Here is a 50,735-nt window from a genome sequence, read left to right as displayed (position 1 = left end):
TACCCTCGTGACTGACTGCATGACTAAATGGCACAACTCAAAACTTTTAACCTCTATCGAACATGTACACTTTTTACATTCGTTCTGCAACTTTCAAGAAAGCATTTCAATCCACCTAGGCTATTCTCCAAGGGAAAGTCTTAATCAAGTGGTTTATCAAAATGACAGTAGATATTATTTCAATTTCTGTATTATATACATTCAACTATCTTCATGAATGTTTATATAACTAATCTGTCAAGTCCACTTTGGGTATGATCAGGAAAATATGCCCCCCCCCCCTTCAAGTAAATCATAGCCATTTCACTCTGTTCGTGTTACTTGCCTTTATACGATATGTTATACATGTATATGTACAATGAAACCACGAAATTTAGGCGATAAAAACCTTCTTTTTTAATGCCGTTGAAGCTAATACACTTATTTAATAAAACATTTCAAAGAAAAGGCGTAAAGAATTTCGGTTTGCGGAAGTGGATTGAAATGCAGTTTGAAATTTGAATTTCAATCCAATGTTTTCTCGGCCGTCCGCGTCGTATGAAACGCGGACGGCCGAGAAAACATTGATGTTTTCTCCGACGTCGGCCTTGAGTGTATTGCGGACGGCCGAGAAAACACTGGATTGAAATGCAACTTTCAAGAAAGCATTTCAATCCACCTAGGCTATTCTCCAAGGGAAAGTCTTAATCAAGTGGTTTATCAAAATGACAGTAGATATTATTTCAATTTCTGTATTATATACATTCAACTATCTTCATGAATGTTTATATAACTAATCTGTCAAGTCCACTTTGGGTATGATCAGGAAAATATGCCCCCCCCCCCCCCCCCCCTCTTCAAGTAAATCATAGCCATTTCACTCTGTTCGTGTTACTTGCCTTTATACGATATGTTATACATGTATATGTACAATGAAACCACGAAATTTAGGCGATAAAAACCTTCTTTTTTAATGTCGTTGAAGCTAATACACTTATTTAATAAAACATTTCAAAGAAAAGGCGTAAAGAATTTCGGTTTGCGGAAGTGGATTGAAATGCAGTTTGAAATTTGAATTTCAATCCAATGTTTTCTCGGCCGTCCGCGTCGTATGAAACGCGGACGGCCGAGAAAACATTGATGTTTTCTCCGACGTCGGCCTTGAGTGTATTGCGGACGGCCGAGAAAACACTGGATTGAAATGCAACTTTCAAGAAAGCATTTCAATCCACCTAGGCTATTCTCCAAGGGAAAGTCTTAATCAAGTGGTTTATCAAAATGACAGTAGATATTATTTCAATTTCTGTATTATATACATTCAACTATCTTCATGAATGTTTATATAACTAATCTGTCAAGTCCACTTTGGGTATGATCAGGAAAATATGCCCCCCCCCCCCCTTCAAGTAAATCATAGCCATTTCACTCTGTTCGTGTTACTTGCCTTTATACGATATGTTATACATGTATATGTACAATGAAACCACGAAATTTAGGCGATAAAAACCTTCTTTTTTAATGCCGTTGAAGCTAATACACTTATTTAATAAAACATTTCAAAGAAAAGGCGTAAAGAATTTCGGTTTGCGGAAGTGGATTGAAATGCAGTTTGAAATTTGAATTTCAATCCAATGTTTTCTCGGCCGTCCGCGTCGTATGAAACGCGGACGGCCGAGAAAACATTGATGTTTTCTCCGACGTCGGCCTTGAGTGTATTGCGGACGGCCGAGAAAACACTGGATTGAAATGCAACTTTCAAGAAAGCATTTCAATCCACCTAGGCTATTCTCCAAGGGAAAGTCTTAATCAAGTGGTTTATCAAAATGACAGTAGATATTATTTCAATTTCTGTATTATATACATTCAACTATCTTCATGAATGTTTATATAACTAATCTGTCAAGTCCACTTTGGGTATGATCAGGAAAATATGCCCCCCCCCCCCCCCCTCTTCAAGTAAATCATAGCCATTTCACTCTGTTCGTGTTACTTGCCTTTATACGATATGTTATACATGTATATGTACAATGAAACCACGAAATTAAGGCGATAAAAACCTTCTTTTTTAATGTCGTTGAAGCTAATACACTTATTTAATAAAACATTTCAAAGAAAAGGCGTAAAGAATTTCGGTTTGCGGAAGTGGATTGAAATGCAGTTTGAAATTTGAATTTCAATCCAATGTTTTCTCGGCCGTCCGCGTCGTATGAAACGCGGACGGCCGAGAAAACATTGATGTTTTCTCCGACGTCGGCCTTGAGTGTATTGCGGACGGCCGAGAAAACACTGGATTGAAATGCAACTTTCAAGAAAGCATTTCAATCCACCTAGGCTATTCTCCAAGGGAAAGTCTTAATCAAGTGGTTTATCAAAATGACAGTAGATATTATTTCAATTTCTGTATTATATACATTCAACTATCTTCATGAATGTTTATATAACTAATCTGTCAAGTCCACTTTGGGTATGATCAGGAAAATATGCCCCCCCCCCCTCTTCAAGTAAATCATAGCCATTTCACTCTGTTCGTGTTACTTGCCTTTATACGATATGTTATACATGTATATGTACAATGAAACCACGAAATTTAGGCGATAAAAACCTTCTTTTTTAATGCCGTTGAAGCTAATACACTTATTTAATAAAACATTTCAAAGAAAAGGCGTAAAGAATTTCGGTTTGCGGAAGTGGATTGAAATGCAGTTTGAAATTTGAATTTCAATCCAATGTTTTCTCCGACGTCGGCCTTGAGTGTATTGCGGACGGCCGAGAAAACACTGGATTGAAATGCAACTTTCAAGAAAGCATTTCAATCCACCTAGGCTATTCTCCAAGGGAAAGTCTTAATCAAGTGGTTTATCAAAATGACAGTAGATATTATTTCAATTTCTGTATTATATACATTCAACTATCTTCATGAATGTTTATATAACTAATCTGTCAAGTCCACTTTGGGTATGATCAGGAAAATATGCCCCCCCCCCCCCCTTTCAAGTAAATCATAGCCATTTCACTCTGTTCGTGTTACTTGCCTTTATACGATATGTTATACATGTATATGTACAATGAAACCACGAAATTTAGGCGATAAAAACCTTCTTTTTTAATGCCGTTGAAGCTAATACACTTATTTAATAAAACATTTCAAAGAAAAGGCGTAAAGAATTTCGGTTTGCGGAAGTGGATTGAAATGCAGTTTGAAATTTGAATTTCAATCCAATGTTTTCTCGGCCGTCCGCGTCGTATGAAACGCGGACGGCCGAGAAAACATTGATGTTTTCTCCGACGTCGGCCTTGAGTGTATTGCGGACGGCCGAGAAAACACTGGATTGAAATGCAACTTTCAAGAAAGCATTTCAATCCACCTAGGCTATTCTCCAAGGGAAAGTCTTAATCAAGTGGTTTATCAAAATGACAGTAGATATTATTTCAATTTCTGTATTATATACATTCAACTATCTTCATGAATGTTTATATAACTAATCTGTCAAGTCCACTTTGGGTATGATCAGGAAAATATGCCCTCCCCCCCCCCCCCTCTTCAAGTAAATCATAGCCATTTCACTCTGTTCGTGTTACTTGCCTTTATACGATATGTTATACATGTATATGTACAATGAAACCACGAAATTTAGGCGATAAAAACCTTCTTTTTTAATGCCGTTGAAGCTAATACACTTATTTAATAAAACATTTCAAAGAAAAGGCGTAAAGAATTTCGGTTTGCGGAAGTGGATTGAAATGCAGTTTGAAATTTGAATTTCAATCCAATGTTTTCTCGGCCGTCCGCGTCGTATGAAACGCGGACGGCCGAGAAAACATTGATGTTTTCTCCGACGTCGGCCTTGAGTGTATTGCGGACGGCCGAGAAAACACTGGATTGAAATGCAACTTTCAAGAAAGCATTTCAATCCACCTAGGCTATTCTCCAAGGGAAAGTCTTAATCAAACGGTTTATCAAAATGACAGTAGATATTATTTCAATTTCTGTATTATATACATTCAACTATCTTCATGAATGTTTATATAACTAATCTGTCAAGTCCACTTTGGGTATGATCAGGAAAATATGCCCCCCCCCCCCCCCCTTCAAATGAATCATAGCCATTTCACTCTGTTCGTGTTACTTGCCTTTATACGATATGTTATACATGTATATGTACAATGAAACCACGAGATTTAGGCGATAAAAACCTTCGTTTTTAATGTCGTTGAAGCTAATACACTTATTTAATAAAACATTCCAACGAAAAGGCGTAAAGAATTTCGGTTTTCAGAAGTGGATTGAAATGCAGTTTGAAATTTGAATTTCAATCCAGTTTTCTCGGCCATTCGCGTCGTATAAAGCGCGGACGGCGGAGAGAAAGCATTTCAATCCACCTAGGCTATTCTCTGAGAGAAAGTATTAATGGTTCATCAAAGGACAGTAGATATGATTTTAATTTCTATATTGAATGCATTCAACTCTGTTCATGAATGTGTAAGTAATCTGTAATGCTGTTTAAAATTTGAATTTCAATCCAAAGTTTTCTCGCCTTCATCCGACGTCAGCATTGAGTGTATTGCGGACGGCAGAGAACACATATTTCTGTATAATTTATGAGATCCATGACTCACATACTTTGTTTACAATGTATTCTATAATGAGAAAATAATAAAAGTCTGTCAAATAATGTATTTATTCTGCAAAGATATACTTCACCACTTTCAGAAAACAATGATTTTTACACACCCTTATTATACAAACTTGAATTATTTCAACCAAACTCAACATTTAATAAACATTGCACATCATGAAGGTAGCTCTTTTCACTAGCTTAACTCTCTCTCTCTCCACATTCAATCACTCCCCTCTCAGTATCAATTGTTCCATTATCAGCACCACTCTCACCCATTTTTAACCCCACCATTAATTTTTACGCTTCAAATTTTTGCTGGTCACTGGGGCTACAAACTTCACTCTAATGTTCATGGCGGCAATTTCAGCTAATATGCCCAGTTAGTATTAATGGTACACAAAAGGAACGTGGTGACAATCTGAACAGAGTCTGTTTTTTGATATTACAAAAGGATTTCCATCTCTGACCTTTTCTGAATTCTGCTAGAGGTTGTGTATGCCCAAAAGGGCCTCTCCAATGGGAGAAAATATTACTGCCACAGTCCATACACACATGTGCCTGAATGAAATGGGACTTTCTAGGAATGCACAATTTAATTATCGCCCGTGTTGATATAGGTATCAGATAACTTCATAGCTCTATTGTTGGTAATTAATTGTAATGAAATAATAAAACGCACATTAAAGTGTGTCAAATCATGGAAGTATTCTGCACTTATTTTACACGGGTGCATTCTTGTTTATTAGTATCAAGGGAAGTTTCTTTTAACATCAACTTTCAATTTAAAGTCAAGATTCTAGTAAAAAATTGCTTACAGATTTATCAATTTTGAGAAATAATTTCCTTTATTGCACACGCTTTCTCTTTAGCTTGGTCAAATAATTTGTTTCGGTATCAATTGTGTATTATCAGCACCACTCTCAAACTTTTTGACCCCAACTGTGTATTTTTAATGAAAACCAGTCTGCTAACTGGGGCCACATCTAACTTCACTCTAATGTTCATGGCAGCAAGTTCAGCTACCAGGTATCGGAACACAAAAGGAATGGTGACAATCTGAACAGAGTCTGTTTTCTTGCAGGCCCGACATTTCCATCGTCTGACCTTTTCTGAGACGTCTGCTACTGATCCCATAGAGGGCCTCTCCAGATAGGGAGATAAAATACTGCCACAGTCCATACACACATGTGCCTGAATGAAATGGGAAGGAGGATCTCAATGTAATGAACGTCTAGACAGAGTATCATCAACTTCATAGCTGTATTGTTGGTAGCATTTTGTAATGATAATAAAACGCATCCCATTAAAATGTGACATGCATGGAAGTATTCTGAACTTATTTTACATTGTGCATTCTTTTTCCTTAGTTTGAGGGAAGTTTCCAGTTTCTAAATCAACTTAATTTAAAGTCAAGATCTAGTAAATGAAAGGTGCCTACAGATTTATCAAACTTGAGAAATAAATTCCTTTATTGATGCTTTACAACTTTAGCTTGGTCAAATAAGGTGTTTCGGGGCATAATTTGTAGGTAAACAAGATGAAAATATGTATTTGAAACTGTTATTTTTAATGAAAACCAGTCATGAAAATCTGAGTTTTTTTTCGTATTCGGCAAAGGAAATGTATCCAGATTGCCTACAGTCTCTCAGAAAACGGTAATTAGTATGTTCATAGCCTCTTCTTTAAATTAATATCAAATTTAATATAGGTATCCAGTTTACTTTTCAAATGATTTCAAATTGAATGACATGAAAATACCCTATTTTCTACATAATTCTGCTAAAGCCGTAAAGTACGGGAAAAAGAAAGTTGGAAATTGATTATGACGTCATAATGGATCCAGCACCAAAAAATTAGTCTCAGGTTATTTACTAGATCTTGACCTTCCTTTTTTAAAAGCAGTTTTCATGCACATGTCTTGCAAAGAAATCACTATTGCTTAATAAATTCAAAAACAATCCACATACATGTACAAGTAATGTTTAAAATCACTTTATAAATTCTGATGCCATGAGAATTAAGGCAGAGTAACCAACTTAACCTTACTGGCATTATACATACCCAAATTATAAAGAATTTTTTGGTAAACTATTTAACAAAAATTTTGCAATTGGTTGCAAACGACATTTTGATCAAATATTACCCTGGAGATATCACTGCAGTCCAGTTGTTAGTCATAATTTTTATGGATTCTTACCCTGGAGATATCACTGCAGTCCAGCAGTCTATCTAAGTTTTTATGCATTCTTACCTAGGAGATATCACTGCAGTCCAGCAGTCAATCACAGTTTTAAAGGATTCTTACCCTGGAGATATCACTGCAGTCCAGTAGTCAATCACAGTTTTAAAGGATTCTTACCCTGGAGATATCACTGCAGTCCAGTAGTCAGTCACATTTTAAAGGATTCTTACCCTGGAGATATCACTGCAGTCCAGTAGTCAATCACAGTTTTAAAGGATTCTTACCCTGGAGATATCACTGCAGTCCAGTAGTCAATCACAGTTTTAAAGGATTCTTACCCTGGAGATATCACTGCAGTCCAGTAGTCAATCACAGTTTTTATGTATTCTTACCCTGGAGATATCACTGCAGTCCAGTAGTAAGTCACATTTTAAAGGATTCTTGCACTGGAGATATCACTGCAGTCCAGCAGTCAATCACAGTTTTAAAGGATTCTTACCCTGGAGATATCACTGCAGTCCAGTAGTCAATCACAGTTTTAAAGGATTCTTACCCTGGAGATATCACTGCAGTCCAGTAGTCAATCACAGTTTTAAAGGATTCTTACCCTGGAGATATCACTGCAGTCCAGTAGTCAGTCACATTTTAAAGGATTCTTACCCTGGAGATATCACTGCAGTCCAGTAGTCAGTCACATTTTAAAGGATTCTTACCCTGGAGATATCACTGCAGTCCAGTAGTCAATCACAGTTTTAAAGGATTCTTACCCTGGAGATATCACTGCAGTCCAGCAGTCAATCACAGTTGTTATGTATTCTTACCCTGGAGATATCACTGCAGTCCCGCAGTCAATCACAGTTTTTATGTATTCTTACCCTGGAGATATCACTGCAGTCCAGCAGTCAATCACAGTTTTTATGTATTCTTACCCTGGAGATATCACTGCAGTCCAGTAGTCAGTCACATTTTAAAGGATTCTTACCCTGGAGATATCACTGCAGTCCAGCAGTCAATCACAGTTTATATGTATTCTTACCCTGGAGATATCACTGCAGTCCAGTAGTCTGTCTTTAAGGAGATAGGACGTTCCATGTGAAATGAGGGCATCCCTCTCCATTTCTCCAAACCTGACCCCGCCCCCTCTCTTACGACCTTTGACCGGCTGCTGAGTGATGGGGTCAACAGGACCAGTGGTTCTGACCTAACATTCAACATAGGAAGACTTCAATTTTTAATAATTCATCTCAACATAATTAGTATTCATTTCAGTATGCATTACTTTGTTTTCTCTTTGCTAGAATGAAAATGGGTGACAGAGAGAAATATCATTTTTGTTCTCTTGTTTTAGTTTTTCCATGCAGCTACCTGGAATTTATCTGACACCATGTGTCTGAGTCTCTGATAGTAAACCACTCCAATAAAGATGTCTGCCTCCAGTTCCAGTCCATTCACACCACTAAACAACCTCTCTGTACCATGGTAATTATAACCAGCTGTAAAAAGAAACAAAATGATACACCACTGAACAATTTCTCTGTACCATGATAACTAGAAAACTGACCAGTCAGCAAGGGCCCGCTGAGGGGTAGAAATATAAGAGTGCAACTCACTGAATGAGAGTTTTACTTGATTATATTTTTAAACAAGAGGCCCACAGGCCTTATAGGTCACCTGAGTATCATGTAACAACTTTCCAACAATTGAATTTGATTCGTGTTTTAAACCAGGGGCCATGAAATTCACAATTTTGAAAGAGGCAGCATTGCTTATCATAATTATAAACTTGGCATACTTACGCTATTTACTTAATATCTGAAGGTAGATCAGAGCAACAAAGAGAAAATGCACTTCCACTTTATAACCCCAACTTTGTGCACCCCACCCCAAAGGAACCACTGACCCTGGAGCCACAGATTTCAAAATTTTGGAAATTTTATCATAAATTTTATTTCATCATAAATGGTTGATTAATACCAAAGAGCAGATTTCAAAGCATTAATTTATTTTCAGACTATGTAACCCCCCCCCCCCCCTCCGATACCTCTGACCCAGGGGGCATGAAATTAACCATTTTGCTAGATGCACATTTTTTCATCATAAATATATATACTTGGATCATCAGCATAATACCCAGGAGCAAAGGAAAAGATTTTCAAAGAATAAATGCATTTTCACTATATAATCAAAAGAGCCCCCCCCCCCTTACACCAAATGGCAAAACCTCTGACACAGGAGCCATGAAATTCACAATTTTGAAAGAGGCACTCTTGCTCATCATAACTATGTACTTAGTTAGTTTATTTAATACCCAGGAGCAAAGAAGAAGATTTCAAAGAATTAATGCATTTTCACTATATCATCAATAGAGCCCCACCCTAGCACTAGAACCCCTGACCCTGGGGCCATGAATTTCACAATTTTGGAAGAGGACTCAATAGATATAACATTCATGCTAACAGTTTGCCTGCTTGATGTCCAGGAGTAAAGAAGAAGATTTTTAAAGATTTCATTGATTTTAGTGGTTTTGGCCCCACCCCTCAGGCCCCAGGGGGGCAGGGACCATGAAATTCACAATTTTTGTTCCCCTTCACCCATAGATGCTGTATACAATATTTGGTTGAAATTGGTTTAGCAGTTTCAGAGAAGAAGCTGAAACTGTTCAAATGTTAACACACAACGGACGACGCACGACGAAAACAGATAGCAATAGGTCACCTGAGTGACTCAGGTGACCTAAAAAAATATATATATGAAAATTATAAGTAAGAACTGTATTTTTAAATTTTCAAGATAATTCCTGAATGTCTAAAAAAAAACCCTGTAAATAGCAAACTTGTATTTACACAAGAGGCCCACGGGCCTTATAGGTCACCTGAGTATCATGTAACAACTTTCCAGCGATTGTATTTGGTTCGTGTTTTAATCCAAAAGCCATGAAATTCACAAATTTTGAAAGAGGCACCATTGCTTATCAAAGGGCAGATTTCAAAGCATTAATTTATTTTTAGTCAAAGTACCCCCCTGGTATCCCTGACCCAGCAGTCCTGAAATTATCTATTTTGAAAGAGGCCCCTTTCTTCATTATAAGGCCAGCATTTTTTTTAATGTTTAGGTTTAGTTCTGAACATGAGAACAAAAAAGTCCCAAAGGAGAAGGAAATAAAAAAATTTTTTGATAAATCAATTATTAACATTTGTACATTCTTTTTTTATGCTATCCTAATAGGCTCCTTACCACTGGACACATAATGCTTACAAATAGGAAAGTAGAACATTTAATTGCTTATTTCATCATCTGCCAGTTTGGGCCAGTTATATAAATTTTGTGATGTTGATCAAAATATATTTTAAAAAATCAATTCTTTAGAAGTCTTTCAATATATCTTCATTTTTTGAATATGTGTTAGGTGAATGTGTAGACATTGTTCTAAAATTTACTTGATCTCTAAAATTATAATTCCTATCATAAAACAGACAGGGAGTATTGGGGATTAGGGTGAACATTTTTTCAATTAAGTGTAAAATAATTTTTCTGGCTGATACAAATGATACTATATGCCTGTATATATTTGTATATTCTTGCCTTTTAATAGTTGAATTTTTTTTTATTTCTTCAAGTTATTGTTTATTTCTTCCTCAAATGGACTTAACTTCTCCCATAGTTTTATTCATTATATTCATTACATCTGATGCATAAGCAACCCTTTCCTGAAGAATGATGCTTAGACTGTAAGCTATAACAGAGACCTAAACAATGTCGCTGGCAATATGCAATAGCTACCACGGGCAGTTTAAAACCTGGGGGAGGAAAATAATTTACAGACAGTTACTTTTGAAACGAATACATAATTATCTCACCAGCATGATATTGTGCAACAAAGTCGTCAGCATTTTATTTGTCCTTTGAACGGGTGAAACGTTTTGAATGGCACTCTTATCGATGAATTTTACACTAAACCAAGCTATCTTCTCAGCTTTATTTACCCGCCGTTTCATCGTAAAACTGGAAGTGCGAGTTCGTAAATTTGAAATCTCGATCCCGACTCAAATTTGACATCGGAAAGAATTTTTTAAAATTTTTTCTGAAAATTCAAAACCTTGAGCGGAGGGTTTGTAAAACTGAAAATAAAATAAATCCTGGCCTTAAATATGTAATTAGATCATTAGCATGTTAACCAGGTGCAAAGGATAAGATGTTCAAAGAAATCATGCATTTCACTATATATCATTAGAGCCCCACCCTAAAACAAGAACCCCTGACCCTGGGGCCATAAAATTCACAATTTTGGTAGAGGCACTATTGCTCATTATAACTATGTACTTAGTTAGTTTATTTAATACCCAGAAGCAGAGAAGAAGATTTTCAAATAATTCATGTATTTTCACTATATAATCAATAGAGCCCCGCCCTAACACCAGAACCCCTGACTCTGGGGCCATAAAATTCACAATTTTGGTAGAGGCACTCTTGCTCATCATAACTATGTACTTAGTTGGTTTATTTAACCCTTTGTGTGCGGGAACCCAATATATTGGGTCTGACGTCACAAACGCTACCGTGCGGGAACCCAATATATTGGGTCTGAGTGTGGAATTAGCGCTTCGTAACATAAAACGTTGTATAAAACGTATAAATGAGTTGTGAATTACTAAGAATCTATCAATATGCATTATAAAACCATAATACATTGAAAAATAGGTAATTAAGATGTGAAAATATGCGAATTATTTTTGAAATTGTGATTTAAAGTGAAGGTGTTGGCGTTTGTTACGAAGAAAGTCAGTCCGCTATTTTTGGAAACAGGGAAAAAACGCGCATGTAATAAATATCTACTAACTAGCTCTAACATAATGAAAAATAAAGAAATAAATCCCCAGAATAGTCAAATATTAATAATTCTAATAAATTTGAGCTAGTAGACATAAAATTACATAGAAATTGTCGATATTTTAGCAGAAAAACTTTGTTTAACTTGACTTGACCTTAACCTTGCGAAGTTCTTCCTGTTAAAACGAAAGTAGGGTGCACATGCTACAGAACTTCAGTCTGAAGCATATCGAGAGCTTATATGGTCTGCAAAGTTTTATATTTTGGACATACGGCAGTTATTATTTGTTTATTTGGTGTTTTGTAAGTAGACATACAATACATCGTCTAAATGAAAACAATAATGCGCGAGATTGAACCTGGCAATTCACAGACGTTTTTCTGTGCACGTTGTTTACATACCTAAATCAAGCTTTGCTTTGAAATAAAGGTTAACAAAAAATAATTTGAAGCATTTTGTTAATTAAAAGCATTTGTTTTTTTTTTAACAATAAATAAACAAATAAATAAGTAAACATTTTTTTTTTAAATCTAAAGACCCATTTCAAAAATGTTGAAAGATAAAAAAGGTTCCATCTAATAAAAGTAATAAATGTGGAGGACCTTGAACATTGTAGAAAATTTTCCAATGAGTTATTGCATTAACAAGTGAGTGAAAAAGAGATATATACGAGAATATATATCCATCAGCATATTTTTGTGATCAAGCAAAATTAATTCATGATACACGTATTCGAAATATACACAATATGAATTTTATAATTGACAACCATTGAGTCAATTAAGTGGCCCTAATTACACCTAAAAATTCTAGTTTAAAGCTGCTTGATGTTCCATCTATTTGGGAAAACTTTCAAATATTTTTTTTATAACGGTATATGATAAATTGTAAAATTTTTAGCACAATTAAAAATTAAAAATAAACTTGATTTTTTTCTATAAAGTGTCTTCAAATGTAAGCTAGTTATCAGAAAAGATGCATTGATGCATTTGATCATGTGCATATACATGAAAATGGTAAAAAGTGATGAAAAAATTTTGAAATGCTGATTTTCCCTGAAATGACTGTCATTTGTGTAAACTGTGGTATTTGTTTTATTTCAGTAAGTAATAAAATACCATTTTATTTCCTTGATGAGGGTTATATAGACTCTCAATAATTTCAAAACGAAAATATGTTCCAGGATCTTTGGTATCTTAGAGTTAGATTTCTTCAAGGCATTTACATACTCTAGTTTGCATGGGACCTAATTAGTAAGTGAAAATAATTGGTACTACATGTATCAGAATTTTTTTAAAACCAAGTTTAAGAACATGTATCAGGGAGAAATTTTCTTTTTCTTTAAAATGGACTTTTGCCAGAATAAAGCATGTGGATTAAATTGCACATTTCCTCCACTTTTTATTTTTATTTTATCAAAAACCAAAAACAGTGAGACTGCCCCAACCTATACATGCACACACAAAATTATAAAATTCACTGGTTAAATAAAAGGTATCTCTACAGTTTAAAATTAAGATGAATTGTCATTTGTGTAGGCATAAGAAGGAGATCAGAGTCTTTAGAATGAGTAATTTGTAAATCGTATGGACTTGCATGTACATCTGTTCAATAAATTACAATAAAGACTGGGTAATGCAGCAAAACTTGTTTAGTACGAACACGAATATTGCAAATTTACAGATATAGCGAAGTCAATTTGGATAGCCAGCTAAATAAATTTAATTGATTTTTTATACAGTTATAAGGAATTACAGATATAGTGAAGTAATTTCATAGGTCCCAGTGACTTCGTTATAACTGAGTTTTACTGTAGGAATTGTACTTCTCAACCTCAAAAGTACACACTGTACAAGTTTTCACCTATTAATATGTAATATGTCCTCTAGTTTACAAATTTATAAGGCCCAAGAAGCTTCTACATTCCATCCCTTCTAGATATGTAACAGTAAATGAATACAGAAAAAGGCTAAGATTTGCTGTGAGAATTTTTTTTAATGATGGTCAAAATTTTTTTTCTTCAAAAATGCAAATTCCTGTACAATTACTTATCAACAAAGATTACATTTTGGTCTCCAAAGATATGTTTATTTTTAAATATGAAAATATGAATAGTTACTAAGAATACAAAGAAATCCCATAGTGGAAATAAAATATAAATTTCATTACTGTATACAGGGTTATTTTCGCCCCGTGTTATTTTCACCCTTTTGAACTTGTGAACAATTTTGCCCTGTTTTAAATTCACCCAGTCATAGTTCTGTTTAGGAAATTATGAGGTGTAATTTGAATTCACCCAATCAAGGAGAGGGTGAAAGGGTCAAAAATAAAATGGGGGCGAAAATTTCCCTGTATACAGTATTAGGAATAATATTTTTTGTTGAAGTAAAAATTCAGGCACATTTAAAATTTGTGTAATAGGAAAGGAGAAAATGTATGGTATAAACTATGGTTGGACCAGGAATTGAACACAGGAACCCTGCTTCACTAGTCAGGTGCTCTACCGAATGAGCAACCCAGGTTGATACCCATAGCACAACCATTACATATCCCTCCTTAAAGTTATCTTTATCCTTTATACACAACCCAAATTCTTATTAGCCGCTGACAGGACTTTCACTTGCAAATCCAGAGTGGTCAATAGCATCAAATATGTAACAAGGAAGGAGAAAATGCACGGCTGGACCATGAATCTAAGAAGGGGCCTCACCAGTCAGATGCTCTACTGACTGAGCTTACTTGGCCTATATCCATGACCCATACCATTAGACTTGCATAAACTTAAAAGTATTTCATAATACATGTATATTGATTGATATTATGGTACATATCTGTCAACCATCATTAACTAAAATCAATTGAAAACTAGTGCTAATTGTAACGGGAATCGTTACAGATGTTCCCCAAACGCTCCCCAACTCCCTTTCGGTGCCATATCCCCTGTAAGTTTCATTAAATAAGACAAACTCTGTGCATTTTTGACTTTAACAATGTTTTCCCAGAAGGATATCAATTATATTCAATTTTTAGCATTGCACCCAAGCGCATGTGAATGCATGTGCGTTATGACCATATTATCTTGTCTACACTATTTATATATTTCAATATACTATATATTAGAGCATTCAGTCCAAAAGTAATAAAAATCACTCATTCAAGAGTATTTTTAAACATACTCGTTTCAAATGCACGCACGTGCGTGCACGTGCATTATGATAATACCTTCTTGTAGGAGTCCCTTACATCTATCTATGTTCTAAATCCCATCCTGTTTGGTTGAAAAACAAGGGAGTTATAGCCATTTAAAGTTTCAGCACACGTGCATGCGCGTAATTTCATGATTTTTTTAATATCATTTTGTAGGATATCCTAATGCATGAATATATTTTAAATTTCAAAGAATTTCGTCAAAAAACAAAGGATAAATAGTTATTTAAAGTTTCAGCCAATCAGATTGCAGCACACGTGCATGCGCGTGATTTCATGATTTTTTTTCTACCGTAAATCTGGAAATTTTTACTGTAGATAAATTTTTAGCAAATTTGCGTGTACATTGCATTCGCAAAAATATTTTTCTTAAAAATAAATCTATATGTGAAGAATTTTTTTTCTGAGAACTCGTGTCGTTTTTTAACTCAGTGAATAGGCGTCGGTAAGCACTGGTTATTTTTAAAAGAAACCTGTTTACATTAGTCTACTATATAACTACAAGTTAATTACCCGTGCGTGTAAATTGCCCTCATTATATGCAATATCGTCCTATGATTTGACAAGCACTGAGGCAGTATGCCCGTTTTTAATTATTTTCATCAATTAATTTGCCATTAAAGAGAGAACTGTCATTTTATCTAACCGTGTATCAACACGGGCGATAACTCAAACCGCGTTTACATTTACTACATGTAGAAAGTTCCAAATGTAAACGCGGCGTGTAAATTTTAGGTAGAAAAAAACCAAACGTTGGGAAAATTAGTGATACCGGTTTTTTTCTTCATTTGGATTATACTTGAGGTTAAAAGGCATACACAACCTCTAAAATGTTTGTTAGAATTGATTAAGAAATTATTTTTCAGTGCAAATCCTTTTGTATTTTTATCAAAATTGTTTCGGAGCGATTTTGCAATATCTTGCCACGTTATGAGTATATTGGTAGTATTCTTACTAGGCATATTATTTGAAACATAACCTAATATGAAAATCTTCAGTGATTTTTATTTTTAGCACCAGTGACAATTCGCAAAAATTTGAAGCGTAAAAATTAATCAACAGCTTTTTGACCCAAATTCGCAAAAATAAATCGACGTAAAAATTTCCAGATTTACGGTATATCATTTTGTAGGATATCCTAATGCATGAATATATTTTAAATTTCAAAGAATTTCGTCAAAAAACAAAGGAGAAATAGCCATTTAAAGTTTCAGCCAATCAGATTGCAGCACACGTGCATGCGCGTGATTTCATGATTTTTTTCTATATCATTTTGTAGGATATCCTAATGCATGACTATATTTTAAATTTCAAAGAATTTCGTCAAAAAACAAAGGAGATATTGCCATTTAAAGTTTCAGCCAATCAGCTTGCAGCACGCGCAAATGCACATGCTTTCATGAAAATTTTTATATATCATGTGGTAGATCTTCATAATGTAAGACTATGTTCAAAATTTCAAAGGATTATGACAAGAAACAAGAAAGATATTGAGACTTTAATTTCAGCCAATCAGAGCAATGCGCACGTGCATTCGCGTGAGATCTTGCTATTTTGACCATGCTATCTTGTCCATACTACTAATGTATCCTTACATTATGAGTTTCAAAAAAATTCATCAAAAAATAGAAAAGTTACGGCAATATCCATTATATTGGTAATTTCACATGTTGCACGTGCGCGCTCTTGCAAGCACGTGCGCGCAAAATGACCTTTGTTTGGCAACTCTACATAACATGCCTACTGACCCTAAAAAGGTTTTACCTAAGTCGGATGTGTAGTTTACAAGATCACTCGTGGACAAAATTTTCCCAGGAAGAAGAAAAATAATAATAATAATAATAATAATAATAATAATAATAAGAAACAGAGTAAAACCAATATGTTCCCCAACTTCGTTTGGGGAACATAAAAATCAAAACTTTTATTCACCAGTGACCACATTGAACGAAGTCTTTAAAGGTGCTTAAATTTCTAAAATTTAAAGTACTGGTTTTCCTGCTGGCAATTATTGTTGCCAGCCAGGAATAAAACTTCTAAAATAAATGCCACATTTCTTACAGAGTGAGAAGTACTGTGGGAGGAAAGTTGATGAATATGTAAACTTTACAAATAACATGGAGAAATGCATTTTCTTCAATAAAAGCAAAATAAAAAAAAAAGATTTGAGAATTACTAGAGTATATTTAGGGCTGTTAGATACCAGTCATTAGAAAATAAGACCTCTATAACTTAGTGTAAATGTTATTTTATTATTTTTTTTATTTATTTCACATATTGACTGCTTTAATTTGAAAATGAATACTAGTAACAGCAATTAGTTGATTGTTGTGCCAATTTGCTCCAAGATTTCCCAACCTCGAAAACTGCATATTCTTTGAGGATCATACTTTCTTATATGATTGCCCATATTTCTTAAAATAATCACTGGTTTTATATTTACAGGCTACTTGAATCTTCAATTTATACTCTTTTTAGTTAAAATCTGAAAAAAAATCCATTAACTTGAATCAAAATTCACTTAAACCTATATGAATATATCCCTTACTCAGATAAGTATACAATGACTTTTCACAACATAACGGTATATATATATATATATAACATTGACTTTATCATTGAGTTATTGTTTAAATTAATTTTTTTTTGCATAATATTAAACTAAAATTGAATTTTTAAAGCGATTGATTTATTTTTTTTCATCAAAGTGCAATATTTTCTCTGAAAAATATAGTTAAAATGCTAAAAAGTCATTTAAAAATAATTTTTTTTTGAAAATTTGGTTTCCATGGCAACATAAAATTTTAGATTTTTAAAAAAAAATAGTAAATATTAAAAAACACAACATGTGCTATATATTTGCCAAATTTCAAGCAAATTGGTTGTCAACAATTTTAGATATTTGCATTTTAGTACACCATTGTGATAATTTTGTTGATATTACAAAACAACTCAGTCCTGAGGTTACAGCGCACGTAAAACAAGTCAGCACACAAAGGGTTAATACCCAGGAGCAGAGAAGAAGATTTTCAAAGAAATAATGCATTTTCACTACCTACTTATTTAGCCCCACCCTAGCACTGGAACCCCTGACCCCAGGGCCATGCATTTCACAATTTTGGTAGAGGACTCATTGCTGGTTACAATCATGCAAACAGTTTGACTACTTGATGTCCAGGAGTAAAGAAGAAGATTTTTAAAGATTGCATTAATTTTAGTGGTTTTGGCCTCACCCCTCAGGCCCCAAGGGGGCAGGGATCATGAAATTCACAATTTTTGTTCCCCTTCACCAATAGATGCTTTGTATCAAATTTGGTTGAAATTGGTTCAGTGGTTGCAGAGAAGAAGCTGAAAATGTTCAAATGTTAATGGACAACGCACAACGCACGACGACGGACGAAAACAGATAGCAATAGGTCACCTGAGTTTACTCAGGTGACCTAATAAAACAGGGAAAACCTCATGTCTTATTGAAAAAACTAAATTAAATGTGTATTTAAAAAAGATTTAAGCAGGTGTTTTATAAAATGCAAGCCTTCAGTGAATGCAAATATCACCCAGGGTTGACCTCACTTCAAAACAAACATCAGTTGCAGACAAAAATGTTCATTAATCTTCATGTAACAGATAAAGATAAGCCTCTAAATTTTCTGCAGCAGGCTAGATAATTAATCCCAAGGGATTAATAGTACTGCTCTCTCATCCTTTTCCTGTATATTTACAATAAGAACTTTTTTTCTCTCTGACAGAATGGTGTTATTACCTGATTACCTGTTATAATTAACAGCATTAAGGCAGCAAAATAAATAAATAATTAAAAAATAAAATAGTAATAATAAAAAATGATATCTTAATATATATCTTGATTTTAAAATTCAATGAAATTATCATAAATCATTGTGTACAGTATTTTAACCAAAATAAAGTATGAACATTATTTTAAATCCATATTTCAGAGAATGTACACATCATTCAAAATTGACCTTAACTTCAAAACAAAGTTCATTTGCAGACAGAGGCAGTACAGTTATAAATCTCAATGTGACAGATAAAGATAATGCTTATGATTTTCTTCATGTAGAAGGTTAATTAATCCCAAAGGACAAATTGCACAGCCTTCCAGGTTAAAATGGTAAGTAAACATTCTCGGCAGTTATCTCTCTTTGCCCATTCATTCTTATGCATAGTTAAGGAATCTACCCCACCCCCCAGCTCCAAACCAGAAGACATAGAGAACCAAACTTAGCAGCAAAATATGTATTTCTGCCTACTGAACTATCATACCAAATTTGAACTTGATTGGGCAACCATAAAAAAAGTTATTAGAAAAAAAACAGAAAATCTGTGGATGGAAGCATGACAGACGGACAGACAGAAAGCTAGACAGACGGACAGACAGTGATTACTATAGGGCACCCGCAAATCCTTGCGGGGCCCTTATCATAACCACTTGTAAACAAAGAAATATGACACACCACTAAACAACCTCTCTGTACCATGGTAATTATAACCAGCTGTAATCAAAAAGAAATATGACACACTACTAAACAATCTCTCTGTACAATGGTAATTATAACAAGAGGCCCATGGGCCACATCGCTCACCCGAGCATTGTGGCTAGAAAAAAGTAGAAATTGGTTTACAATACTACAGAAAAGTGTAAAACCAAAAGTTTGGCCCCGCCCTACCCCCGGGGGTCATGATTTGAACAAACTTGAATCTACACTACCTGAGGATGCATCCATATAAATATGAGCAATTATGGCTTTGCTATTCTTGATAAGACGATTTTTAAAGAGTTTTCCTATATATTTCTATATAAAACTTTGGTCGGCCATTGTGGCCCCGCCCTACCCCCGGGGGTCATGATTGGAACAAACTTGAATCTACACTACCTGGGGATGCTTCCATATAAATATGAGAAAATATGGCTTTGCTGTTCTTAAGAAGATTTTTAAAGAATTTTCCTATATATTTCAATATAAAAATTTGGTTGGCCATAGTGACCCCGCCCTACCCCCGGGGGACATGATTTGAACAAACTTGAATCTACACTACCTGGGGATGCTTCCATATAAATATGAGCAATTATGGCTTTTCTGTTCTTAAGAAGAAGATTTTTAAAGAGTTTTCCTATATATTTCTATATAAAACTTTGGTCGGCCATTGTGGCCCCGCCCTACTTCTGGGGGTCATGATTTGAACAAACTTGAATTTACACTACCTGGGGATGCTTCCATATAAATATGAGCAACTATGGCTTTGCTGTTCTTAAAAAGAAGATTTTTAAAGAGTTTTCCTATATATTTCAATATAAAAATTTGGTTGGCCATAGTGACCCCGCCCTACCCCCGGGGGACATGATTTGAACAAAATTGAATCTACACTACCTGGGGATGCTTCCATATAAATATGAGCAATTATGGCTTTGCTGTTCTTAAGAAGAAGATTTTTAAAGAATTTTCCTATATATTTCTATATAAAACTTTGGTCGGCCATTGTGGCCCCGCCCTACCCCCGGGGGATATGATTTGAACAAAATTGAATCTACACTACCTGAGGATGTTTCCCCATAAGTTTCATTTTTCCTGGCACAGTGGTTCTTGAGAAGAAGATTTTTAAAACATACCACCAAATTTTCACTAATTCTCAATTATCTCCCCTTGAATGAGGGCGTGGCCCTTCATTTGAACAAACTTGAATCCCCTTTACCCAAGGATGCTTTGTGGCAAGTTTGGTTGAAATTGGCCCAGCGGTTCTTGAGAAGAAGTCGAAAATGTGAAAAGTTTACAGACAGATGGACAGACGGACAGACGGACAGACAGACAGACAGACGGACGCCGGACAAAATGTGATCAGAAAAGCTCACTTGAGCCTTCGGCTCAGGTGAGCTAACAAGCTGTAAACAAAAAAATACACCAAAGAACAATCTGTCTGTACCATGGTATTTATCACTGATTGTAAATGAAACAGAAAGAAATATGATATACCACTGAAAAATCTCTCTGTACCATGGTATTAATAACTGGCTTTAATAAAAACACTTCATCCATTCAGTGTCCTTACCTTTGACCAACATTCTACCAAAGTAATCTATAGCAGGTTCTTCTTCCGAGAACTGAAAAGGTGTGGCATCGTGACAGAGTCCGTGGAGGGCTGCAGACTTCCCTGCCATGCTCTCTATCATCATTCCTGTCGACAAAGCAATAAGGATTATACTAAGAGGCAGTAACTATAAAGCACTTTATTTTGACAGGTCAAAAACAATTTTTCATGTGCATTCTCTTCAGATGCAAAAATAGCAAATTTGCACGTAACAGTTGATAATGATGTCATAAATTTTCAAATTTTACAAATACAATTTAACAACAATAAAGTTGTGCCTAAAACAAGTCCGAGTAGTTCCTTACCTATCGTCATTCTGGAGGGATAGCCGTGGGGATTAAATAAGATGTCAGGGGTCATCCCACTCTCTGTAAATGGCATGTTTTCTGCTGGCCACATCATACTGAGGGTATTAATAATAACATTTCTTATAACTTCGATGTTTTGATATGCAAAGTTTAAACAGTTCAGAATATAATTAAAATCACATAGAATATTAAATTTGTATACATTATTATAAATCAACTATATTTTTGCTTGCATTGACCTTTAAAATTTTGAAGTGATATGTTACAAGAATATCTTAACAACAGAAAAAGAGAAGTCTGATTTTATTGCAAAACAAACCATGTTATAGGTATTTTATTATGTAAGGTAAATTTTAAAAATGTTGCAAAAAATGAAGTATTTTGATTTATGTAAATATCCATAAAGAAATAACTTCAATGTATTTTAAACATTAAAAGGTTTTCTCCAACTACGTACCTACAGATTCCTTTCTGTCCGTGTCGACTGGAGAATTTGTCTCCTATGATGGGGTTTCTCTGTAAGGAAATAATCATGCTGGATCTTATCTTCTGTCTCAAAATTCTGATTGTTACGGAGGAAATTACTTAGCTCTAAAGTAAAACTTTTCTGCCTTTGTTACACTTACACATTTATGTGCATTTTAACGACTGTACAAACATTAACTGAGACTGGTCAATTAACTCAATTCTTCTGTATTCATTTAAATTGCCAACTGTAGAATTATATGCTGATTGTGAAGAGACTTTGTGGTTGGCTGATAGTAAAAAACGGCTTCTAACATCCCTGAGAAATACAGCTTACATTAGAGTTATTGTCATAGTAACAGTGTGACCTCACCTTGATTCTGAGAAGGACACAGACTTTACAGAGCTCCTGTGTCCCCGTGTTATCCCCCAGGGCCTTGATCTGCTGGACGTAGGCTGGTTCATCTGACATATAATTCTGTGTACGAGACTGGCCAGTCTGTATGTTGATTACACTAAAACAAATAGAGGTCTCTGGTGAGACTGTAGCCCTACCGGCTGTTCCTTATAGGACTATTATCACCTTAGTTTGGACTTTCAGTAGGGCTTTGCATTCTCGGCCCTACATAATGGCAAATATTAGTAGATTCTCATTGTTTAAGAAATTAATAACATCATGAACTTTAAATTGTTGTTGACAATGATGAGATGACTTATGCCCCACCTCTGTGCCATGAGAGAACTTTTAATTGGCTATTTACTACACCAGTTGACATTCGGCCGAATTTCTATCCTACGTATATTTCAACAGTGAAGGAAAGCTGTGTAAATATCAGATGCTAATTAGGTAACGTCGAGAATGCCACGCCTTACTAAAGTCCTAACTAAACTGATAATGGTCCTAATAGAAGAAGTTAATACTTACTTTTGGTAAAACATCACAAATTAATGTAACCAATTGTTTTAACAAATGTGTACCTAGTTCTAATATTGAACTGATAGATATTAGGTCTTTTTGAGGAGTAGCTTTTTAAAAAATCTTTTAAAAATTTAATTATTCTGAAACATCTATCAAAAGACTGATACCAATTAAAATGACTTTATTATATCCTAATTAACAATGACCTGTAGAATGGGTCCCCCTTCTGTAGGTAGGTTCCTATGTGAGGTAGACCCTCCTTTGTCAAGCTCCCCCCTAAAAAATGGCTGTTATCGGGAAGACAACCAAACACCTCTAAGGGGCGGCCATGATTTCTATCTCCCTTGCTACAGAGGTCTATGATCTGCAACAAAAAATGAATTGGTGAGTTACAGACTATAGTTAATACACAAGGCAATTTAATCTTTGTGCTCAACATTCATGGAGGCGATATTTACCAAAATATTTTGAGTACACTCCAAATAATGCCCTGCATTTTGTTTACATTTAATTTTTTCAACCTGTTTTAAAAAGACTGTAATCAAGACACTGTAATACAAGACCTACATACTTCTATTTAAAAAAAGGCTTACTTGTGATTTATATACACTCGCATGTGCAAAGCCTCGCTCAAATGAAGATTTATTTAGAATCATGGCATCCTCCATATCATATCCCTAAAAATATAGTATAGAATTAATAAACAAGCTAACTATTTAAATTATACAAACTTGTATTTCAACAAGAAAATTAAATGAGATCTCTCTTCCATGTTTTCTGTGTATGCCTAACTCGTCACACTCTTGTTTGACATGTCCAATTCATCTCCATCTTGTCTGATAAATCTCAAGCTAATTTCAAAAATCAAATATGATTGAAGTTGTTGAAAGTATCTAAAGTCATTACGCATAAATGTATGGGGAAAAAAGTTGAATCTTAATTCTCAAAAACAATTCATGTGTATATCATCAAATTTTCTTGTACGTACAGTATAGGACATGACAGCGACTATAGCATTGGTTCCCAGTGGGTAGTTGTCCATATTGTAGTGGTCGTACATGACTGGCCGCACCACGGGAGACTGAGGGGTCTGAAGTCTGTACAGCTTATTGTCCGAGCGATGGTCCAGCGCATGAAGGGGGGTGCCCATAGTCTGCTTACCCATCTTACAGGAGAAAAGTTTTGAAATAAATGACATGCTGCATCTATTGTACAATGGTTTTAATTTGTATGAGTAAATGTGGGTAATTTATTTGTTTTTACCCATCTAGAAGAGAACATTCTTTGTTATTTTACCAGAATCTGATACACATATTCCAGCAGAGGGATGTGCGATTTCATTGGTATACCGGTATATCGCAATTTTTTGTTGCGTGATACGTATCGTGATACAGAGACCTAAATACTGGTATTCAGGTACATATTACAAAGTCCAGAAATTATTCATTTATTTGTTCAATCTTTCAAATTACAATTATAGAAAGTCTAAACAATGTTGTAAAAGGTGAAAAGAACGGCATCTTACCATCCAAACATGATTAATTTTATGGACATTAAAATTTCAAAAAAGTTAAATTTTGTTTTTCTAACATATTTTTAAGAAAAATAATGACAATTCATTAAAAATCATTGTAAAAATTGCTTGTAAAAGTATGATATTATCATGATATTTTGGGAAAAAATCGTGATATATCGCGATACGAATTTTTTTGCGATACCCATCCCTATTCCAACATAAAAATCTGGTTGAAGTCTGAGAATGGGGTTACCCAGATAGATGCTAGTTTTTACCTGACATTGATACATGTTTCTAGGGCTCTGGTTAAAGTCTGAGAATGGAGTAAACTGTGCTACGGTAGACAGCATGGCCACTTCACTCAGCTCTCTGTGGGTTGTTACCTACAAATGTGTGAAATGAAATCTGACGTGTGCAGATATCTGAAGGACAATTAAAGTCCTATTTCTGTTTGAATTTCATCATTTACTTTGACATGTACACTTTTGAAAACTTACCCCTTGTTTGGCCTCTTCTGGGGTAATACAGATATCCATGTACACCTGTTCAAATGTCCCTATCCATTCTTTACTGTCTGTTGCGAGGTTCCACACAGGGCGAATCATTCGGGCAGTGCTGGTAAAGATGTACAGGCCTGGGAACTGGCTGGCAAACTTTGTTTTGGGGACCAGGCAAATCTCAGACATTGGAGGGATCTGGAAAAGGATGAAAAACTAAAGGCCTGGCATCAGGATCAGGAAGCAATCTACAGTCAAAAATTCCTATTTTTTTATTTTAAAAAGATTATTTATTTCAAAAACACCTAGCATTTAAAATTGAACAACATGAAAGCAATAGAAATTTGCAACTCCTTTAAACTCCTTCTGTTTTTCAAATGCTATTTAAGATTGATTGTGAAACTGACCCTGTTTAGACCTTTGACCTTCATGAACCTGAGCCTCTTTTCCACATTCTGTGCAATATCTTCATGGATGTATCCCAGAATCCTCCCATCTAGGAATACTGTAAAGCACTGAGACATCTGTCCCATTGTTGGAGCATGACATGGAGTTGTTCCCAGAGAGAACAAAAGGTCAGCTACATGTGAATTACTATAATGTGTGGTCACAGCCTACAAAAACAAAGATTAAGTAATTTAAACAAATATTGCAAGATGAAATTGACTTTCTCTCTAGCAATTTGACTTTAAAAAGGTTTTTGGTTGGCCGATAGTAACATATTGAAACAAATTTTTTATGAAGAGTAAATGAAAGAGAGAGAGAGACTGACCCCAGCTAGGGCTGTGAGATGGTTCAGCAGACCACAGGGACTACCATCTGGAGTGTGTACAGGACAAAGAAAGCCTGCAATGGTCAAAGTTTAAATAAATATATAGGAAACAGTTGTAGAAATTTTAAATTCAGTTTGACTTATCCATGGTATTTGAGATATTGAAGCACTGTGCTCCCTACCCCAAGCCTCTGGGAGAAGTTTACGGACGGCTGTTGTTCTCATCTCACTGAAGAACGACCCTCTGTGTACACAGCGGAAATGTGAGATGTACCTGAAGAAGTTCAGCTTGTCTGCCACCACAGTCAAACCAGTGGCCTGAAAAAAAATACAAGAAAATAGCAGTAGTCTCTAACTTGCCATATATATCTGCTCTAATAAATCACAGAGTCTAAATATATTGCTCACCATCCCCCAACCCCCACCCCCCTATGTTAATTAAATTTTTAATGAACTTACTTGCATCAAACCAAGTCCACTCTTGGAAATAATTGAGCCACTTGCCATAAAATATTCCATTGCCTTGGTTATATTTACTGTGTGTCTTAAAGCATCATTCATGGTCACTGAAATGATAAGAAGTTCAGAATTCAATTAATTTGGTATATTTGTCTTCTTTTTCCTCTCAACTAACAAACCTGCATTGTTGATCATTTTTCAAATCCTATCAGATATCTATATATTCACATTCAGTTAATATAAGATATTTCTGTCAGACAACTCAATACTTACATTCCTTCATGAGATATTTCTGTCAGACAACTCAATACTCACATTCGGTTATGAGATATTTCTGTTAGACATCTTAATATTCATATTCAGGTTTGAGATATTTCTGTCACACTCCTCAATACTTACATTCAGTTAAGAGATATTCCCGCTCTTTGTAATTTTTGGCATTTCTTTCAATTGAATTTTTGACTGACACCATCCAATCATGCAACTTTTCCTGAAAAGTGAGTGTAATTTGTTGTCATCAACATTGTCAAAATGAAATCATGTCCCTAAAAAGCAGGGTGTCTACTGACAACTCTAATGAGAGGTTCCCAAGAGAAAATCATTCAGTTATTGTGCTTCTAAAATTTCTAAAATTGGACAGACAATCAAAATAAAATCACATTTCTGCTATGGTAATACACATGGAAGGTGAAACTACTTGTATTTCATTTTTTAATGACATTACATAAATTCTTGCATCTGATAAGAAGTACAAGAGTATATATATATTTTTTTTATGTTTATATCCTGGCTGGTAAAAATGTTTCTACAATTTATGTGATATTTTTAAATGTACATGTACTTAAAAGTCATTTTTCGTTACTGTATTTTTTTTTTTGGCATTTCTCTGTTTACTGTATGGCTAGTCATGTTTAAAAAAGGGACTTTGAACAATTCTCCTGAATTTCAACATGTGCATTTCTCTGTTTCTGTTTATTCTCATATCAGTACTGTTCTCAGAAAGGTTGCTCAATTACATTCTATTCCACTCTACTTTCTGCTCTGGTGATGAAACTTAGTGGTTTTCAATTTTTCAATCACCAAAGTTAAAACAACGTCAATTTGATTTCCTTATATTTATCCTTACCAACTATAATTTTCAAAACTTTTCGTACATTTGATTTACAAAGAGCAGTCAAAGAAGTCTGTTAATGTTCTCCCGTTACTTACCTTAAGGATCATCCCATACAACTGACCCCCCAGTAAGAGCTCCTGGAACATTGGATTGTCAGCGCTCTCTGCTGCACACTCCCCTTTAGCAAAGGCAAACAGTTTTCTGGTCATATATCTACAGAAAAGGAAGTCCAAAAAATAGAGTGCAAATAATTTCTGAACTAGTCAAAATACTAATAACCCCTTAACTAGTGAAAATCCAAAAAGCTTTCTGGTTATATAATCTGTATCTTAAGAGAATTTTAAAATGTATCAAATTAAAAACACTTATTAAATTATTTTTAAAACAGACAAAAAGAACTCAATGAAATAGCTTAATAGTTATGTATCTATCAAAAACATGAGCCACATAAGAGGTTTTTTAAAAAAAAAATGATTTGTACGTGTTTGTTGTTCTCTAAAAAGTTTGAAAGAAAAGAACTAAATGCTATAAAGAAGACACTGATTTGGTAAAATTCACATGAATTCTTGTTAAGTCAAAGTATTCCACTGCTTGCAGACTTACATTAAAAGATTAAACTTGTCCACATTGTTTTCTAGATGTACACATACGCTTTGTCTACAAAAGAAATCAAGTAATGAAAGCAAGAAAACTTAAGACTAAAAGACACTAACATACAGTATCAAAATTTTTTGTCAGGCTACTGTAGATTCCTCATATTTCGCGAGTACTTTTTATCGCGAATGGGCTCTTCAACAGCAAGTCGCAAGAATAAGAATTTTCACGAATGGACGGTTTGTCGAAGTTTTAACATACATTTCAGCACCATAAAAATAAAGGCGAATAATTAAATTTTGTGTTTGGTGCTTCTTGCGAAATTACGCAATAATTAATTCCACGCGTATATTTAGGAATCTACAGTATTTACTTATAATAATGAAATTACATTAGCACTAAGAACTCACTTGAGCATGTACTCCCCTACTTCCTCATCTGAGTACCACTCAGGCAGACTGAGTTTGACTCTGAATAACTCCCCTATGTATTTCAGTACTGTTTTCTGTGTGGTCAGATTTTCTGATAGAGCATGTCGCAACATGGCTATCACACAACTGTGTATGAAAAAGAACATTAGTATTTATTTGCCAAAATAGATTTGTATAGTCTTAAAGTGACATCACAATTGTCTTTCTGAACCTCTGCATAGGCCAATGTAATTAATGGGAGTCCTTAACCTAGTTGCATACTTTATATATTTATTTTCCCAGTGTAACAAGAAATACACTTTCTCCTCTTACCCTTTGTAAAATGAGTCTTGTTCTTTATCCCTGGTCAGTTGGTCGTAAATAAATTTATCTGTCACATTGTGTAGACCCTACAAATTTATAGAATTATAGCATTTCTGTTTCTAGGCAACTTAAATGTACTGTCAAAGACTGCAATATTATCGTTAAAAATATCCATCAACATAACTCCAACCATTCCCATGACTGAATAAAGTGCGCATAATGTGTTTACAAGTATACTTATTGATATTGATTTGTCTTCAGATCTAGATCTGCTAATATCTTCAATGTTTACTTTTATGAAACATTTTTTTTACTCAAAGCTATCAAATTTGACCTACTTAGAAACTATTCTTGAAGTTTTTAGTGAACCTATTACCTTAAGGATAATTATGACTGGTACAAAGAACATTTCTTTAAGGTGACTAAAACACAGCGTGGCCATTCCATTGGACAGGTAGTGTAGGACATTATTCTACAATAAAAATAAAGCTTTAAATGGAACACATAATCTCATTCATTATTATAACAGTAACTTGATCCGAAGTGCCGTATCACGTCGAGTAGACAGGTGCGGATCATTAGATCTAACGAGACACAAAGCGCCGAGTTTGATCTGATGATCTGCGTCTGTCAACGAGACGTGATACGGCTCTATGGATCAAGTTACTAATATAATGATAAATTTATTATATACCCCCTTATAACAAGCCAAATATAGCAAAATAAAAACTTAAAGATCAATTGGGTAATATTTATCCATAAAACAAAGCATAATAACAAGGGACTTTCTAACGCACAAGAAAAATAATGTCATGTTTCTGTGTACTACATCATCAGTTTCAAAGAGTGGTGATATGGATTCAGAAAACTACAGTGTGGTGATCCGGAAAGTCGGATCACGATGTCACATGATAGCGTAAAATCAACAGTAAGATTGAGTGATACACATTAGGTATATAATAAAGTAAAGAGTTTGAGATTTACATATGAATGGCAGGTCCTCCCCCTCCTCATGACCTTAACCCCCACCCACCACTCCTACTGTTGTCCCAACCTCCCTATTTTTTAACTTACCACTACCTGTTTTTCCTTGTTTTTGACCTCACCCCCAAAATGTTTTCTCACTCCTCCCTCTTTTGACCCTCCACTCCCCTCTCCAATGTTGTCTAACCCCTCCCTGTTTTTGACCTTACCACTCCAATGCTGTCCCAACCTCCCTATTTTTGACCTTACCAGTACCTGTTTTTTCCCTTGTTTTTAACCCTCACTCCCCAAATGTTTTCTCACTCCTCCTTGTTTTTGACCTTACCACTCCAATTTTGTCCCCCCCCCCCCTGTTTTTGACCTTACCACTCCAATGTTGTTCCCCCTGTTTTTGACCTTACCACTCCAATGTTGTTACACCCTCCCTGTTTTTGACCTTACCACTCCAATGTTGCCCCCCCCCTGTTTTTGACCTTGCCACTCCAATGTTGCCCCCCCCCCCTGTTTTTGACCTTACCATTTCAATGTTGTTTCCCCCCCCCCCTGCTTTTGACCTTACCACTCCAATGTTGTTCCCCCCCCCCCTGTTTTTGACCTTACCACTCCAATGTTGCCACCCCCCTATGGAATGCCATCACTGCCTTATAGCATACAACTTTGCATTTATTATGTCAATTTATCATTACGTGATGTGAACATATCTTTATGTTATGTCATTTTTTATGATATGATGTGAAAATATCTTAACATCATTTCAATGCTGCATTACATGAAGTAAATACATTCTTTTATTATGTCAGCACTTCATAACTTGAAGTAAAATATCCATTTTGTTAAGTGATTATGTGTTTACATTGTGTTAAAACTTTATTACGTGAAATGAATGTTTCTTTACATCATTTCATTTCTTTAATATGCGAGGTCAAAATTGCATTACGTCAAGCAAATTCTGTTTTATAATTAAATTTATCATTACATAAAGTCAAAAATCCATTCCTTTTTGAGAGTGTATACTTCTGTTATATCAAAGCATTATTACGTGATATGGATTTATCTTTATTATACGTCGGGAGCATCATGATGTTAGGTGAACACATCTTACCTTCATGTCAGTGCTTTATTACGTGGTGTAAAAAGTGTATAACATAATGTGAACATATCTTTATATCATATCAACACTTTATTACATTATGTCAGAACTCCATTCCGTGATGTGGATATATAATTACGTTATGTCAACCTTTTCTAATGTGATTTATAAACATCTTTACATTGTGTTAACTCTTCATCATGTTGATTCCAAAAGTTCATTACCTGATGTAAAAATACATTTTCATTATCTCAAAGCTGTATATCTGGTATATAATGAATGTTGACGACCGTGTTTTAATGACTGGTAAGAGAAAGGGGGGGGGGGGGGGGGGGGGGGGGCTCCTCATTGATTAGGACGAATTTTAGGCACATAATATCACCCCCCCCTCTTTTCCCATATATAACTTTACTATAGAAAATGTAATGTTCTTGGAAAGCACAGCCCCATCCCCACTTTTTCTTGAAGTATAGTCCACTACAGGTAATGTAGTATACTTGAAGAAAAAAAATTAGGACTGTTTTTTGTTTCGAGTAGAATTTTTTTTTTCTGGCTGACCTCCCCTTTCAAAGAAGATGCTACGTCAATTGAATTAGTAATTTTTTCAACCATTCCAGTGCCAGAATTCTATTACAAAAATCTATATATCAGTCTAAATCAGTTGAATATGCCTTAGCAAGCATGCATGGGCACATATCAGTGACGGATATGGGAATCTTGAACAAGGAAGGGGGACGGTATATGGTTGGAGACCAAAGGGGGGGAGAGAGAGAGAAGCTCTTAGGCTTTATAGTTTTATAGAAAAAAAGTTTTCAACTTAATTCAGCTAATCTTATGCAATGTCCTACAAAGTAAAACCAATAAATTTATTAATCTTATGTATATTTTGGTCACTAAAGATGGAATGACGGGATTCCTGCCCCCAACCCCCAACCCACCGTTGCACGTTTGTTATACGGTGTGTTAACACTTTTTAAAATAAAAAGGAGAGGTAGAGACTGATAAAAACATATGACAATGTTCTTAATAAGATAAGAAGTTTAAGACTTCTATAAAAAAAAAATTCAATATGAAAATAAAAAAAAAATGCTGCTCGACTCATAATATTTGATTTATTTGATTATCAGATTAAAGTAAACGCCATTGAAAGTAATTCACAGTCGCAGTTTGAAGGCTTTGCGCTGCACGTTTCAAGATTGTCAATCATTTGTCGCTTTATGTTTTCATTTAATATGCCATTCCCAAATCGCCGAGAATTTCTTCTATGACTGTTTTCTTTCCCGCCATTTTTAGTGCCTGCATGCGGAAAGCGGAAAATACGTTATGCTCATATAAAGGCCGGGGATACCCGTGTTCGCATAACGTAATAGTGAATCGACATAATGTAGAAGAGTGCGCACAGTATAACATGAGCTTTCCACACCTGATCAATATGAAAAAGCCTAAGATACACGTATTCTGACAAGAGGCTGAGCATTTTTGACACATTGTAAAGATACAATGACATAACGTAATAACGATTTGTTAAAAAGTAAGGGCAAATTCACATCATGAAATTGATTCACGTCGTCATGTTGCATATTGATGACATAAGGTAGTAAAAGAATTGACCTCATGTGATAATTTTTTGACATCATGTAATGAAATTCTGACATCGTATCATAGCGACTTGATATCAAATTAAGATAAATTCACATCATGTAATGAACTACTTAGACCAAATAGTAGAGAATGCACATAATGTAATACTGAGTTGAAATTATATAAATGTATCTTAACACCACGTAAAAATCTTTTGACATAATGTCACAAAGAGCTGATATAATGCAATGAAAGATTGATGCAATATAATTGAAGTGTTAGTAAATGTCATAAGAAAGTTAACATAATGTAAAAGAAAGTTGTCGCAATGTAATAGTAGTGTGTGTAAATGTCATAAAGAGTTGACCTAATGTTATAGAAAGTTGAGATAATGCAATAGTAGTGTTAATAAATGTCACAAAGAGATGACATAATGTAATGGAAGGTTGACGCAATGCAATCGCAGTGTTCTGCTATAAGGCAGTGACGGCGTTCCATACCCCCGTTTTTGACCTTACCACTCCAATGTTGTTCCCCCCCCCCCTGTTTTTGACCTTACCACTCCAATGTTGTTTCCCCACCCCCCCCCCCCCCCCACCCCCTGTTTTTGACCTTACCACTCCAATGTTGTCTTCCCCTACACTGCGTAGTGACACCCCATATTCTGTGTACTGACTGCCCCTGTTCTTCCATGATGGCCTTATCATACATGTGGGCTGTGAACAAAAATTGCTTGTTAAAAATGATTTAAAGAAATACAAATCTTCATTCTGATGTACACATACAAATGAAAAGTTGAAAATACATACAGTCACATTTGGCTGATGTGTATTTTACTGTCAGATACACCCTTTAGCCTGTTATATGTTTTTTCAGTCAATAAATTTACATTATCTTGTGTTATATTTTTTATTCATAAATTAAAATTTGCTTTTCTCCATTCACCACTTACAAAGTTCCTCCTGGGCATGATCAACATGCGGATGATTTTCTCGATACCATTACATATAAAGTAGCCTCCCATCTCCTGTAAAACAGTAAATGAGAGACATAAATAACTATATAAATCAAAGAATTTACACAAATTTCACCTCTATACATATATATCTTTGTATATCTTTCAGAATATTTTTTTCTAGCAACATACAAGTATTGAAGTAATGATATGATCACTATTTTATAAGAAACTAATCGTGTTCCAGACTGGAGTTACTTCCCTTACCTCAGCCTCTTCCCCTCTTCGTACCAAATCTTTGGGACTTAACCCTTTCAGGTTACAAACATCAGACTTCAAAAATAATTTTTTTTCATATAAGACAGTGACGATCATTTAATATGGGTCTTTTATAAGGCTGAGCAATAATACTGATATTCTGATATAATGCCATACTGTACTCTTCAAAAAAAAGAAACGCATAGTAGAATTTTAGTGACACATTGAACATAAAGATGATTTAGTAAAATGATGTATTGATAAAACAGAAATGTGGTTAACAACAGGAATACTATCTAAATGTCATAATTACTCAAGAATTTTAAAATAATAGTCAGTTTAAGGTCATTAAAGATCAATATCTGGTATGCCCCCTGCAGACACAAATAATAGCCAGAAACGGCATCTAATGGAAGCAAATTTGTGTAATGAAAACTGTACAGAAATACTCTCCCACTCCAAATGTAGAGCTTTGGTCAGCTGTTGTAGAGTCTGGGGATGCGATTGTATTTGACAAATCATGTCAATACATTTTGTCCAATGCTGCTTAATTTGGATTAAATCTAGTGATTTAGATGACTGTGTCAGAAACAGGTTGCTGTTGCTTTGCAAGAATGGGGGTATCAAACGAGTGTGATGTGACTGTGTATTGTAAGATTGCAAAATGGCTCTAGGATGAGGCTAAATTGAATAGACATGTGTATGTAGAACATGGTTAGAGTACATGTACCTTTTTCCATCAAAGTCCATTTAATTTGAACCAAATCAATCTTACTTTCTTATGATACCATTTTCCATATCATTACACTACCACCACCAACTTTGTTAACGTCCTGGAGGCAGTTATCTAACATTCATTACAAAGCACCAGCACTCTTAAACAAATAAGAGGCTTTCAGATAAACATTCTGGACTAGTAGCTAAACCAAAATGTTCATCGGTGATGCTGTGGTCATACTCAATTGATCTCAGATCTTTAAAGTCAATATTTGGGGTGTTGTAGGGTTGGAACTATGGCATGAATAATCCTCTTTGCAATAATTCATAGTCAACTGAAATCGGTCTTGTTAGATGATCTGTGCAGTTCAGGGATTGTTAATGCTTTAGATGATGTCATTGCCTTACATTCATGCAAATTACGTAATCCTCTGAAGTGATGCTATGCTGCTGATGTCACACGTAGTCTTCCGTATTTTTTGCGAACACTGGGTGTTCGATGTTAATGGTTTATGTTTTATAGGTTAGACATGGCGCTGTGCATAACATCAAAACCTCTTGCAATTGTAGATTGCGGTGCCCCTGCTTCCAGTCGCCCATTTTCCTTTCTGTGCTATGCAACATTCAGTTGCAGCACTTTTAGGAAGCGTCAATTTTCAGATAAAACCAGATTCAAAATATTTAGACCCCCGCTTTTGAAAGCCCCTTTGTACCTGAAGGAATTGCATCAGAATTCAACAAATGAAAATTCAGATCAAAATTTGGGGGGAAATTTTGCAAAATCAGGTTTTTTTGTCTATGAGACTTGTAGAATAGCTGTAAAGTTAACAATTGCATTAAAAATCAAGCATTTCACTCAAATATATCATATTCATCTTAAAATAAAAGGTATGACAAAACTATCATACATTTTTCAGGGCATTGTTCCTACTATGCGTTTCTTTTTTTGAAGAGTTTATGATAAATAAAATTGTATTCCAACGTGTTTTTTTTCTTGTACCAATAAAGTGGCAAATGTTTGGACTTAGGATTTAAATGGTTTTTTTTAATCCAACCCATACTCTGGCACCAACACATTTCACAATAATGAATCTATTCTTGAAAATTGTTAAAAACTGTTCTTAGTAAGATAATATTCTAAAAAGTTTTACCAGTAACTTGTTTGTCTTCATTATAATGACAGTAAATTATAGAACAAGAGGCCCATGGGCCACATCGCTCACCTGAGAAGCTTTGACCATTCTGTTCTTTTCTAGATTTCCCCCTTGTAATACATATTGTGACCCCACCCTACCCCACTGATCATAATTTCGACAATTTGAAATCTACACTACCACAGGATGCTTCCACATAAGTTTCAGCTTTTCTGGCCCAGTGGTTCTTGAGAAGAAGATTTTCAAAGATTTTTCCTATATATTTCTATGTAAAACTTTGATTCCCCATTGTGGCCCCAACCTACCCCCGGGGGGTCATGATTTGAACACTAGAAGCTACACTACCCCAGGATGCTTCCAAATAAGTTTCAGCTTTTCTGGCCCAGTGGTTCTTGAGAAGAAGATTTTCAAAGATTTTTCCTATATATTTCTATGTAAAACTTTGATTCCCCATTGTGGCCCCGCCCTACCCCCGGGGGGTCATGATTTGAACACTTTAGAAGCTACACTACCCCAGGATGCTTCCAAATAAGTTTCAGCTTTTCTGGCCCAGTGGTTCTTGAGAAGAAGATTTTCAAAGATTTTTCCTATATATTTCTATGTAAAACTTTGATTCCCCATTGTGGCCCCGCCCTACCGCTGGGGGTCATGATTTGAACAATTTAGAAACTACACTACCCAAGGATGCTTCCACATAAGTTTCAGCTTTTCTGGCCCAGTGGTTCTTGAGAAGAAGATTTTTAAAGATTTTTCCTATATATTTCTATTTAAAACTTTGATTCCCCATTGTGGCACCGCCCAACCCCCGGGGGTCATGATTTGAACAATTTAGAAACTACACTACCCCAGGATGCTTCCAAATAAGTTTCAGCTTTTCTGGCCCAGTGGTTCTTGAGAAGAAGATTTTTATAGATTTTTCCTATATATTTCTATGTAAAACTTTGATTCCCCGTTGTGGCCCCGCCCAAACCCCGGGGGTCATGATTTGAACAATTTAGAATGTATACTACCTCAGGATGCTTCCATATAAGTTTCAGCTTTTCTGGCCCAGTGGTTCTTGAGAAGAAGATTTTTTAATGATCCCACCCTATTTTTGTCTTTTTCTTGATTATCTCCCCTTGTGAAGGGACTTGGCCCTTCATTTTAACAATTTAAATTCCCCTTCAACCAAGGATGCTTTGTACTAAGTTTGGTCAAAATTGGCCCAGTGGTTCTTAAGAAGAAGTCGAAAATGTGAAAAGTTTACGGACGGACAGACGGACAGTTAGACGGACAGATGACGGACAAAATGTGATCAGAAAAGCTCACTTGAGCCTTCGGTTCAGGTGAGATAATAAAACTGGTACTCATGTACATTTTACAGTGTATTCCTAGTTGTATAAAGTCAAACTGTACATTTAGACTCTGACCTTGACCATCACTGGGACGTCCGCGATCTTTCTCTCCACCGTGTCCTGGACTCGTCCATTCAGCTTCCATAGCATACCAATGTTAAGGCTCCCTAAGTAGGAGGTGCCTCGCTCTCGACACTGAAATTATCAGACACCACACTGAAGTATTTAGAAAAATAATCACTCAGGCTCACTAAGTAGGGGGTGCCTCTCTCTCGACACTGAAATTATCAGACACCACACTGAAGTATTGATAAATAATCACACAGACTCCCTAAGTAGGAGGTGCCTCTCTCCCGACACTGAAATTACCCAAAGATGAACATCTACAGTGTACAGGTATAAGAATATAAAAGTTTTTTTTTTCTTTGATGACAGTCTTTCTCTATTAAAATATATATAACCATTCATTTTCATTTATATCTATCATTCTTTATGGAAGACTAATTAACTTAAATTCTGATCTTTATTTTTTACATAAGAATAATTCTGAGATCAAATAAGAATGGTTGTGTGCATCAGAAACCAACCTCCGCTGGGTAGACTTTTAACGTCTGAGCAAATTTGTTGCCAGAATCCACTGTTGGACACGATATTGTGGCATCCTACCAAAATAAATGTTATATGTATTAAAATCATGCCATATTATACTTTTTACATTACATAAATGTAAAAAAAACCAGAAGTCTCTGTCGAGACTGTAGCTCTACTGGTTTGTACTTATAACAAAGGATGAGAAAAGAAGCCATTGCCATCAGACCAAAACTGTAGGATGACTAGCGTTTTAAAGGAATTTCAAAGAAAATTCAATTTTGAGTAACCATGGCAACATCGTTCATCGAAAGTAAAATCCAATGCACTATTTTATATATCTTAGTATAGTCTACTTGTGTGCCAGGTAATATTGAAATCAAATCAAAACTGTAGGAGGAGTAGCATTTTAAAGGAATTTCAAAGAAAATTCTATTATTAGTAACCATGGCAACACTGTTCATCGAAATCAAAAACCAATGCACTATTTAATGTATCTTAGTATAGTCTACTTGTGTGCCAAGTAATATTGAAATCAAATCAAAACTGTAGGAGGAGTAGCATTTTAAAGGAATTTCAAAGAAAATTCTATTTTTAGTAACCATGGCAACACCGTTCATCGAAATCAAAAACCGATGCACTATTTTATGTATCTTAGTGTAGTCTACTTGTGTGCCAAGTAATATGGAAATCAAATCAAAACTGTAGGAGGAGTAGCGTTTTAAAGGAATTTCAAAGAAAATTCTATTTTTAGTAACCATAGCAACACCGTTCATCGAAATCAAAAACCGATGCACTATTTTATGTATCTTAGTGTAGTCTACTTGTGTGCCAAGTTATATTGAAACCAGACCAAAACTGTAGGAGGAGTAGCGTTTTGAAAAATTGTTTACAGACGGACAGACAGACAGACGGACGGACGACGGACACCTTACTATCGCATAAGCTCTTCTGGTCTCTGACCAGTAGAGCTAAAAATCAGAAGAATAATGCAACCCATCCCCATCCACCCTGTTTTATCAAAATCTTACCAGCATTTTAAGTGTGACCCGGTCTCCATTTGGCAAGGCAAACTCCACAAGTGGAATCGTCTAAAATGAGAAAATTTTTATTTCTGTATTTTTAAATAATGTCAAAGATAAATATGCAAACTGAAAAAAACGTATGGAGAACATCTTGCTGTATGCACAGTACTTTAATTACTAATTACTTTAATTAATATGTGTACTAATATTCAGGAATATGTAAAGTCTTCACTTTCGTATGTAACATTTATTTCTGCAATATGCAAAACTATGTATTTTCTAACCTTCTCATCATAAAAAGCTTGTGTATCCATCTTTATATTAAAATGAGCCAAATACATAATTAATGAGATAAAGGAATTCATACATACCTGTACTGCTCTAGTTAATCCCCCATGTACCAGAGCATTGAATGAATCTATGTGGGGTTTTGTTAGGTCTTGAAGTGGCTGAAGTTTAAATAAAACAATTTCAGTACACATCATGTACAAGCTGGGCTATCAAAAAGTTCGTGGACTAGCGCCATCAAATTAAAACTGCATTTGACACATCAATGAATTTTAAAATATTTAGTTATCATCATTTTTTCTATCTATAGAATAAACCACAAATCATAAATGTTATTTTTAAATAAGTTAGTAAAGTTTTTGTAAGCAATGGTATGTCCAGGCAGGGCAACCTCCAAAGCAACGTTTTTTCGGCCTAAGTGTAACTAGGGCTAATTGTAACGGAGACCGTTACAGATGTTCCCCAAACGCTCCCCAACTCCCTTTTGGTGCCATATTCCCTGTAAGCTCTATTAAATAAGACATACTTTATGCAATTTAGACTTAAACATCGTTTTTCCAGAAGAATACAATATATATTTAAATTTTAGCATTGCACGCGTGCTCATCTGAATGCATGTGCGTAATGACCATATCATCTTGTCTACACTATCTATGTATTTTGATATACTTTATTTCAAAGCATTTAATCCAAAAGTATTAAAAATATACTTTCAAACGTATTTTTAATTCTACTCATTTCCCGTGCACGCACGTGCAAGCATGTGCATGATGACCATACCGTCTTGTAGGAGTTTATTATGTCTATCTATATTCTAAATCCCATCCTGTCTGGTTGGAAAACAAGGAAGTTATAACCATTTTAAGTTTAAGCCAATCAGATTGCAGCACACGTGCATGCGCGTATTCTCATGACAATTCTTATATATCATATATTGTAGGACATCCTAAAGTATGCCTATGTTTTAAATTTCATAGCATTTAGTCAAAAAACAAAAAAGATATTGAAATTTTTGTTTCAGCCAATCACAGCAAAGAGCACGTGCACGCACTTGCATGCATGTGCATGTGGACCATACCTTCTTGTAAGAGTCCATTATGTCTGTCTATGTTCTAAATCCCATCCTGTTTTTATGGAAATCAAAGGACTTATAGCCATTTAAAGTTTAAGCCAATCAGATTGCAGTGCACGTGCATGCACATGTTTTCATGACAATTGTTACATATCATATTGTAGGACATCCTAAAGTATGCATGTATTTTAAATTTCATTGCATTTCGTCAAAAAACAGTTAAGATATTGAGATATTTGTTTCAGCCAATCAGAGAGAAGCGCACGTGCATGCGCGTGAGTTCGTGCTAATTTGACACTGTCATATAAAATACACTATTAATATATCCTTACATAATGAGTTTCAAAGAATTTCATCAAAAAATGTAAAAGTTATGGCTATATTAAATATATCAGTCATTTCACGTGTTGCACGTGCGCGCTCTGGCAAGCACGTGCGCGCAAAATGACCTTGATTCTGCAAATCTACTTAACATGTCTACTTACCCTAAGAAGATTTTACCTACATCAGATGAACAGTTTACAAGATCATTCGCGGACAAATAAGTACCCAGGAAGAAGAAAAATAATAATAAGAAACAGAGTAAAAACAATATGTTCCCCAACTTCGTTTGGGGAACATAACTAAGATAAACTATTTTGATCTGAACATTTGACATCCAAAAATCCTGTTAATTCAGATATATGCTGGGACACTATTGTTCAATAAAATTTGGAATTTTTACCTCATTCTGGAAGTTCTATGAAATTTTACTTTAAAGTTTACATGGAATAGCCAAACAAATATTACCTTGAAAATGGCGTTAAAAGGGGGGAGGGGTTTCATTTTCCAACATTCTATAAAGTTTTGTCCCTGGAAAAACTGTTATAAAACTGGAAATGTTTAAACTGGCTATGGAGAAAAAAATTGCATCCAGATTACATGTTTTTAATGCCAAAATAGATTCAGAGAGAAAAGGGATGCAAAATTAATGTTGAATTGTTATCAAGGTTCGAAAAATCTATCACGTCAAATAATGAGGTTTATCATGTGTTAGCTATATTGAAGTCCAAAAAACAAAATATGCTGGCACAATCAAGCGTAGATCTCTCCCAATGTATAAATCCATTTGCAATGATATATGCATTGAAAGCTGCTGTTCACTGATGACATTGTTAAATCATAAAAACAAGACGGGTTGAAGTCCTTACTCAGCTCAAGGGATTCTCATCAAAATAAGTGCACGAGATAGAAGAAGCGGACATTGAAAAATGATGTTGTCTGACATCATGAAACTAAGCGGTGCTGGCGCCAGGTGATCAAATGATGTCGTTTTTGTTTTATAATAATTTGGGAAATAATGAACATATCAAGCTAAAATTTCAACTTTTCTTTATTTTTTGTTGTTTTATGTTCCTTATAAATTTTGTATGCTCAGACAACATAGTACAGTTAATTCTCGATAAACCATCACCTTTTGTAATTTAGAAAACATGGCGGTATAACAATTTTGTAGATGAATTGAATTTTCCATCTTTTAGGAAAGAAGAAGTTACTGTTCTTAGAAATACCATTTAGCATTTCTATTCTTATTATTACATGTACATGTATAATATAAAAACATATTTCTAAATTTGAAATACTTTTTTTATGTACCATTTCGCTAAAACAAAATGTGCAGTTATGAAATAAAGACAAGTACATGTGTTTGCATGTAAATGTGCATGTCTGATATTGAAAAAAAAAACCATGTTGCATCTATCATCATTGATCATCGTGATATATTGCCGATGGTATGTACATGTAAAATGAATTCTTGAATAAATTCATTGTTTATGGCATCATTGTTAATGTTGATCATCAAAATAATATCGTTATCGGTGTACTTAAACAACGACCGCTTTCGTGGCAAAGCCGTGACTAAATGATTTTTATTAAACAGGAAACAAAATCATTGTAAAGGTTCATATTGACATTATTGTTTATTTAATTCTTATTTAATTGCATGTACCTTGTCTGGCTTTAATGCATGCTTTACAACAGGGATATCGTCAACCAATTAGCCGCAGTTCTCCGACCACATGCACCTGTGGCGGTTTATCGAGAAAATTGACACTTAAAAATGGATGTTTGTTATGAAAACAGGGTGGCGGATGGCGGTATGCTACTCTGGCGTTATAAAGAGAATTTTATATAGCAGGAAAAACGTTCTTTGGAAATCATGGTGGTATTGCGAAAATGGCGATGAATCGAATGGCGATAATTCGAGAATTGACTGTACTAATTTTATAGCCTCAGTCAACGAACTTTTTGATAACCCCTCGTACATGTATTATCAATTTCTTTCAAAAATGACAAGTTTCACTTGCGCTGTAAGGTATAGCAATAACATCTTGGTGAAGAGAACATGAGGATTACTGGCATATACTGTCAATTGATTCATAAGAAACTGTTTCTGAGTAACCTTTGGACATGACTCATAAATAACTTGGTTCTCAAAGTGACTACAAAAGTTCACATAAAAATTAGCTGCAGAACTGTAGCGTTATAGTTTTATATACTGTACATGCACTTGTCTTCAGCCATAACGCTACAGATCCCGTAATGCAAAAAATGTGCAATTTACAGCACGATTTTTTTCCCACTGTTTGGTAGAATATTTCTCCACTTTCCCTCATTAGTAAATCATCTACCTTTCACTCCCTATAATTCTAGACACATTATTTAACCAATCTGTATATTTTATCCATCTCCCAACCCTTTAATCATTTCTACAAGCGATACAAAAGCTTGATTTGAATTGTCTGATGGATTGCAGAAAATTCAAATTCAAGCGAGTTTATTGCTTGTAGAGACGGATTTAAAGGTTTGTGATCATGAAATGTGTATCAAAATAGTAAAAAGTTGCACTGAAGTATATTTAAAATCTTATGGGGTAATTCTAGCTACGTAGCTAAACTTACTGACTGTAGGCCATTGAACCTGTCTTATTTTCTTTAGAGAAGTCAAGGAAGTAGGCGAAAGCCTTCCACTTCTCTAAAGAGAATAAACCTGTCTGTGTCTAAAATCACCCTGACATCTTCTCTCGTCAGATAAAATCCATGGACGATGAAGTGGACAGCGACTTTTCTTCGCTGAAATGAATGTCACACCTACCTGATGTTGTTTAGGATTTAATCTTCCATATTTCTTCCCTGTTAAGTTCTTCAGAGAAGGTTCTCTCAAGTCTGTTGACATTTTGACTCCCGCACGTGTATTTTTCTAAATCATAATCTAATGGTAACTTATTTGTCTCTCGATAATGTCGCACATTTCAAACGTTTTAGCGATGCTGTTTTACTTAATCCTAGATACTAAAACTGTTCAGCGAAAAATGTTGTTTTCCGGATAAGTAAGTCATAACGCTTTATGAAAGTATGAAAACACATAAAAGATATTAAACCAAGAATAAATCACATTTTTAAAAAACTTGTTTCTAAATTTGTTTGAATGCCTTTTCCTTATTGGAATACATAGTGGGAATTTTCAAAAGAAAGAGGGCGTATAAGGCGTGGACAATCCCCCGCTCTGAGACAATATGTTTCTCATTTTTCAAAATTCAAGGAAAAGTTATATTTTTCTAAAATTATGTTCTCAAAAATGTCATCTTCAAAATATTTAATTAATTTTTTTTACTGAACGACTTATCATTTGACAATCTTTTCTCAAAAGTTGACAGTTAAGCATATTTAGTGGAAAATGGTTTTGAAAATGGGTTTACTATATACATGTAGAGCTATAAAAATGAATTTTGAACATGAATGGGTCAAGTCTCCATTCTTCGTTAATGCTTAAATGATGGAAAGGTAAATGTGAAATCTATTTCATTTGTCAAAAAAAAAAATGGAATCTGAACCCATTCTATATGAAAAACGAAAATTTCTGAAAAAATGTATGCTTCAACAAACCCGTTCATTTAAATCACACCGACAGACGTTGATAATGCATACTTTGTAGCGTAGTGGTTGAAGCGGTCAGTCTTGGACCAAACCCTGCACTATGGAAAGAGTTCAAATCATACGCGAAGCTCTTTCTTTTTTTGTTTTCACATATCTTAAAAACGAGTGAAAAATAAATTATTAATAGAATATTAAAACAATGAAATACAGAATTAAATATGTAAAAGATGATATAAACTATCTAATTTTGAAAAAATATAACTTTTAGAATTGAGAAATGTCTTTTCTCAGAGCGGGGGATTGTCCTCGCCTTGTACGCCTCCATTCTTTCTTATCTTTCACAGACCATTTTCTGTAGTATAAAACATTAAATATTGCAGACACCGCTCTCTCTGTCTCTCTCTCTCTTAGCTGATCCAAAAAGGGGTTCAACCCCTTAACCCCGGTGCCCCTCTAAATAGATCCGCCAACTGGTTTCCTGATCAGTTCTGTATGGAAAGAAGAACCTGGTTTCACACGTGTACTGTTTTTTCTCTCTTTTATTTACACGTGTACTGTTGTCGGAATATGTATGTGTAATATATTATATAGCGTCTGTGTAGTATACTCTTTAAAAATTACTCAGCTCTTATGGATAATAAAGCTGCTTTTCTTAGTTGAAATAAAAAAGAAATCTGCCCGACTTCGAAAATTCTACTTCCTGCGGAGGGGGGGGGCTCATAAAAGCAGGTTAAAATAATTATTTTAAATATATATTCTCATAACAAAAGAGCTTTCTACGCAGTTATAAGTGTAATGTAAAGATATCTATCGTCTGTATAGCTATCCCAATAGTCTGTCCTAATAATAATACATGTACGTTTCAATAATTTGATATAAACTGATAATTATAATTTTGACTTGTCTTTTAAATAGAAACGATCGAATCGCTTACACAAAGTTCAAACAACAATTGTGATTGGTATGAGATTACATATGTAATTGAAGGTAAGATATTTTGTATTTCACTCCAGACAGACAACCAAAGAAAAAACCCAGACAATATGATTTTCCACGTCTTCATCAAAATATAATACTAGTATACAGGTCTCATTTCATATCCTCTTTATTTCTTACATTTTTTCATTCATATTTACCTCACCAAACGAGTAGGAAGTTAAAATATTTCTTGATTGCTTTAAACTTTTTTCATACAACCCTATTTTTATAAATCCTTATAAAAAAATGTTATCAAATAATTATAATATCATATATAGCAAACAAACAAAATTTACACACAAAATATCGATGTATGGATATCGATATGGAGGAATCCTTTATGGAAATAAAAGACTGTACTTTTGTGTCATACTAGTTTAGAGACTATACACTAATCGACTTATAGAGTTCATCAACGTCTTTGACACAAATGTTCAGTGTGACACACTTCTACATAAAATGAGATAAAGCAGTAATCCCCACGTGATGTCTATGGAGAAATAGTATTGTCATATTGGCAAAAAATTTCAAAAGAAAAAAAAAGTTTACTGCCATATTCTTCGTAAGCTATGTAGGCGTTTAAATAATACACAATTTTAATTATGTATTTCTTGCCTACATAAAGCATTTGAAAATTAAAAAAAAAAATAAATAAAAATAAAAGAAAATAGAAGAAAACAAACTAAAATAAATATAACATATTTACTAACTTTTGTGACACAGGTACTTGTGGACAGGATCCCCCCCCCCCCCTGGTCAAAATATTTTTTTTTCTCATGAATTATGTTTCTAGTACTTATTTACATTGTGTTCCATATGAAAAATCCAAAAAATAGCATAGAATTAACGATTTACTAAAAAAGTCATACCCCTGGTATTTTTGACCAGGGGTGTATGGGGGGGGGGGGTGTTCCTGTCCACAAGTACCTGTGTTTTGTGATATACAGATTGAATTAGAAGCTTCCGGGTTTACATATGCAAGTCAATATTTATATGCATACTTTCAAAAGCCTAAACTCTACTTTTCAAATACAGAAATTATAATTTATTTCACGTACAGAAAATTAAGCCCTTTTAACTCACCAATTTTAATAATATTCACTATGTTAAAAATCATAATTTTTATTTGATAGTATTCATGTGAATAAATTAACCAGGGACAAATTTTATCAATTGAGAAAAAAAATTCTCTAGCTTGAAAAATTGCACCAACTCTCCACCTTAAATATTGTTCATATTATAATTGTGATAATCATCTCACTTAGTAGTACTTAGCGAAAAAAAGGTGAGTATACTCTCTCTCTCTCGTTAACTGCTATTTAAGTTGGCAATCTATTCATACTTTCTATATGCTAATCCATAGAAGCCAAAAATGTCTTTGTTCAAATTTTCAACAAACCCTTTCAAATCTAATGTGTAAAAAAGAAGATTTTAAAGCGCCAAGACTGTATTTCTTCCTATGGTTTTTAAAGTACCAAAACATATATACATTTAATTTAACATTTCAAAGATATATAGTTACATGATTCCATCTGAAAATGCATGTAATGCTTGCATATATTATCTTGATTATGCATGAGTATATTCATGCAATGTTTGCAAGCGAATATATTTATCAATTCGATTATATAACATGTATAGTGGCAATTAAATTGTCAAGGTCTGTGACGTCCCATTGGACTATGGACTATTATGCTATCTGTTATAATGATGTTATCATTCGATTGATGTGAAAAAAAATACGTACAAACGTACATTATTACTAGTATATGGAACTGATTTATACATGTATCATTACACCAGTTTTAGCTGCAGATCTGTAGCGTTATGGTTTTAGAAATTACATATTTGTCTTTGACCAGAACGTTACAGATCTCGAAATGCAAAAAAGGTGCAATTTACGGCGCAATATTTTTTGCGCACTTTTGGGGAGAATTTCTCCACTTTCCAGCATCGGTCAATCAATTACCTTTCACTCCCTAATTCTAGACACATTCTGTAGCCAATATGTATATTTTATCCACCTCCCAACCATTTATAGCTGTCTCAACAGGCAATAAACTCGCTTGAAGTTAATTTTCAGCAATCTAACAAATAATTATAATCAAGCGAGTTTATCACTTGTAGAGACGACTATAAAGGGTTGGGAGATGGATAAAATATACAGATTAGTTAGATATAATGTGCCTAGAATTTGGGCTTGAAAGGTAGTTATTGACCGATGCTGGAAGAGGAAAAATTCTCACCAGAAGTGCGCAAAAAAATATTGCGCCGTAAATTGCACCTTTTTTGCATTACGAGATCTGTAGCGTTATGGTCAAAGACAAATATATTAAAACATAACGCTACACATCTGCAGCTACACCAGTTTAAGGGTGGTTCCAGGGTTCCAGGGTGCTTGAATTAAGGGGGATGTACGGCAACCTTTAGTGCAGTGAGAAAGAAATGTAAACATTTCTTCTAATGGCTAAAATACATTATATTTTGATCAAATTTTAAGTCTTTATGATAAAGATACAATAAATATGCATAACTGAATGCATGTTGTGCATATATAATCTATACTTTTGCAGAAAAATGCTTTTGAAATGCTACTTAGAACTGCGCAGCTACAGAATTCAGCAAAGCCTTAAAAAATCCAAAAAAATATGCAAACTGTGCATTAATGTTCTCTCTACAACCATTTGTTGAGAAAATGTCTAAATTTTGCACTTTTTAATGATAATTTCAAGTTCAAAACAAGGTACCGTTGTCTTCAAAAAGAGTGCAAAGAACCATGAAAGTAGTTCATGGATAGCAGCACGTGGTCTATTTTTAGCACAGAAATTTGTTTTCCAGACCTCTTCTTAAAATGGAAGGACATAACAATCTTAAATGTAGAAGAGAATTACAGTTGCAAAATATTTCAAATATTACGAAGACTTTTAAAAGAGGAAAGGTGTTATAGTGTGGCTTGAAGTAATTTATTTAGTATTATTATCGAACAGTTGTTAAATAGTGTCCGTATTGCTATAAAAAAAATCTTAAACTCTTTGACTCCAGGTAAAGAAAACTGAGCACCATCAAAGTTAAAAATTAAGAGTTTGTAAGTTTGCCATAGATAACTTATATTATCTATCAAAATTTTAATTATCACCAATGAAACACAAAGAAATAAGACACATATAATCGATATGAATGACCTTATTTAATACTTACTAGTACCAGGGGTGATCAAAAAGTTCGAACTATCTCTATATCTACAAAACCACAATTCAGATTAGAAACATAGCCAAACACAAGTTCTATAAATAGCATATGCTGAAGTCTTGCTCCTTGTTTGTTATGTCACAATCTGAAAATGACGTCATGCATGTACTTGTGACGAAAATTCTATTTGCCCATATTGTCAAAATTAAAATTTTACAAAGTAAAGAAAAAAAAAATCAACATAATTAAAAAATTTATACGATCTTTAAAATGACGGTTGGTGGTCCTCCCAACTTAGGGAAAAATTACTGGGTCCGTATTTATAGGTGAGAAAGAAATTCCTAAAAAAATTTAAACATAATTGTTGACGGAAGAAAAAGAAAAAAATATCGTGTAATGGGATGTAAAAAAAATGAGTCGGGCCATTTCCAGGCAGTAGATCGGGAGAGAGGGCAACCAAAAAAATTTTTATAACAAGTGGTCTTATAAGGCTAGTACATATTCCATCACGTACTTAGTAATGCAAAATCTTTTAATCTTTTGCACTATTTTGAAAAACAAACATAGGATTTTCGGGGAGGGGGGGGGGGCTCTCATTTTTTTTGCGATGATATAGACATAGCATATGCAATGGACCTTTCTTTGCAAACATTGTACTCGCTTCTAAATTTCAAAGAAACAACTCAATATATTTTATCAAGCTTCGTATGATCAATGAGCGAGAGCTTACAACGTTGTCAACATAATGAGACATGATGCATTTTTATGTCCAAACATTAAACCATACAATGTGTTGGTCATTGCAAACAATCTAGCTATTTATGTGAGGTGCCTGAAGGAAATCCTATAACTGCATATTTTTTCTGTCTAACTTCTAAACAAAATATACATATGTACCAATTTAAGAATGTAAGACATGTAATTACAATTTATTTTTCATGCACCGCATATTGTTTAACATTTTCAAATTAAATGCTAAGCATCCTCCTTGCAGTGCCCCATTTGAAAATAACTTCTATCGCCACAGAAAAAAGACCCGTCGTAAACACATATGTTTAGGACATTTTTATCTTTTTTTTTTCTTGAGTTTTAAAGACACCAACAAATTATCAAGAATTGTTCCATGAAAAATTAAATATAATCATGGTAATAATCGGATATATCCACAGCAGATATATGCACATGCCAACCACGTGCTCAGTGGAATAATTTTAACGAGGAAACTCGAACTGTAAACAGAACAGTTTTTCCCGATTTGCTGGAGTGGGGTTAAAATCGCCTTTTTCATTAATCAGATGATGCGATGCAACAAATAAAAGTAGTAAGTAATATAACCTAATGATTATTACTGAGTAATTTCTTGTCTTGATGTTATTATGGTCGCATTTATTCTAAAATCAATGTTATTCGAACTCTGTGTGACAGAGGAATGGCGGACGAAATAAACACATGGCCTCAGGAAGACACCCATAAGAAAAATCAAATTTTCAAGAATTATGGATAATGACAAGAAAAAAGCGAAACAAATGGTTGTAGCCATATTATCAATGAATCAAACTAACACCATTTTCAATGCATTTATCATCTCGTAAATGCTGTAGCTGTGCAGTTCTAACATGATTAATTTCCTCCTAATTAAAACAAGATAAACTTATTTGTTAACTAATTTTGGTCTCTAACAGTAGGTAATTAGTGCATTAGCACTTTGAGTAACTTTGGGCTAGTTTAGTAGAGTATTAAGCGTATTCTTGGTATTTCTTATTTTACACCAGACTAGATCCAAAATGGCTTGTACATCCCCCTTAATGGGGTGTTGCTAAAACGCGGAACGGAAAACGGAACGGAAAGCGGAACGGAACGGAAAACGGAAAATATTATTTGAGATTAAATCATTTAAAATATATAAATTTCTCAGAAACGATATGTTTTATACATATTTAATCCCTCCTTAATGAATACAAGTTTATTTTATCATTTTAAGTTTGTTAACAGACGAAGTGTTGGAGGTTTCAATGATCATTTCTATAGTATAAAGATTATGTCTGAAAAACATGGGGGTGCAATATTTGTTATCTAAATGAATCATGGTAATTGGTAAGACAAATAAAATGAAAGAAAAAAAACTTCTATAATAAGATTACTATTAGAACACCCCGGATAAACACTTCCATTGTAAAACTGGTAGTTAAATTTTTATACCAAATAGAGTCGCTTTTTTGGGGGGCTATCAATTAAAACCCTGGATAGATTAAAGTTGTAAATCTAAATTGTTGTTAAACTATATATCGTCCTTACGTTGAATGAATTACTCGTAGTTTTTTCTCCTTCCGCCTATTTCAAGACAATTAAGATTTTTTTGGTTTATAAATTATTGTAACCATTCTAAAAAAATGATTTGAACGAAACGTTTGACAGATGGATACTACATGTAGTTAGTTCATATATAACACAGGAATACATTCATTGACCATCGCATGTACATGTTATGAAGGGTGTATGATTAACGAATATATCATATTTTACTTTAATTTTTCATTAAATATGACTTTAATATATCAGGAATATTGCTCTTTATGTCTTATTCATATCGAATCAAACTTCTTTGCTTGACATTTCTTTTCCGTTTTCCGTTCCGTTCCGCTTTCCGTTCCGTTTTCCGTTCCGCGTTTTAGCAACACCCCCCTTAATGAACTCTATATCTAGAACTGAAAGATAGGGCGCAGATTCCCTGACACCCCATATCCGCCACTCCCCGTGTGTTTTCTAACATGTATTCTTTTGTATTCAAAAGTTATCTTATGAATAATTAGTTTTTATTAAAACATAAATATGTCAACAAAGGATCACTTCATTATAAATAGGGATCTGACCTATAGGACCGGGCTTGGTTTTATTCTCTACAAAAAGCTTGTCGATTTCCGTTCTGATTAATGACATTAGGCCGAATACATATAACAATTTGTTTTTCCTAAATCTTTATTTCAGTGAGTAGAGATAGGAGGAACCCTTTTTATTGATTTTCTGAGTTTGTTATCTCCAAATGTTATAATTGATATTTGTCTTTACTTCTCATTGTGCATAAAGGTAATGTCTACTGCCTCTGAAATTCTGTTCTTAATGTCTAGGCTATTTATCCGTAGATATAATAAAAACTTGTCTTTAATGTGTGCAAATTATAAAGGCCTACATGAAATCCAAGTGAGTGCATTTACTGAAATATGAAGCCAAAATCAATGTGATTAAATCTTAAGGAGATAACAACAATTGAAATTCATCGCAGCTCAATGCTGCCAGGAATACCTGTATT

At 34.4% G+C, this 50,735-nt stretch overlaps 1 protein-coding gene across 1 annotated transcript; it reads right to left on the bottom strand.

Annotated features, from left to right (window-relative positions):
- Nucleotides 1–5,492: 5,492 nt before the first annotated feature.
- LOC134256644 (DNA-directed RNA polymerase I subunit RPA2-like) lies at nt 5,493–42,637 on the bottom strand. The gene is made up of 30 exons (XM_062739326.1): nt 42,480–42,637; nt 38,356–38,433; nt 37,991–38,050; nt 36,959–37,033; nt 36,447–36,566; nt 33,176–33,241; nt 32,906–32,980; nt 32,571–32,669; nt 28,675–28,770; nt 28,308–28,384; nt 27,975–28,121; nt 27,574–27,627; nt 27,066–27,183; nt 26,256–26,346; nt 25,857–25,963; nt 25,580–25,715; nt 25,398–25,471; nt 25,033–25,239; nt 24,626–24,823; nt 24,404–24,511; nt 23,601–23,777; nt 23,206–23,289; nt 22,819–22,976; nt 22,067–22,208; nt 21,686–21,744; nt 21,226–21,323; nt 20,882–21,007; nt 8,146–8,273; nt 7,817–7,981; nt 5,493–5,789 (listed from the first exon to the last, which is right to left on the bottom strand). Exons 1-30 carry the CDS (start codon nt 42,558–42,560, stop codon nt 5,493–5,495), a joined length of 3,501 nt encoding a protein of 1,166 aa, XP_062595310.1. The 5' UTR covers nt 42,561–42,637.
- Nucleotides 42,638–50,735: the final 8,098 nt, after the last annotated feature.

The sequence above is a fragment of the Saccostrea cucullata genome, unplaced genomic scaffold, assembly GCF_032062105.1.
Source record: "Saccostrea cucullata isolate Sc308-1 unplaced genomic scaffold, CSIRO_AGI_Scuc_v1 ctg1729, whole genome shotgun sequence".
NCBI lineage: Eukaryota > Metazoa > Mollusca > Bivalvia > Ostreida > Ostreidae > Saccostrea > Saccostrea cuccullata.
This window is presented reverse-complemented; position numbering and strand designations above follow the sequence as displayed.

Bases quoted from the DNA above. Each gene is read 5' to 3' on its own strand.
- LOC134256644 (XM_062739326.1), bottom strand. From the start codon at position 42,560: ATGTCAACAGACTTGAGAGAACCTTCTCTGAAGAACTTAACAGGGAAG. The intron at 24,824-25,032 runs GTCAGTTTCACA...ATCCTTTTCCAG, and splicing joins AGGTCAAAGGTCTAAACAGG to ATCCCTCCAATGTCTGAGAT. The intron at 21,745-22,066 runs GTGAGGTCACAC...ATTTCCTTACAG, and splicing joins GTGTCCTTCTCAGAATCAAG to AGAAACCCCATCATAGGAGA.